Source organism: Ambystoma mexicanum, chromosome 11, assembly GCF_040938575.1.
Source record: "Ambystoma mexicanum isolate Mex_15411 chromosome 11, UKY_AmexF1_1, whole genome shotgun sequence".
NCBI lineage: Eukaryota > Metazoa > Chordata > Amphibia > Caudata > Ambystomatidae > Ambystoma > Ambystoma mexicanum.
This window is the reverse complement of record NC_090934.1, coordinates 717,638,592-717,710,680: the sequence shown is the minus strand read 5'-3', so window position 1 is coordinate 717,710,680 and position 72,089 is coordinate 717,638,592.

The following is a 72,089-nucleotide window of genomic DNA, read 5'->3' as shown; positions in this document are numbered from 1 at the left end:
AAGTGGTGGTCGTGTTGGTGTTCTGAATGTCATGTAATGATGTGATGTGCTTTCTGGTCTGCAATAGTGTTTCTGCACCTCAAAGAAGCTGGGGTGGACAACACTGCTTTCCAACAGCAATGCCCACGCTCTGATGAATGCACAATAAAAAAATAAAACAATTAAAAAAAGATGGAGCATAATATTTGTCTCGATCATCATCATCCCTCTCATCATCATTACTGTTTGAGGCAGTGGATGGGGTTTGCGGAGATAAAGACCTGGGATATTACATCACCGCTTTCTGTTGTTATTTCATGATCTTTGTAAGACATTAACTGCACACCTACCCCTTCAGTCCCTGAGTTGCTTGGAGGAGCTGAAAGTTCACCTTCCTCTGTCAGCCTCAGTTTATTGCATGATCTTGTACTGGTGCATGGCTTGTGATGTGAGAAATGGAAGTGAGTTCCATAATTCCCTTATTTGACAACATGCAGTTCAGTTCTTCTTCAGGAGTGAAAAGGCCACATGCATCATTTCTGCCTCTGCCTCTCACTCGGTTGGGTGCATACATTGTGTTCCAAATGTGCCCAACTGTGTGTCACCTGCTTTCTGATTCACGGGTGCTCCATTGAAGCAAAATCATGTCAGTGTGAATTTGTCAAAATCTGCCCTCAGTGATTCCCTGCTCCCTCTGCTTCTCCCTGGTATTTCAATGTCTTGTGCCTCACCGACAAACTTCAAGAGACGGACACTAATTGGTGTTTCACCCACCTGCAGAAATCTCTGGAGATGTTACCTGTGTTGATCACCCTTTACAAGAGATGCTTTTTCTAAATCAAAGCATCAGACAGTGCTGTGTAAGTCAAAGCAACCCCAAATCTCCCTCTCTGTCAGGTTTCCAGTCACCGTACACCACCCCTACCCTTCTTATGAGAAACTACTCTAACCATCCCGACCCTTCCGTAAATATCCACAGCCTGCTTCCAGCATCGACCTCTGGACTCTCTGAAACAGCCTGAGACTGAATGGAAGCTACTGCTACGTATCCCCCTTTAAAGCATGTTGACAACATTCAGATGAACCTTTCAAAATGTCCGTCCGAGGTTTGTACTGGATGAATCACCCACAATGTGATTGGTTCTGGTTCTTTGTGGGAAAGTTTGTCCAGGGCTACTTAAAACTATGAGGCAAAGGAGGTGTTTCTAGCATGGCACACCTGCCCTTAAAACGCCTTCTGGGATTCATATGTAGTTATGCTAAGGGCAATGCTACCCCTTGGTGTTTTGACTTTCATGGATATTGACTACTTCCCTAACAGCATATCTTTACAACTTCTGGCTGTGAACCCATCCTCCTGTATGCCTCATGCTTGGCAAGATCCTTCATAAGTTGTAGTAGACTTGCTGTGCTTGCTCAAAATCCATTTGGGGACAGATGCATGGATACGCTGTGGCATGATGCCATCAAAGTCGCTGTGGTCTCTGATAGAGAGGATGCTGCAGATTCCAAGGTTATTTGTATTGGTTAGTGCTGGTAAAGAGAACACCATCCACTAGGTTTTGCCTAAATCAATGCTTAACAGAATCAGTCTAACACTAAGAATTCCACGTTTCCTATATCTTTAAAATATTAAAAAAGGGCCTGATTCACAGCACATTTTCCTATGGGATTGTGCCATTATAAAACACTTCTGTGGATCAAGCTCTACATGTTTTTCATCCTTTGATTTGATGTCCCGGGTTTACCTCACTATTGTGAATGTGCCATTGAGTAACGCCATATGCTTTAATAAAGCTTGCAAAGAAAGCGCTCAGATTTTATTTTGCTTATATTTCTTGAGCGTCGTAGAAGACTTTGAACGAAAACAACGACCGTCTAAATTGACATCGCCCTCAGGAACCTGGCACCCTCACTTATATCATGCATGTGTGCCTGTTTACAGATGAATTTACCCAGAAGCCCAATTCCAGATGCTTCTGTCATTCATTCAATTCTGGGGTTCAAGGCTGAAGACTAAGCAATCACAGGCAAACATCACAAATCTAATAAAATGGAACACTAAGCAAATGTGAAAAGGAGGTAAAAACCCAAGAGCAACGCAATTATCAAATTTAACTTGCAAACCCTGCTTTAATGTGTTTACCTGGAGGAAAACATTACACAGATGTGGGACGCGCAAAGGGACGCGCAATGCTGCAGACTGGGGAATGGCTGGATTTAAGTGAAACTAAAGGGAAGCCGGTAATTGGCTGAAGTGACTGATTAAATGTGATGTATCTCTGGCCAGCTAAAAGTGTAGCTGAAATTGCATTGAAGGAAAGCTAAAGACTGATGCAATGTAATCTTTTTCTCATTAAAGAGACAATTAAAATGATGACTTTTGTCACTAAATAAGATAGAGTATGTACTTATGCAGTAGGTATTAGTGTGTGCGGGAGGCAAGGCATTTTAAAGTCCACGTCTTTCTTATCTAGTGCTCACAAATTGTCAACATGGGTCTTGCTATCTGCTGAATCGTACTCCGGCTAATGAGATCTGGCATCCTAGGCATTAAGTCAGCTTTACACAAAAGAATACTTTTCTGATCGGGATGAGACAAAAGCAGAGCAAGAAAATAGTGAAATAAATATTTAGAGATAAACAAAAAACAATTACTAACTGTAGAAAGAATAAAGAACTGGGACTTTTTCAAGCAAACACTATATGGGATGAAGTAGCCCCTATCTTACTCAAGTCACCAATGCGATTTATGACCAAATAGAACTTAGCAAAGGCCCTGAATTCGAGCTCAAGGCTCGATAGTAGAACACAGCTCCAGGTATGGCCTGAGAGTGAGGTCTATAAAGCTATTTTGATACGTTAAAGTTTGAGATTGAAGGAGGTAAAAAAGAGAGTCAATCTGCCTGCAGTGGTTGCTCCGTGCAGCCTGGCAACGTTTGAGCATGCTGGGGGCAAAGCAATATGCCCTCAACCCCATTATGATAAGGAGGAGGTGAGTTGTAGACAGGGGACTTCTGGTGCCTGGGTCTGTCAGGTGAAGCCAGGGCAAGAAGGGGAGTGGTGCCGACAGCCAGGCTGGCAGCAAGGCACTCCCGTAATGACAGGGAGCACTGTGCTGACAGTCAAGTGTGGCCCGTGGAGATGTCAATGTGGTGCGTCACCGATGAGGGGGACCACTGCACTAATAATCAGGTGCGGTCTGCGGGTTGTCTGCGAGGTGCTGCCTTAATGAGAGGGAATGATCCACTGTGAGCCCTGCTGGCGGCGGTGACAAGAGGATTCACGTGGCTCCCCCTCTCATTGGACAATTTCCAGTCGTTCTATTAGATTTACAAGCTATGGCACGGAAATTGGTCAATGGTGGAGTGCCGCATCACTCCCCCAGGTCATAATAACTGATTGCTGAGCTGTTGTGATCTCATTTTATTATTGCCGGTCAGTTGCGATATCACTTCTAGCCTGCAATAAGAAAATTATTTCCAGGGTTTTTGATGGATATTGCATTCTTCCATGCATTTCAACCGTACCCTAAATTTAGACTCAATGTAATTAAATGGCTATGAACGAATGACTGTTAGCTTACCTTCTCGGTATCTTGCACTGTTGCCTCTTCTGCATGTCTCTTATCTTGCCTCCTTCCGTATGCCATTGTAACTATCCTGGCAGCATCTATTTTCCAACTGTTTTGTATATTATATGCTTCTTTCTACACATTCTGTAACTAAGCTTTAGTTGTCTTGACCTCTGCTGCGCCCGGCTACCCAAGGATTTGGCGCGCAATACCAAATAAACAAACAAACAAACAAACACACTGCTTTTAATCCATACTAAGGTCAAGTTCCCTATACTTCCAATAACTTAATAGATGCAATTAAAATAAAAACACAAACTGATAAACTGAGGATTTACACTTAGGGAGAATTCTCAGAAATGTGCTAATTCCCTTCTACTTTAGAGATCCCCAGCCCGTTTGCTGGACTTTAGGACTTGTAATATTTTTCCTGGAGAGAGTGAGACCTTTTTCACAATCCCTCATGCATTTTTCTTTAATTTAAACCCTGTGCTTCTTTTGGTTTTGGAGTCTGACAAACTCCATAGGCATCATCTTTTTACATTGTGACACAGAGCACCTTCAGTGCAGTGGCACAGGGAAGTCTTTCAGATTTCCCAAAGGTTTAAATACCTTCTGTTGATTAAACTACTGTTTCCAAGAGCATTGAAGTGAAATTGACTTTACTTACATTTGTAACTTTCTAGACCCAGCACACACTATCTTACAATAGGGTGCAGGAGGGGTTATTTAGTATCCCCTTTGTCTAGTAGTTCATGTAACATTTGTATGTTACCCTTTCTACATTTAATGGCTGATGGCAGTAGCTTACTTTTTTCTACCATTGTGTGTTTCTACCGTGGGCTGCAATTGCAGCTGCAGTAAAGCACACAAAATGTCCTCAGTCTTCTTTTTTGCCATTTCTTGTTGGAAAGGTCCTTCTTGAGATTTACTCTGCCAGCCAAACCAGGTTTGGTTCCTATGTTCATTTTGTCTTTGGCGGGGTTCACTGCTGAAGGCTGCCTCTGGATCCAGCGTGCCTGGTAGGGCAGGAAATGAGGGAGGTGCCTGAAACTCCCTTTGCTTCATCCCCTTGGTTACTGGAATGCACCCAAAGGTGATTGGCTGGATGGCTGACCTCGGGGGACAGCCACCATGCTGTGTGAGTGACAGGTAGGCTGTGAATGAATGAGAGAAACCTGCATAAAAGGCGAGGTCTTTTGCTTGCATGGCAGAGTCGACCACTGGATGAAGGAATCCGAAGAAGAACATGGAAGAGATGCTTGCTGCAACTCTTGGACCATTGGTTTGCCCGGTGAAGCCCTGCCTCAGTGGCGAAGGTCCGAATTGGCCTCGACTACAGAAGCCCTGCAAAGGACGACTTCATCCCTCGGGTTGGTGGGACCAATCGACCCCAAGACAAAGTCATCTGGAAATCCTCTCAGAGCTGGTTATACTTCCATTGCTGCTGCATGAACCAATTGCCAGGGAGAGGAACACCAGAATCGAGTGTCTTGTCTTTAAGTCGGACCTGAGCTCCAGGAAAATCCACTGGACTCCCATGAAGCAGTACTGACCGAGCCTGAGCCACCTCAACAGAGTGCTGGACCCCAGATGTGAGGAAAACCCATAAGGTATCTAAGAAATGCGGTGGTGCTATTTGTGAGAAGCTGAAATCGCGAAGTGCTGCTGATCTAAATTTTGCCCATTGCTGCCGCCGACATTTGAATCACAGTGCAGGAGTCCCAAGACGTCCTCCCTCTTGTCCCCACAACTGTATCACAGGAACAACATGATATGCCAGCTGGAACCAATTTCTTCAGACCCTAGGTACTGTAAACTAAGGGGTACTTACCTCTTGTTGTGTTGCCTTGCTAGCTCTCAGTTGAGTCTTGCCTCGGTTGCCTGTTGCAGAGTTGTTTGCAGCTTTGCCCTTCACACGCCTCCCAGCTTGTGGCCCAACAGCGATTTCATTTTCTACAACGATTTCTAAAACATTGAGCAAGACCTTTTACTTACCTTCAAGTAGTGTTTCAGCTCTCCTAGAGTTTTGCTCAATTGACATTGGCTGTCCAGGCTCCCTGAAAGACTCTTCTCACCTCTGACTTTGTGCTTTAACTGCCCCTCCAAAAAGTCACACATTGTATAACTTGTGTAGCTGGGAAAGGGTTAATCTACATTGCATTGGGGGGTTCAAAAGTACTTACCTGCTTAAGAATATTCGTTAAGCATTGTTTTATTACCTAAACTGTTCCTTTTGACACCGAACTCAGTATTGCTCTAAATGTGCCAGTGAAATATTAATTTAATATCCACAGTGTCCTAGTTATTTAAGTCACCTCAGGGTGTAGGAAGTGTCTGTGTGCCATCCCAAATGGGTATCTACTGATTTATTGAAACTGAGAGTGTGTATTTATTGAAGTATATTTTTGTGTTACATATTTGCTCCCTTCTAAAGTAGGCATATTCAAACTGACTGTTAAATTAATAAATAATTGTTTAATCAAGAAAGCTCGCATTGACCGCTCTTGAGATGAGCCTGACTGCTCAGTCATTCTGCCACCTTGTGCAGTACATGCTTATATCAACGGTTGGGTTAACTATTGCCAAGGCTGGTGCAGTCTCCCACAGGGTACTGCATACAATCTTGCCTAACATTTGCAAATGTCAGTTGAAGCAATTAAAGAATGGTAGCAAGCAGAATAAAACATTTAGCATGCCACTACAGAAGAGGGGGTAAGGCCACTGACTGTGCTAGTGCTGTGGTAGGCAATCACTGTCATTGCTATTGTGCAATATTGGCCCATGTTGGTGCTAGAGCAGCACATCGGCATGGACCATGCCCCATGTTAATTGTCTTACTCCCAACCAGGAGAAGGTAGTGCAGAACCGGCAAATAAAAAGTCAATAGTCTGTACTTTTTTTGTGAGTGGAAATGTTATTTTGGTGATTGAGGGGTGAGGTAGAGTGAGCAAGTGAGAGCATTGGGAGTGGACAGATGGGTGGGTGGATACAAAGGTTTGTGTATAAATAGATGTGTGGATAGAGGCAAGGATGTGTGGATGCTTACAGAATTACTGGGGCAGGGAGTTAATTGATCGATAAGTCGTTAATGAAAGTGTAAGTGAGCAGACAGATCCAAAAGTGCATTCATACATGTATTAGTGAATAGAAGAGTGTGTCAGTGAGTGGACGGGTCAGTGATTGAGTAAATACATGTGTGGCTGGATGGGAGACTGAAAAGTTGGATACATGTTGAAGTCAATAAATGAGTTGCTGGGAAGAGTGTCAGGTTGATGGATTTAATCGAGTGAGTGAGTTGATGGATGGGTAAGGGAGTGTATTCATTAGAGGTTCTTACAGTGGTCCGGTTAATCATGGGGTGTGTGGAAGATAGCGTGAGAACATACGTTGATGGATGAGCAATTGAATTAATGCATGAATGCAAGAATGACTTGGTACTTGAGTGATATATTGAATGGGTGCATGGGAGTGGGTGCATAGGTGAGAGAGGGGAAGGTGAATTTGTGCAAGGATATTATGTGCGAGTGAGTGCTTGAAGGTATGAGTGAATGAGTAGATGGTTCATGCAGAAGATCGGTGAGTGAGTAGATAGATGGGGAGCGAGTGGCTAAGTAGTTGTGAGAAAGGAGGGAAAAGTAAATGAATGGGTGCGTGAGAGTAAATTAAAGGGGATGTATGTGAGTGGTGGACCGATGCAATGGAGAGAGTGTGTGGTACTTTACGGACATAAATCATCACTCCAACAAATAAAGTGTACAACCCAGGTAGCAGCAGTGCTAGAAATTCAAGAGAAACATTCGACTAATGGAGCATGGCCAAGTCTCAATAAATGCTTATGGACAGTTGACTGTGCACACAATAGTCAAGCTGCACCCACACCATACAATATTACCTGGAACATGTTATTTTATCATTAAAACCCTTCACCAGGCTGGTTTCTGTGAGATTTGACTTTTGTGTCCTCTTTGATAGTTGTCCATCTGAGATGAGGAATATCAGCCCGCAAACAGGGATGCTTCTACTCTTCTCAACATAACAGAGGGTGCACACGTCCTGTGTACAGTAGTGCGCCCTGTTATCCTACTATCTACAATGACTTAATTTTCCGTTTGCCATCATAAATGGCAGACTTTTTTAACTGTATGATACTGAATGATACTTTCCTGAAGTTCTTAGTCCTCCCATCCCCCGCTCTTATCAAATGAAATGCACTATGGGTGTTTGCAGATGGTCAGACCATGGAACATTGCTATGCTCCAGTGAGAAAGCCAAGATTCAAAGGACCAATCAGTGATCAATGTAATGGTGCATGAACCAATTAGAAGCACTTGTTTCTTCAATGTGAATCATAGTGTAAGCGTATATTAATAGATCAGTCTATCAGCAAGCATAAACACTGCAGAGTTTTGGTCCTATATTCGCCAGGTGGGGTTGTGGGCACTTGAGAGTAAATATGGAACTTGTAGTCCACCTACACTGCCAGAGTGGGTACACACCTGCCTACATCCACTTACTCTATCTCTATTTCAAGATGGAGCAACATGCTCATGTTAGTATCAGAGGAATGAACATTCCCTCTGTTATCTTTCTCCACTGACTCCTACAAATCTGGTTGAAAAAAATGGAATGAATGAACAGCAACTTGAGAACTTTCTTTTTTACAGAAAAGGGAATCTGTCCTCATCTTAAAATGGACTCGCCAGAGCAAAAGATAACTTTGGAGTGTAATTTGAGCAAAAGCCTTAAAACAAATGAATATATTATAGGACAGTTATTCCAACTGTGCAAGTCTATTGTGTCTGGGTGGAGTTTAACTTCAGGCAGAGACTTTTTCAAAAATATTTATTTTAACTAAACAGTCAAAGTAAGCCCGAAATTTATCAATTATGGCCAGTGACTAAAAACGCTTTTTTAAAAAAAAAATTATAATGTTTGAGGTACAATTTAATTCTTCTCTTAGCAATGCATAGTCCTCTTTTGATCCATTCTGTAGTATGAAATCTAAAGTGAATTAAACATTCTTGATACTGTGATATATCTCAGAAAACCTAGTCAGAGTGACACAAATTATGTTTTAAATAAAAATCTAATTATGAATGTTGGCAGAGATATTATTAAGAAATTGCATTTTGTAAACTGTCATCCCCAAATCCCTACATCTAACTAACTAGGTCATAACACGTATTTATTGCCCTTAAGATGAGGTGAAAATGTCTAAACTGCATGTATCAGACTCTGTGCATTTCATTATATGCAATGAAGTTGACTGGACTTTGTTATGTGAAAGATATGTTCATTACTTCCATGCACATTCGAGAGCTCATGCGTTTTACTGTCTTGACATACTACTCTTCATTACTCAAAGCAAAAGTTAAACAAATTGGATTTCAGTAGTGAATCAATAAAACTGAACACTTTACCAAACTGATGATGATGGTGAAAATATTCCCGACATCCTTAAAAACTAGCAAGATATGATTCTGTTTCTTTTTTAACCTCACCATATCATTGGTGGTATTTACTAAAGATACCCCTACATTCCAACCACAAAGTTGTCAGACTATACCACCCTCATTTACATGAAAGAAGTTGAGACAGATGTGTGCTTTTATGCATCATTGACATCTGTCTGTCTCGGGTTGCTAAAGTACTTTAGAAAAATATCACTGCCCTATATAACAAAGACAATTCTATGGAACAGAAGATGTGGTTTTAAGCTAATTTGCATAACAATGCATTTCGCAGTGGTTGTAAACTGAAGGTGAACTTTTATGGATGGCTACTGGGTGGTGCTTTGGGGGTTACATAAAACATCTGACATGTTACACTTTGCAATTAATTTTGTTTGGATTGCATTGTCAATTAATGTGTGTGCCTAATGCAAAACCAAGTTCATATTGTATTTTTCATGTATTATTAATTATTCCCTACTTACTAATTTATGGTTTAAGAATCTGTTGGAACATTTTTTTCTTTTTCTTTTGTTTTACATATAATTTCATTTTCGCGTATTACATATTTTGAATTTTTGTATTATAATTGATTACTACTATATCCGATCAAAAGTATTTTTGTCAATTACATTATTAATTAATTACTACATTTTTGTAGTCATCTTAATAATTTTTCTTTCTGATCAGTTGTTTTAAGTCAATAAGGCATCTTTCATGAATTACTACATTTGTTTTATTCATTTTAATTCTTATAATTTCGAATTATTATTAACTTTGTGTCCCTAAGCCATTGTTCATGAATTACTACGTTTCATATTCATCTTGATTATTATTATTGTTGTTATTATTATGTATCATTATACACGTTCATTTGTCTCTGTGGTCTTTTTCATGAATTACTATTTTTTATTCATCATGATGATTATTATTTCGGATCAATTTCAATTGATCTTTTCACTATATTATTGTTCATGAATTACTCCAATTTGATTTTAGTCATCTTGATTATTATTATATCTGATCAATATTTTTTGTCACTATACTTTTTCATATGAGTGCATCAAGCATTTCATACAAATTAAATGATCTTTATGTGGCTATTATTTTTGGGAAATAAATAACACACATTGGACTTAAATCAATATAGATGTTAAAGGTCCCATGACGTTTGACATGCTCTGGTCTCTCAGGTGCAGAGTGCTACAGTAGACTCAAGGAGCGCTATTGGATGATGGTGTAATATTCTTCAACATTATCATGTGAGTCAGCAGTAGTAACAGCACATGTTTCAAGTCTCCCTGATATGTTTGCAAAAATCCTCATCAACTGGGGCAGTGTATGTGCTGGGTAGTAAATCCTGGTTCATTTTAAGCATCATTAGGAAAGATTTCTGAGGTGGTGGCGGATGCAGAGCACAGTAGATTTTTGATTTCCAGCCTGCTTAATGTTGGGCACCGCTCCATTTTACAATGCCAACAAAGATAAGGCTTGCCATGTCCGACTAACAGCTCTTTATCTGTGAGATTATGCTTGATAATTACATCTCATATCCTTTCATGATAGACAATTGGTCTGTTAGGTATGGACTGAACTCTTATTTGGCTATGCATGTCCAAATAGGATTCACTGTGTTGGACTGAACTTGGGAGGCTACTGTCGAAGTAGGAGAGAGACTTCAACTTGTGCTGCTAAATTCATTGTTAAGAGATTACAGAGAATGTGGACAGGTTAGAGATTTCCAGTGTCCTGGAAGTGTGGTGGTCTGGGCAGTGGCGTTGGTGTTACCACAAAGACTCATCTGTTTGCAGAAAATGTCTCCAGTTCCTTTCCTGTGAAGTTGCAAGTGTGACTTATTGCTCTCATGTGCCAACATTCTTGTTTGTAAGCACTAGTGAATGCAATTGGAAAGACCCAGAACTTCAATATACTATTCGTCTGAACATTCCTGACTCATGGTCTTGATATGGCCTTTGAGCAGATGAATGAGAAGGATCACATCACTGATGGTTGTATTATTGTTGCTTACATCATATTTATCATATTGAAAAGGTGTGACAATCTGGATGAGCCATTTCACAACACTCCATTGCATAAGAGTCAAAGGCATGGAGGACCCTTCTTCACCTTTGTGTTGCATTGCATACTTGTTGATAGCTGTGTGCTGTGCAAAATGACATTGGAACATATATAGGGCTGAGCTGCCGTTTGTGGTTTGCAATCATCTCAGCACATGCCAGGCTTTGATGGAAGCGCTGGAATGGCCACACATTAGCAACCACTGTTTCTTTTTCCAAGAAATCCTGTACTTTGAGGTTCTAGCAGTGTGCAAAACCTGAAGAAAAGGTAATAGTTACAACCTGCCATTGAACACACAATATCATTACCTTTGTCATTGACAGCCAAACCAACAGTCAATTATTTTCTTTTGTGCCACTCCAAAGTCTTGGCTTTGTATACTGACATAATGCTAAATGGTTCTTGTGCAAGGCAAACATGGAATAAAATGCTTTTTGGCTAATTTTATGTGATAAGTCGACGGAGGCAGTGGGGATTGATTAGCTGGTTTCTGCTGCGTAAAAGAAGCCTAATGAGCCATAATGAACATTTGGCCTATTGCCTGTGCACTGTCCATATGTTCATTGGCACGTGGATGGTGTACATACAGACTCCACTAGTGCTTTTTAGATTATGGCTAAAAGTGTTTTGTAATGATCAAGCACTACAAATGCAGAAAAACATGTGACACAGGGTGCCTGATATTTTCGACAAATGACTTCAACACATTATCCAAACACATTGGTGTTCCCACCAAAGGATAGGCAGGAAGCCAAGTGCAAAAATGTTGTCCAGCTACTGAAGGGAGACACTAGCCTGGGTGAAGGGCCACTCCACCCATGGACTGAGACCCAACCATTGCAAGCTCAGGAACCTTCAGGATACACCATCAGACTGCATAAACTGCGTCGCACAACTTATCAGAGACCGCCTCTGCACTACGTGACTCTACCTACAGGACTGCAAGTCCCAGAACTGCCGTATTACATATAACGTGCGCTAGGTGCATCAGAAGATAAGCCGGTCTTGTGTGGGTCCTCACCGTCCTAGACGTCTGTAGGCCAGAAACCCCAGTCCTTTGAACCACGAAAACCCTGACTCAACAGAGCTCCTAACATTAAGAGGTAAGAATGGGGTTCAAGTACCTCAGCCTTCTGGGGTCGAACTGATTCTCCAGGCTCATCTAGAAATGGAACGCCAAGTAGTGCACAAGGTCATGGGTAGAGAGAATTCCAAAACAAGTCCGACAGACACCACTAGACTGCCAGCTCACTGTGATCAAGAGGATCGAGCACATAAGGCGAAGGTAGGAAATTACACCAAGCCAATCAAGGTAAAACGTCAAAGCAAGACAAGACAAAATAAAGTTTACCTGCTCAACAGGTGCTCTCTCAACAAGCATGCACAAGATGTACACAATTTATGTACAGAGGAAGATATTGATATAGCCTGTATCACAGAAACATGGTTGCAGGATCCTGTAGGACCAACATGCACCAAAGCGGTTCTGGAGGGCTATGTGATACATCATAAAGAAAGGGAGACTGACATGGCGGGCAGGAGTTGCCATAATCACCAGAGACTTGATTCAAATGTTTCCAGCAACAACTTCAAGTGATGGCTGTGAAATACTCCATCTCAAATACACCCCAACAGAAAACCACTGTTTGAACATCATCCTCTTATATAGACTACCATGCCTGATTTCAGAGTTTAATAAAGATTTAACACAGCAATTAAACTTCTTGAAGGGTCCTAACACCGCAACACTGGTCTCTGGGGACTTTACAGATGTACAGAAATCCCAAGTATAAAGATGCCGTGCACTTAGAGAAAATCTTTAACAACATCGACTTTAGAGTTAGAAACACAGAACCTACCATGTTAAAAGGTAACCAACTCAATTGGCTAATCACCAAAAATGTTGGGGCCGATTAATGGAACAAATATGCGCTGAAAATCGTGGCGCAAGCTGGCGCAAGCGTGAAGAAGCAAGTGCACGCGCACGTGTGCGATTCATGGAAGGCCCTGCGCGTGTTTTCCCCGGGATGTCCGCCAAATACTTGCGTGGCCCACACGGGCGCACACGTCATTGCAACATCCAGAACGCCATGCGCAACACGCACAGCGAAAGCGCACAAAGTCAGCGCACACACCAAAAAGGGGGCGGAACACGGGGCGGAACACGTGGAATGGGGAACAATGCGTGAAAAAGAAGGCATAACTGGGGAAGTACTGCAGGGAAATACACGGAACGCCCACATGCACGCAAACTACACGTATTCATGGAATTGAATAGGGGAAACCCACGCACAGCCAAAGACATGCACAGGCCTAAACACGTCTGCCACACGAAGACAGGTGGTAGCGTCCCTGTGCATTACAAAAGTGCGCGTAAACAACAAACACGTATATACAGCTACGATGAATGTCCCATTCTGTGGCCCCCTAGGAGAAATGACGTGTCACACAATGCTCAGGCATCCCAAAAAAGCAAGAAAAAGAGATACACGAACCCTTTAGCCCACGTGCGTGTAAAAAAACACATGCAGTATGCTGTGGCAGCCAGGAACACAGAAAATTAGGAAGAGATCAACACGCAGGATAGTATGCTAGTATGCCTGAAAAAAGGGGTATGCGGACACCCACAGTAGGTAAAATAGTGTGTGCGACTCACCATCTGCCTTGCGTGTAGAAGAAGAACGCGTAGCCAATACCCATGCCAAAAGAAGAAATACGCATTGTAGCCGCTATGAATTGATCACGTGTGAACCCCAACGTCTGGAAAACACATGCACCGCTTTCCACAAAAAGCATGTAAAGAGCAATGGAAACCCACGTGGGACCTTTAACCCGTGCCAGGGAAACGCACGTGCGCATGTTACGTCACCTACGCGCTTACGCGCCAAGGGCCTTTCCTCGAATTACACACTGACGTGCTGTTATTTCATATGCCAAATCACTCCGTATCAAGCTGGCCACACGACAACACACAGAAGACCACGCTCCTACTCAGAGAGCCAAATTACTGCCCCTCAGTGCCCCGAGCAGCCTCCCATGAGCCATCTGCTGCTGCCTGCCTGCCTGCTGCCACTGTGCCCTGCCATTTGGTGCCTGCATATCTGCCATCAGCATGGGTCCAGTTGCTTTGACCAACCCTGCTGGAACAGAAAACTCCCGACTGGTGTTCCATCACTCCACAGCCCAGCCCCAGGGCCCAGTTGCCCACCCACACCTGCCTTGGGGGTTGCCATGTCCGACACAACATCTTCCAGCACCAGTGGCAACCCCCCAGCAGAGAGGCAGAGGGCTACCAGCTTCAGTGAAAAGGAATTTGGTATCCTGGTGGAGCAAGTTCTGGGGCATTATGATGCCCTCTTCACACCATCGCGCGCCAACAAGAAAGAACGAAAGAGGATCTGGAAGGACATAGTGGGTGCCATCAACATGGAGGGGGTGGCACCCCGCGATATCAAACATGTCCAGAAGCACTTGGAGGACTACAAGTCCAGGACCCTCAATAAGGCCCGGCGCCTCTTGGAGGCAGCGGATGCAATCGGGTAGCGGACCCCGCTTACCACCCAGCAGATGAGGGTCCTGGAGAGCATTTGCCCAGTGCTTCACCACCAGATCCTTAGGATGCAGGCCAGTCTGGAGTCCAGCGGTAAGTGGCCATGCATTCACGTTTAAAACAGTGCATGTTGCAGTGTGCCGGTAGTTAGCTACTTTGGCTGCATGTGTGACATGGGTCATGTTTGAATGTGTGTGTGCAGGGACATGATGGTGCTGCATGTGAGTCCAGTCAGGTGTGACCCACATGGATGGTGTTTGTGCTACAATGCATCATGCAGAACAGCATGCGGAATGCACACATGTATGCATTCCAGTTTCTGTACTTTGACATGTTTGGGGTGTGAGAGATGTGTGCTGCTGTCATGGACATGCATGATGTACATGTCCGTGTGTCTGAGTAGTGTGTGTGCCATGGATGCATGACACATGTCCGTGACAATGTGTTGATTCACTTATACAGCCTACTCATCCTTGTATCCACTGTGTCTCTTGGTATACAGTGCCAGATTCATGACCCTCCGGTGATGCGTGTGCATGTGATCAGCATGTCCAATGATGCATGTGAGTTTCAGCCCACCATTGGATGTATCTACGGTGCGGTGGACATGGATGCAAATGTTTGTTGCATGTGCCATGCCGGTTCCTGCATGTGTGTTGCCTGCACTGACCCATGTGTTGTTGGGAGACATGATGGAAGTGACGTTTGACAGTGCCACTCATGTGCTATTGCTTACTGTCTAGGGGACTATTGTACAGTACCCTGATGCTTGTGTTCAATGCCTCCCTTTATGCAGCGGCGAGTGAAGAAGAGTGCGGAGACAGCGCTGTGGAGGAAAGCGGCAGGGATGCCTCCACCGTCCGGCGACGCAAGGCCAGTCACGCTCCCAGGAAATTCCATCATCCGGGAGCGAGGGGACTGGTGCTGCGTTTGCCACTACGGCTGCAGCGGAAGGAGCGGATGAGACCCCACAGGGGCTTGCAACAGCGGAAGACAGTGCTGAGCCATCCAGGTCCGTGGTGTGTATAGAGGATGAGGAGGCCGCTACAGAACCGCACATGGGGCCTGGTGGGGGTGGTACCACTGGTGCAAGTGGTGCAGTACAGCGGCAGGAGGCAGCACAGGTTTCTGTGGAGGTGCCTGTGCATGTCTCTGTCCCTGACACTGTGACTGCATCACCATGCACCAGCAGGGATGCCCCGTTTCAGGCCCGTCCGCAGTTATGGGGGAGGTCCACATCATCTGGCACTCCTCTACCTGCAGACGAGGGGACCTGTGACCGGATGGAGTCCATCCTGATTGGTGTTGCACTGCGCACACATGACGTTCGTGTTGACGGGCGTGCTTCCTGGGGGGACCACGTATGTCATCACGAAGAGCTGTGTGCCAACGTGGCCCAGTTGGTAGGGTCCATGGTCAGGGGTTTCCTCCATGTGTCGGCAAGTCTTGAGGCCCTCTCCTCCTCTGCGCACACTATACGCCAGTCGTTCTCCATGCCGTCTTCCAGCCCAGATGCCACCACCGGCGCCGGGGTATTCCATCAGCCCAGATGCCGTTGTGGTGGCAGAGGCAGTTGCGTCTGAGGCAGCAGCAGGCTCAGCGTGGGAGGCATCATGTCTCAGGGCCATCAACACCCCGGGGGCAGGCACCGGCCGAGGGGCAGGAGGACCCCGGACTGGTAGTGTCTTCTGTGTGGCAGAGGTTGGGCCGGCAAATAGATGCACAGAAGCGGCGGGCGGGAAGGGCATGGCTCAGAATGGTCAGGGCGGAGAACTCCATGCACCGGGCTTTGAGGCGGGTGGAAGGCCTTGACAAAACTATCCCTGCAAGACCTCAAGGCCAGGGAACATGCCCGCCTCCGGAACATCGATGTGGAGCTCAATGATGCCCTGGGCCGGAACATGAAACAGTGAGCTGTGGGACTAGCCCGCCACCTTTGTAAATAGTTATGTAGTTGTAGGTTTCCTTTATTTACTTTTTTCTTTTGGGGCGCATGGACTATGCCCCGCCTTTTTGTAAATAGTCATTTATTAGGTAGGTTTTTTGTTAGGTTTCCTTTGGATTGTTGGGCACATAGACCCTTGATTTTTACATTGTATATAGTTATGGACCTGATTTTACATATTTATGTTTACCATGGAGGAATGGTTTTGTTTTTATTTTGACTTTGGATTTGGTGTTATGGACGGACACTTTGGAGGCATTTTTCTTTGCATTTTATTGATTTCACCATCAATATTTTTTCCTTCATTTCGGACATCTTTTTATTTATCCTTTTTGTCTTGTATAATTTCGTTTCATTCATTCATTTTTGTATATAATGCATTTTTATTTTTTACTTCATTTTGTGTGGTCTTCTCTCATTGGTTTTGTGCATGTCACAATGGGGTTTTCTCATTCATGGGTCGCCATTGTGTGGGTCTGACGGACTTTTACTCATGCGCTTACTGGTTATTTGAGATCTATCATGACATGGGGATTTCAATGTGGAGTGGATGGAATGCTTGGTTGGCTGTTTGGACTGGGGTGGCGTGGGTGGGATTTGGGTGTTATTTGGCTGGCCATAAGGGCCATGGACCTTGATTGTGATGACGTGTTGGGTGGGGACATAAGTCGGGGCTCCCAAGTGCATGGTGCCAATTGGCCTGCCTGAGGGTCATGTTCAGGGATGATGGGCTACCTGCGGGGCATGGGGAGGGTGGATGGTCTGCCTGCAGGGCATGGGGAGGGGGGGAAGGGCACACCCGGGAGGGACGACACTGCAAAATGGCGTGTGAAACTCCTGTGCACCCCTAGGAATACACGTACCCCGCTCGCGCCAGACCTATCATGTGCAAAACTTCACACGCACCCCTCTGAATACACGTACCCCGCTCGTGCCAGGCCAATCGCGTGTAAAACTCCACGCGCACCCCTAGGAATACACGTACCCCGTTTGCTCCAGGACTATCATGTGTGGAATTGCATGCGTTTTCGTGGTTGGGGGGATGTATGCTGGTCCACTGGCCTTTGCGCCATGTACTGGATTTGTGCAATTTTTTTGGCGCACAGGGCGGGGCTGGGGGCATAACTGGCACTGCTGCAGGGTCACTGCGCCACTCTGCACCGCGGCTCCTTATGGATGTATGAATCCATGAATACGCTGTGACACTAAATGGGTTTTGGCACACGCGGCTGGCGCAGACTGCCGCACGCACACTTTGTGAATTACCCCCGTTGAGTCAAGTGACTTTCAAACCAGACCATGTGTTTGGCCAGACCACTCCACCGTCCTCTTTTCATTGACACTAATTACGCCTATGAAAAAAACAAAATTACAAAAACATTGAGCCAGCACATCTGGAACAATGTATACTCAATACATTAAAAGACTCTAATGATGAGGATTCCTGCGACAAATTGATAGCAAACTTTTCACGTCACACCAACTTAATAGTGGATTAAATAGCCCCTTTAAGAACAAAAACAGTCAGACCAAATAGCAACCACCAGCAATGTTTTAGTAACGGCCTAACTGCCTTAATAAAAGAAAAGAGGAGAAGGGAGAACAGATGGAGGGAAAATCCCTCCCAAGAAAAGAAGGACAGGTGGAAAGAGAGTGAAAAAACATACTAAAAAACCGCATGTGACACCAAAAGAAATGTCTACAATGAGCAAATAAATAAAGCCGGTAATTCCATGAGCAAATTGTTTGAAATACTAAAAACAATAGAAAAACCCAAGGCATTAGCTCCACCCTTTACTCCATCTAAGGTGGACTGTGACAATGTACAATCAGCCTTCACTGCCAAAGTCAACAAGGCCAGAACCCAGCTCCGGGAGGCTCAGAAACAGCCATCAGATCATATAGATCACTCAGTAGAAACATTGATCACATGCCAACAGTAACCTTTCTAATTTAAAAATGTCACCACAGAAGAAATACTGAGAACCCTAACTTCAATGAGACCTACCACACGTGCAGAAATGCCATTCCCCAAAACTTATCTTGGGAAATGCCAACATCTTCACACCACTCCTAAAATGGTGAACGGATCCTTCCGTGATGGACATGTCCCAGAAAACATTAAATCTGTCGCCATCACGCCTTTAGCAAAGAAACCGGACTCAGATCAAAGAGACCCCGGGAATCTGAGACCGATAACAAATTGCAATTTCTTGCTAGAAGTACTTGACAGGATGGCAATTGTCCAACTTCAATCATATGTGGAATCCAATTATGTACTACATGGTCAGCAATCCGGATTTCGCACATCTCATAGTACTGAGACCGCAATGATGGACCTGCAATCACACATTGCTAAGCATTGTGGAAAAGGGGAACACTAGTCTCCTCATGCTGCTACACCTTAGCACGGCCTTCGATCTCTTAGACCATAACCAACTTAAATTGGCTTTAGCGAAGGTTGCTAATTGCTCCCCTGAATCAATGAACTGGCTAACCTCCTGCTTGTCAGACAGAAAATCCAGGGTTCATTGGCGTAACAACTTTTAATTTGTGGAGACAATTAGACGAAATGTGCCCGAAGGAGTCAGCCTGTCTCCTCTACTCTTTGGTCTGTAAATAAGATTCTTATGTCTGGTCCTTGACAAATTGGCTGACTTTTTCACCAACTACGCCGACAACACTCAGGTGGTGGTTGAATTGAGTGGGGACTATGAACAGGAAGGGTGGAAGAAGTGTACAAATCCATTGAGAACTGGATGAATAACAACTGGCTATGTGTAAATGCAAATAAGACAGAGCTAATGGTTTTTGGTCCAAGCCATGCCAGGGCCAAACTTAACAGCTCATCTCAATCCCTCCACAGAAACAACATCCAAATCAAGGTGGTAGACAGAGTAAAAACATTAGGGATGTACATGGATTCGTCCATGAGTGCCGAAGACCATGTTCTCTAATTAAATAAGAACTGTGCATACCACATTCGTCTCCTCAAGTCAATCTGCCCCTAACTGACTGAAGACAATTGTTCAACAATAGCAAAAGCCACCATCCTATCAAGGCTGGATTATGGCAACGCTCTTATGATGGGAGCAAATAAGGGTCATATCGCCAAATGCCAAACTATCCAAAATAATTAGGTAAGGATTATAAAAAGGAAATCCAAAAAGGAACACATATGCGAGGATAGAAGGAATCTACACTGGTTAGCCATTGAGGAAAGAATTGCATTTAAGGCTATGACACTGACACACAGATGCATCCACATGACGGCCCCGTCCTACCTGAAAAGTAAACTGGTCATGAACGTACCAAGATGGGCACTCAGGTCGGACTCAAAAGATCAAATCGAAATTGCCAGATTCAAAAAGGCTAACGGACTCAGAAAAGTCTTCCATATTAAATCAGCCATGATGTGGAACAACCTGCCCATCTCTTTAAGACTAGAACAAAAATACACAAGTTTCCGGAGAAAACTCACAAGCTTCTGGAGAAAACTCAACACACATTTGTTCAAATGATACGCTGGTCCTAGGAAACCGATACCCCTAATGACTTACTGAGTGCCTTGTCCTGTGATTTTATGTGTTTTGTCCTTACGTCTACATGTCAGCTCCCTGATGCTTGCAAGCTGAAGGCGCTATATAACCAAATAAATACATAAATACAAATTGTTAAAAAAAACAGTAAGGAATAGTTTCTGTTACTTTTTTCGCAGGCTTGGTGAATGCTGTCTTGGTGCTGGATTGTTTGAGCATACTAGTCTGTGAAAGTGTGCTGTGAAACTTGCAAGCAGTAATACTTGGTGCATTAATTTATTACCACAAAGGAGTTGGGCAGCCATTGCTGTGCTGTCTGGAGGAGAGTGCAGGGGGCGCGGTGTGCAATGTCCTTCTCATACCTTGAGGTATGATGACAGATCATTCACCATCGTCATCTTCTTCCTCTGTCGTAATCACTCTCAAACAGAAGACTTTCAAGGAAGCTACCCACGTTTGCTCTTTTCCTTATAAGCGTGTAGTTCTATTCAGTGAAAATGTTCAAGTACACCGCTCTCCAGTGCCTTAATGTGTGCCTGACTTCACACAAGGCACATGTATTTTACGTAGTATGCAAATTACAATATGGTAATAGTTAGAAAACATTGAATGGCCTGGTTGTGGGCTTTTACACACTGGTAAATTCAATGACAGAGCATCCTCTTGTTGTGGTGGTGTCGGAATATTCTTCAGTGAACAAAACAGAAGAAACCTTGGCTTCTGCGATGTTATACTGCTCTCTGATGCTGCCACTGGACCTCCAGTTGTACTTTACCTAGTTTTGCTTTTTGGACGTAATTTCTTATTCTTGGTAAAAGAAATGCACTGTTTGGTAACGGATATGTTGGGCCCTTTGGTTGTGCTTAATTTACTTCTCAGTCACATTTGAACAAACATATTTGAGGATACCTGTAGTACCATTATCTTCAACACTAGTCTGGGCCAGAGATTCTTGCATCTTTCTTCTACTAGGGGAATGCAGGAGTCTGGAGTGGGTCATTGACATCATCAACAAAGCAATAGTTGGCTATCATTTGCCCTTTCTTCACGTTCACCACCACTCCCGCCCTAATTTGAAGGGTTTGCCTTGTCTTCATTTACAGTTGGACCTTTTTGTTTTTTTCCAGTGATTACCCGTCTTCCTGCGACTGTACCTCACCCCCACATATTGTTTCAAGCACTATAGTACAAGTCATTTCACTTTCTCCTAAATTCAAATCAGATGATGGCATGGGTCCAGAGTCTGCAGCAGTTCAATACCATTACCAGTGCACCAGATACACAAGATGGTGGCTGTTGCAGTTTTTTTTTTAAAATTGTGATGACTTGATCCCAAACCGAGCCACACATGGTTTTGTTGTAGGTTGACAATTTTTTTCTTGCACCAGTTTGCTTCTTTGAAGGCATTTTGTATATGGTGGTTCCTCTTAGGAAATGGAATATCTTGATTGAGTGATTGGTCAACCAGCATGCAAGAGAAGCAACATATATTGGTCTGCATGCACTTGTTTGTATTGGAAGTATTTAAGGTTTCTTAAGGTTTCTACAAATGTTATGGAACCTATATTAATAGTATCTTAATGAAATCAATTTATAAATGCATCACAAAACATGCCTCTTATTCTGACTGAAATGCTGGACATAGCCGGAGCAATGGTTGTGTGAATGCTGAAAAGGACATACTAAAGATTTCTCCAATTTCTTGTGAATGTGTGTGCACGGTGCACTACATTCAATAGCACATGAAATGGCACAAGTTCAGTATTATGTTCTTCTTTTTCATGTGTGATATAGCAATCATCCCTTACACCTGTGACATGTTGGCCTATTATTTACTACATCCACTCCAGTCGACAAAACAAAATATTATTGATCAGCAATAAGGGTAATCAAGGAGAATAAATACTACATTGACGAGAATAATTTTGATCAGAAATAATAATAACCAGGGTGAAAGTGAAAGAAAATAGTAATTCATATGAAATGACACAATGACAAAAAAATACTCATCAATAGTAATATTAATAATAATTAATATGAATGTATAGGACTTAATGCAAAACTATACAGTGGCACAAACAATTCTACTGGCCAGAGATAATGAAAATTAAGGTAAACAAAAATCATCGTATTCATTCAAGAAAAATACCACAGATGCAAAAAGTAATATTCATACACATATTAGTAATACATGTTAATAAAATGTCATAGAAATTAATCAATAAGGAAACAGTGACAAAAATAATATTGATCAGAAATAATAGTTTCAAGGTGAATACAAATGTACTAATCAACACAAAATAGCACAATGGCCTAAATAAAGATGTTGGTCAGAGAAATAATAATAAACAAGTTTATTGTTATTGTGTTTTAAATTCTGATAATGATGCATAGAAATAATATTCATATGCATGTGCATACAATGAAATCATACTTAGAAAGTACCATTCAGTTCCATAATAGATTATTACATTAAAATGGAATTCATTCTCAGATGTGGACAGAAATATCAAATATAAAATATGCCATTTAATTCCCAATAAGTAATCCAAATAGACAGGAGGGACACTTTGTTTACCTACTGTGAAATACGTGTCCTTATCTGTCTGTCCTAAATTAATACTAGATTTAGAAAGTAGTTCTACTGCTAAGGCAAATGAGAGCCCATGAAAAAGCACTGCCAGAAGGTCCTAGATGAAAAGTAGTCCTCAAAATGAACAAGTCGCCTAAAGCAGCCCTCTATAGCAATGTTTCAAAGATTCCACCTGGCTAGTATTCTGGCAAAATATACAGAATGGTTTACTTCTGAATATTGTTTTTAAAATTTCTCCTGTAGCGAGGTGAAATTTTAAAATGGTGTAACACCAGTGTGCATCTGAAAATATACAAAGATATAATGAATTTTTATTCTCCCCTCACTATTTATGTATATTAGTTGTAACCAAGCATTGTGTTCCATGTCTCAAACCAGCCCAAACGGAACATTTTTCTTTCCATATAAAAGATTAATAATACGTTCTTCTTGGGTCATTATGAGAGTATCTTATATGTGATTGCTCTTCACTTTAAGCTCATTCAGCCAACTAGTGGAACCTAATGTAATATTTCGCTTTAAGTCTTTGAAAAATAACTCTTTGGGGGACTAAGATCTTAAGATACAAAGATAAAAGGCTCCAACTATTGCCTGAAGGGAGGTTGGTCCCCGTTCGTACCGTATTACACTTAGTGGTAGACAGATAGGGAGATCTAAAGCTGAACACCAAGGTAAGCCTTCCAGTCTTTTTAGTCTGTCCAGGAATACTGAGAGCCAGATCTCAAAATGTACAAATCACTTGCCATAATTTTGCTTGTATAATATTTAATAAGAGGTATGGTCAAATAAAGGCCATATCTGGTAGTGGGTTTAATGGGCAGAGAAATGAAATATTCTTGTTTTTAGAATTTTAAATAGGCCTTCGAAGTTGGGTATATTAAATATATGATACCCTAAATAGATCAAATTGTTGACTATGACTATTTCTAGTTTGTTGCTATAAATGAACCATTCATCTGTTTCTGTGACTTAAAAAAATAAACAATTTCCAATGTTGTGGTATTGATTACTAATACATTTCTTCACAGTGTCAGCACACCACAACAGAGTCTTCTGGACTCTGAAGTCAGTCCCTGGCCCCCAAGAACCTCTTGCACTCCTTCATCATTACTGTGAGTTGGCAACTCAACTAACTCGATTTCATTGACTATTCTCCTGTCACCATTTTCGCTTCTGTGCTGCCAGTGTTCCTCTAGTAGAATTCGAATTTAGCATCCCTTACATCTGTTGCCAATTTCGTTCAAGTTAAGGCATCCCTTACATCTGTCACCTTTTCGTTTCTGGGCTCCTAGTGTGCCTCTGCTAGAATTCGAATTTAGGCATCCCTTATATCTGTCGCCATTTTCATTTCTGTGCTCTCAGTGTGCCTCTGTTAGTATTCGAATTTAGGCATCTGTCGCCAATTTCGTTCGAATTTAGGCATCCCTTACATCTGTCACCATTTTCGTTTCTGTGCTACCAGTGTGCCTCTGTTAGTATTCGAATTTAGTCCTCCCTTACATCTGTTGCCTTTTTGTTTCTGTACCACCAGTGTGCTACTGCTAGAATTCGAATTTAGGCATCCCTTACATCTGTCGCCAATTTTGTTTCTGTGCTCCCAGTGTGCCTCTATTAGTATTCGAATTTAGCATCCCTTACATCTGTTGCCAATTTCGTTCAAGTTAAGGCATCCCTTACATCTGTCACCTTTTCGTTTCTGGGCTCCTAGTGTGCCTCTGCTAGAATTCAAATTTAGGCTTCCCTTATATCTGTCGCCATTTTCATTTCTGTGCTCCCAGTGTGCCTCTGTTAGTATTCGAATTTAGGCATCCCTTACATCTGTCGCCAATTTCGTTCGAATTTAGGCATCCTTTACATCTGTCACCTTTTCGTTTCTGGGCTCCTAGTGTGCCTCTGCTAGAATTCAAATTTAGGCTTCCCTTATATCTGTCACCATTTTCGTTTCTGTGCTACCAGTGTGCCTCTGTTAATATTCGAATTTAGTCATCCCTTACATCTGTTGCCTTTTTGTTTCTGTACCACCAGTGTGCTTCTGCTAGAATTCGAATTTAGGCATCCCTTACATCTGTCGCCAATTTTGTTTCTGTGCTCTCAGTGTGCTTCTGCTAGAATTCGAATTTAGGCATCCCTTATATCTGTCGCCTTTTTGTCTCTGTGCCACCAGTGTGCTTCTGCTAGAATTCAAATTTGGGCATCCCTTAAATCTGTCGCCAATTTTGTTTCTGTGCTCTCAGTGTGCTTCTGCTAGAATTCGAATTTAGGCATCCCTTATATCTGTCGCCTTTTTGTCTCTGTGCCACCAGTGTGCTTCTGCTAGAATTCAAATTTGGGCATCCCTTAAATCTGTCGCCAACTTTGTTTCTGTGCTCTCAGTGTGCTCCTGCTAGAATTCTAATTTAGGCATCGCTTGCATCTGTCGCCTTTTCGTTTCTGTGCTCCCAGTGTGCCTTTGCTAGAATTTGAATTCAGATGTACTTTTATATCTGTTGCCATTTTTGTACCCATGCTCACTGTGCTAAAAATCAATTTTAAGTTTCCTTTACATCTGTTGCCACTTTTGTTTGTGCTCCCAATGAGTGTGCCTCTTCCTGTCACCTCTCCCCTCTGCCCCCTCCTCTCCACTAGGGCTCAGGGACTTAACACTATCAGAGCTGCTTTCATGCAGAATGATAGTCTCATTGTTCTGTTTGTCTTACCCTATCCCCCCCTCTCCCTTATTTTATGTAAAGCTCTTGCATTGTTGCAACGGCCGTCAGGCACGTACAATAATTTATGTTCATAAATTGCAATCAGTCTGTATTTTGTTCTAGAGTCCAAGTGATTTGTATGAAAGAACAGCCTTTAAAGTCCAAGGTTTAGTACAAGCAACAGGCTGTTTGCAACATATGAACATAAATTATTGTACATGCCTGACGTCGTTGCAACAATGCAAGAGCTTTACATAAAATCACTTGGACTCCCGATTTTTATTTTGCTATACTTGGTGCAGTGAAACTGGGACTTGTTTGTGTTGCAATTGTACTTACCTCAGTGGAATTATACTGGCAGTATATCCACACTACCCAGATACCTGCCGCCTCGACCCTCTTTGTCTAATTGCTAGCATTTTTTTTTGCACACTAGCCTACTATGTTTCTCCTTACGCCACCGACTGCATCTCAGCCAACACAAGCACCAGCAGCACCCTGCATTTTGCATTGACGCTAGAATTATGTTGCTTAATTGCTACCAATGTTAATGATATTTTAAACAGCGAGGTTCCTCAGTGTTGTTAGAACACTGCATGAAGTCAGTGAACTTGTCCTTTTTGCATTATCACTCACACTTACCTGACTGCTAGACAGCGCACTGAGAAAGCGATCCATATATTGTTTTGAACCTTTAACGTGCCAACTCGCTTTATTGTCGTTGCATTGCTGCCCCTGAGTCAGAGTTATATTTGCAGAGTAAAAGAAGTCTTATCCTAGCTACTGCAATTGTCCCCGCCACCTGGCTAAATGTCAAAATTTGTCGCGCACAACCGATTCTGTAAACATTTGTATGGCTTGTGAAACATGATCATACTCTTTAGAAAGAAATACTGAACACTAATATCATGATTAGCCTCCAGTACCCTATACCAAGCCGCACCACAGCACAAATACCCCCAGGGACAGCAAACTGTGTAATAGTGCAAATTAAAACAATTATACCTATAATTGCACTAATATGCGCCATGCTGACACCCACACTCTCACTAAGCGCACATAACTTGCAGCATCTTTGAAAGCTTTCAAGTGTCTGTCATAGGAATCCAGAATTAATATGAACATCTGACATACTATGCATAGAGCTTATTAGCGCAAGCAGGCTTGTATACTGCCAGATGTAAACTCAATCCTACATGTCTTTCAGACAACCAAGGTCATCTAATTCCAATCTGATCCACGAACATGCCTATAAAGATCTTAAACAGGGAGGCAGATCACTAGGCGATATATGTTCTCGAATCTAGAATGCTCTTAGGCCACACCTCATAAAATAACGTGAGAAGAGCAGCTGATAGAGGAAAGGGTAAAAAGAAAGGATAGACAGAGACAGGAACAACTGTACCAAGGTGAGCAACAGTGACAAAGGCAAGAAGTGTAAGAGCAGAGGAAACATGATACCAGACAGAGGGCAATAAAGGAATGAGAAAAGATAGAAAAAGAGAAGAACAAGAGGAACAAAAATTAAGAGAGAAACGGAAACAAAGGCGAAGAGATGAGCGGATACGAAGGGTGAATGAGAGAATAGACTGAAAAGAAAAGAGGAGGCAAAAGCAAGAGAGGAAGCAAGAAAGTGTAGAGAAATCGATGATGACATAGAACGAAAGAGAAGGCAGTGAGCACGCAACATGGATCTCCTAGAATAGGAAGTAATGGATCCTGATCCAGTTGTATCATGGGAAGATTTACTAGACTTCTACCCCACACAAGAGCCACTACCAGGTCCATCTGGAGTAAATCTGGAAGACGAGTTTGACTCGAGGAGTCTTGGGGATGCAATGGATAAAGTCAAACATGAGATGAGGGCGAAGAAGGATTTAAAAGGGAAGGGCAAGAACGACCGACTTGAGAGTACGCAGCTGTACAATAAAGAGGGAGGCTCATGTAGTTTTGCGCCTAAAGAGCTGTGTTTAGACAGACTGACTCTGGATAGAGATGAAGAGGAAACATGTTATACGAGTTGGGGACAGAAGATGTCAGATGAAGATGCAGAAGTCATCCGTGGGGGAAAGGAAGGTAATGCAGGTAGGTCTGAAGGATTTTTTTATGGATAAGGAAGTTAGATGGTCGGATACAGGCCTCCCTATCTCTTGGGCGTTAATGTCCTTGATGCAGCTGGGTCGACCTAGAGGGCGTTCCCATGGCGAGAGGGGGGATTCACCACCATATGTGAGCAGATTACGATCGTTGCCAGGAAGAAGCAAATGCAGAACCACTGTCCCTGGTTTGGAAAGATTAACCGAAGGGGACAAAGGCGAGTTTGGGATTTCTCAGTTCCCTTTACTAGAAAAGGGTGGGGCCAGATCACAGTATATACCATGTCCACAAATGGACACAGATAATTTGAGGTGCAAACTCCCGAGTTTCAATTCTGGTGCTGGGACGTGGATATATGAGTTAGAGAAAATGACTGGAAGAAAACACATTAGCTATAGGGGACATTAGTGGTCTTCTTGGAGAAAGAGCTGATGATGTTTGGATAAGAGCAGGGTATTCTGGTATTACTACAGTTAACACTGCTCATGATGGAGCACTGTTCAATAACTGTAGGGCGGCAGTCTGGAAAGCACTTAGAGTATTATATACAGACGCGTCCAATATGGGAGCGATAATGACAAAAAAGATGCAGGAAGGTGACGATCCTCTTGTTTACATTCAGAATTTCCAAGAGGCATGGGCTTTGGAGACACGAGACGCTTGGAAGAAATCTATCCCTGTGTTTTATCATATACTGTCTAAAGGGCTGCTAGAAGCAGTACGGAAGCAGCTGAAGATGTTAGTGGGAATAGAAGCAAAACCATGGTTGGAAATACAGCTGACCATTGCACATTATTGTAGGGTTTTACAAGAGAAAAACTGAAAAAAGGACAATGCTAGAACGAGTGAAGAAGCAAAATTAGTCCAGAAAAAGTTATCTAAGTATGCCATTGAAGGGGCAATGTTGACTAGTGGGGACGAACCAAAGTTCACAACAAGTGGTTAATATGCTGCAAATGAATAACCAAAGTCAGTTCGACCAAGGAAATAATGGATTTATTCCAATAGCAAGGGGAGGCTTTTGAGCCAGAGGCTTCCTTAATAATCAAGGTGGGTTTAAAAATGTGCATAATAATGATCAAAACATGCAGGAGGGGCAAGTTAGAAGACTTCCTTCTATATGTTTGACGTGTGGTATGTCAGGGCACCTTGCTTGCATGTGTAGAAGTCAGGGATAAAAGAAAAATGGAGAATTCTCAAGAGGGGGGACTTCAAACCCGCCTGCATATTTGCAGCAGAATGTAGATGGGTTTGTTCAGGATCAGACAGCGCAGCAACTACAAGCACTGAGAGTGCAACAAGGCTTTCAAACACAGCAAACAACAGTAAATCCGCTACAAGGGCAGTAGCAGCAGTCACACATGCAGATACAGCACAGCACATATACAGGACAGTTAATGACTCCTAGGATAGGGGGTGTCACTGTCAATGAAGGGAACCCCTTCATAGGTACAGGGATGAGACTGTATCCACAATAGGACAGTTCACTGGGAGCCTTGATGTGTTCAGTACTATCATTCATGCCTAATCCTCAAGAGGAAGCCAGGGTTGATCTCAATATAGAGGGCAAATCTTTTTCATTTTTAGTAGACACAGGGGCAACACGCTCGCTTAGACGAGAGGGGACATTTTCTATGTATGGAAATGCCATGAATACTCAAGAATTTCACAGGAGCTACACGTAGAGCTCTGTTTACTGAAAACTTGCCGATCTCTATAGGAGAGTGTGACATGTCTGCACAGTTATTATATTCAAAGCAGACACCTGTCAATTTTCTAAGTAGAGATTTAATGACTAACTTGAGTATTACAATTTTGTTTACCGATGAGGGCATAGTGTGTTCGACACCAGGAATGCATTATTTAAACGTATGTGAAATTATCAAGGCATTTACAGGACGAATGGCCATGCAAGCCATACCCCTAGAACGAGAAGTGTTTCTCTATGGAGTATTCATTTTGTTAACTTGGTTGCTAGGATTAGTGGGGAGAACTGTGAAGATTCCTGATAAAAGTTTATTCAGGCCATTTATACCTATGGATGAAGAGGAAGGACACGTCTTTTCTTTAGATATTGAAGCAGCTATAGCACGGGGAGAACTAGCTATGCTTGATGGAGTTGAGTATGACGGCAGATGATGGCGCGCAGTAATTGCCATAGGAGAAAGTAACAGATTAACTGATGTCACTGATGAGGATATATTTGGTGATCAACCGGCCAACAACGAAGTAATATTTGAGCTAGAACTGGATATTACTTATTGGGCAAAAACCATCAGACGAGAGGTCCCTCAGAAAATGATGATAGTACGGAAACGTCCCGAGTATTTTGATGAAGACGTGGCCCGTATGACGTGAGCCTATTGAAGGGGGTTGGAGAAGTAAAAGTTAAATTGAAACCAGGAGCAATTTTACCTCAAACAAGACAGTATCCTAGGTCTCGAGAGGCGGACAAAGGTATTTTTAAGACAATATCTGACATGATGGAACCAGGTATCTTAGTAACGTCAGGGTCGCCATGTAATACTGCAGTTTATTCGATTAATAAATCAAAAGGAGGGTTGTGGCATCTAATTCAAGATTTAAGACTGATTAACCAGATTGTAGATGCTGAGTTCCCTCTAGATCCTAATCCTGCCCTGATCCTACATAATATCCCTGTTGAGGCACAGTATTTCACTCTTATTAACTTGAAAAATGCATTTTTCTTAATCCCACTGCATATAGATTCACAGGATTTCACGTAATTTACATTTAGACAGACTAAACTGAAAAGCACTTGCTTGCCTCAGGGGTATTGTGAGTCTCCATCGTTTTTCTATAGATTCATGCAGATGGACTTGAGCAATATTGACTTAGAAAGTGTTGTATTACAGTACGTAGATTACATATTGGTCTGCAGCCCCACAGAGGAAGGGTGCAGACATGATTCAATTAAACTAATGATTATCCTTGCAGAAACATTATATAAAGTAAATAAGGAGAAATTACAGTTATGTCAGGAGGAATTGCTGTATATAGGGCAGTTAATCTCACATGATGGAAAGAAGATTACTCCAGAAAGGGCTGAGGCTATTTAAAAAAAAAAGCAAAGCCACACACAATAAAGTACATGCATAAGTTTTTGGGATTGTGTAATTATGTCAGAGCTTGGGTCTTTGATTACAGTACATAGATAAGCTTTGAAGAAAGCACAAGTGAATGGGGACAGAAATATCTGGACCGAGGAAATGGATGAAGGGTTTGATGAGTTGAAAAAGGCAATCTGCACAGCCCCAGTTTTAGGGATCCCCAACTATGCAGAGGATTTATTTTTTATTCTTGCATATGAATGGTACAGTGATTACAGCTGTGCTTAAGCAGAGGACCATGTTGGGGTTCAAGCCCCTGGTTTTTACAGTGGAATCTTAGACTCAGTAATGAGGGGTCATTTTCCTTGTGAACAATCTTTTGCAGCCACCGCTTTCACCATTGAGAAGGCTGCCAGCATGGTAATGGGATGTTCTATGACATTATTTGTTGAGCATGCATTGTTTGCTATTTTGGAAAAACCTAAAGGTACTTTGACATCTCAAAGGGCTCCAGCCTACGAGGTGGTCATATCAAATCCAGCAATTGAAGTAGTTAGATGTAAGATTGTGAATCCTGCCATGTTTGTAGCAGAACCACTACCAGAAGGTAAACAGGCACATGGTTGCTCAAATTATGAAGAATTCTATGATGAGCTTCCGAGGATAAAAGAGAATGCATTGGCTACTGGGGAGATTCTCTTTATTGACGGTTCTTCACGAATCGACCAGAATGATGGGCAAAGATATACAGGTGCCTCTCTGGTAAGGCACACGGCCAATGGAGAATTTGAAGTATTGGTAAGTGTATGACTACCGTCTCACTTTTCGGCACAGGCTGCAGAATTAGTGGTGCTGATTGTCACGCTGTGAACATGCCGGCCAAGAAGTAACAGTGTACAGTGTGATGTCGACTGTACACGCAGGGTTAGCACATTGGAAAAGGAGGGTCTACCTCTGAGCAGATGGCACTCAAGTGCAACACGCAGCCTTATTGGATAGACTCATTAAAGCATTGTAACTCCCAGTGGCTATCGCAGTGGTTAAATGTGCCGCACACAATAAGGAGCAGATTTTATTTCACGTGGAAAGGCAGATGAGGAAGCTAAATGTATTGTATGGAAAGATGATGTAATGACTTTTTAAACACCTGATGTGAATGAAAAAATTGTGGTAATGAGGAGTGTGTCTGAGTGTTATAGTAAATTGTCTAAAACTCAGCTCATGGAGGTCCAAGTGGAAGCGCCTGTGGATGAGAAAGACCTGAGGACGCGGAGGGGTATTCCTCATACCCTTCTGAAGCACTATGGTGACAGAACAGCATGGGTAAACCGGTGATGCCTGTAGCCTTACTAAGGGTAGCGTTGGAACAGCTGCACTACCCTGCGCACTTCACTAGAGAGAGCCTCACCGCAACTATTGCGGAGGAATGGTTTGTTCCAAATTTGGTAGAACACTCTGCATTTTATATAGTAAACTGCATCATATGTGCACAGTTAGAGGAGTTATGGCCCCTTTCAGCATTTACATATCGACTATGTCAACATTCTGCAAGTCTTTAATGGATTTAGATACATGAATGTAGTAGTTTGTCCCTTTTCAAGGTGGGTCGAAGCTGGACTGTGTACTCACCTGTCATGACCCTTGCCACTGGCCCTCACTGGCAAGTCAGCCTTCCAGTTAGTGCCAGGTCAAAGGCCTTAAAACCTCATCCAAGACTCTCTTGGAGTCAGTCCTAGCGCCTTTGGCACCAGGCTCATAACCATCATGACCAACATTAGAATGGGACTATTTACTTGGGACTATTTAACTTGGGAGGGTTCAGTCAACATGGAGGCACATACATAGCTCAGTTACAAGGAACTGAGCTTTGCTGTCTAGTCTTTTGGGTGTGGCAGGCCTGGGACTACTTTACCTGGACTACTTTGGGTGTGGCAGGCCTGGGACGATTTTACCTGGACTACTTTATCTGAGACTATTTAAACTGCACCGAAACAGCAGAAAATGCTTTGCATTATTCTTCTGCAGGCAACGTAACGCACACCGTTTCCAGTTCTGTGATGCCAGCTTTCATGAAACCAAGGACCTGCTGAGAGAGAAAGAACACTACAAAACTTACTTGGGACAGTATCCGGTCTTCAATCCATCGCTGACTTCAGTTCCATCCACCTGAAGGTACGAACTCCATCATCCGGCACTGCATGCATCCTGGAATACCATAACCTGGAAAGAGGAGAAAGAAAGACAGCATAAGTAAGCGTTTACTCATGTTCCTCCCGAATGAAGAAAGCCACACAATTCTTACCTGGGTAGTGATCTCCTGGTCAGTATCATTGCTGGAACATTACGGCGCTCGGCGAGGAACATCTCATCCTGCAAGAAGAGAAAAGACACAGGTTAGCAATATAAAAGGCGAAACAGTGCCACGCATCGCGCATTACTCACCGGACAGCATTGCGCGCACTGCGCTTTCACCTACCGGCCCATGCTCATCTTCAAACTGCATGACAACACCAAAATACCTTTCCATAACTAAAAGGAAAGAAGCAAGACATTATTATTCAAACTAAATGGAACATAAGAACTGCATATAAAGACTGTAAAGCAGCAAACCTACGGAGTCGCAGCAGGCCTGGATTCCCACAGGGGGGCTTGCACCAGTGAAGTAACTTGGTTGCTGCTCGCCCCCACATCTACGTGCCACTGCCACAAGGAGCCGGACGGAGAATCCACCTTTTACAATATTATGGTGAGGAGAAGGCCCAAGGGGGAGAAGGAGTTGAGGCCAAGGGAGGTGGGAAAATATAAAGACAATCTGGTATTGAATCCAACTCTCCTATATTGCAGACCCATCTTTAACCAGAGGCATTACCAAGGGACCGGGAGAGGGTTAGAGAGTGCAAATCATCAAACCAGGGCTGGGTGGCGTCCCCGTGTATACCAGGTGAGCGAAACATCCCCAGATGCCACCTGTGCTCCTACATTTTTAGTAAAAATAGTGTTTCCTAGATGGGAAATATGTGAAGTATCAAGATAAGATAATGGCCCTCATTTTGCTAATAAAGTTTTTGAGCAGATAAGCTTGTTAATTAGCATAAAGCATAAATTCTCGTCTGCTTACCATCCGCAAGCAAATGGAATCTGTGAGAAAATCAATGGCTTGCTTAAGGAAAGAATAGCCAAATTGAAGCTCACGCTGAAGAAAGGATAGTTGCATTGCCTACCACTGGCATTTTATGTGTTGGGAAATCAACCAGGGTCAGACCACCATCTTACACCCCATGAGATATTGACAGGGAGGCGAATGAGGACACCCCTCCATCTAGAACTAGAAGTGATGCCCAGTCAACCGCAGAATTGTTAGGAAAGGAGCTACGTGATTATCTTACATGTATGACTGCAAGTATCTCTGTCATTTCAGATCAGCTCAAGCGACAGGGGTGTAGGGCAACGCAGAAAACAGAAGAAGATGATCCGACGGCCGGAGTTAAAGGACTGTGTCTTCCAAAACTCTCCCCACAAGATGAAATTGTAATTCGCAACTTTACGAGGAAGTGGCATGAACCGTGCTTCAACAGGCCTTTCATTGTGGAAGACGTCACACCATCTTCAGTCAAGGTACAAGGCAGACGTGCTTGGATGTTCCTTGGCGACACAAAGATCTACACCGGAGAACCCCCATTACCTGCACCCCCACCGAAATTAAACATCGGGGAAGAAGCTCAGCATGTTCATAATAGGTCAATGACGAGGAAGAAGGATGCAGAAGCAGCTAAATAAATAGAATGAGTACAGTGGACTATGGCTTGTTGAAGGACTCTCTTTTAAAGCTACAGAAGAAGAGAGTTAAGGAAGATTATTTGTTCTTGAGCCATAAGAGCATGCTGATAATGGACTAAGACATGTTTACGTCTTGATCAAGAAGGAGAGGTTGCCAAATTTGAAGAACTCCCCTTTTCGATGACTGGGATAGGGTACAGTACCCTGATTCCTTTTTCAATTAAACTCTCTTTGGAGGTGCCCATGATGGTACCCAATGACAATGCACACCAGATGGTTCTTGCTATATTTGTCTACATGTTGTGCTCTTATCCATCACTCGTGGGGAGAACTTTTGACTTAAGAGACTTTTTGCAAGATTCTAAAAATGCCCCAATTGTGAGGAGACTGCTCACAGCTATTATAGAGCAAGTGCTCCAGCTTCCTGATTATTATTTGAAACACAGTACAGATCCACCTATCTGAAGACAATGCGCAGAGACTGGTTGGTATGGTCTTCTATTATCTCATAGAGGAACGCCCATTTCTTGTTGGACGATCGACTGATGTCCGGACCTTTCTGAGAGACCCAAACAATAATGCATCTCTGAATCAATTGCTAAGAGACATTGTTGTGCAGGTGAATCGTTATTCTGAATGGACACCGAGACCCGAACAAAGCTTCTGATGGTGGACACAGAGAACATACTTTCTTTTGTCTTCTACTACCTGCTCAAGAAATATCCACATTACATTTGGAGAAAAGATGATGCTTTTGTGTATATCAGAAATCCAGTGAATCGTCCAGTAATTAGCCAGCTGATCGAGGAGCTTGTACAGAAGATTGAAGAGCTTCCACAGTACTGTATGATGTTGCCCTAACAAATGTCATTTTTACTCCCATGAAAAAAGGCAGCAGTAGTACCAACGTAATGACTGACATCGAGAGATGACCACAATGGACAAGAGGCCATTGCTGTAAGAAGTGGACCTACTTGATGTATTCATGCATTTTGTTTGTAGTGGTGCTTCCGTTGCTTACAGTATGCACTGCATATTATTTTGATCTCAATAAAGCAAAAGGTTCTGTTCATCTTGTGCCCATGGAAGGTACAAGTGTGGAAACTACTAGACAACCGAAACCTTATGTGATTATCCGTACTGTAAAGGCACATGTGCAGGTAGTTAAGCCTGAGATTAGAAATCCAGGGCTTCCTTTAAAGGAAAGGTTGCGTAAAGAGGTTTTAGTAGAATCTCTATGGCCATCATTTGCTGCTGCCAGGAAATGGCATCAAAGTAGACAAAGGCTTCTAGAGCTCTTTCCTACACAGATAGCACCTAGCGTACTGACAAATAATACCAGAATTGGTCCATTAAGAAGAACATACACTGAGATCCTCCATGATTTGATCACCGAGGCTCATGAGAGAACAATGATACCTAAAAGAACTATTAGGGGGATGATCACAAGTTAAATAATTACCTGGACAGTACAGCACATTTGGGGAAGGAATAACATATGGTATCAGCGTATGAAAGAAGTGGAAAGGAGTGCCGTGAAGGAGGAATGCTTTGTATGTGCACTCCGGCCTTATAGTATGGGAAAGTCTAAAATCTTTATAGCCATAGAGGTAGACAGTCCAACTGCACATTGTCCAGTACACCTTGTGTTCAGTCGTACAAGAGGCCAGTACATGGGTCGAGATGCCTATCTCAAATGGCAACTGAAAAGACAGATCCAGATGAAGATGATTATGTCCAGGATATGAAGACAAGAAATAGGGCACATACCAATAATCATGTGATCAGATATGAAGAGCCTGGAGTGAAAAGAGCGGGGATCAGATGGGAGGTAAACCGAAGAATTGAGAGTCCAGGAAAGACTGCTGAAGACATTTGGATATGGAAAAACAGAGGCCAAATGCAGGTCTGGGGGTAAGTGTTATCACTGGATGGATGGGAAGAAGGAGTAGTTATCTGCAGAGCCTGGATGATAACTAATCACCCTGAATCGGCTGTTTGGAATGCACAAGTGGCATGCAAGTCACTGTGGCTGAAACTTGCTAAACTATTGACCTGGGTCGAAGACATGGGATTACCTTTGCAAATAGTGCCTTTGAAGAGTACAAAGCTGTGCTTCAGTAATAATGGCACCAGAAAAATTGGAGAGAATCAGAAATGCGGACGAATATTTGAAGCAACAGGTATGAACATTGGGACAGCAGTTACCATGGATCACTATTGGGTATGCAGAGCCAAGGCTTACATGAAGCTACCCAAAAACTGGGGAGGAGTATGCACCTTGGTGAATGTTCATGTTCCTGCATTAGTGATTCCGAAAAGTGATCTGAACATTTACAGTTTTCCAAAAGCAGATGCTCACCTGGGGAAGAAGAGATCTGTGGAGCTGAAAAATTGAATGAAGAGAGAGAACTATTTCTCAGCCAAGTCAATAGTTGTTACTATTGAGCACAGACTGTTCAACCAGACTTCATCAATATTTACGATGATCTTTATGGTGAGAATCCAGGTTGGAGCAAAAACCTAATGGCTGCAGATTACCAGATGGGAATTGCTGCAGACGATCAACACGGCCATAAAGGGATTCAATGGTATCAAGGAAGAATTGAGAGCTGTAAGACTGATGACTCTTCAGAACAGATACGCCATGGATATGATTTTGGCTATGGATGGGGTGTTTCTGCAAAAATTGGAGAATCATGGTGCACATTCATACCTTCTCATGATGACGAGAATTGCATATTGACAGAGGCCATAGAAATGCTGACAGAAATGCAAGGCCAGAAGATAGAAGTAGAAGACATTGCTGATGACAGTTGGTTTGTATCGGTCTTCTCTTTGATTCCACAATGGATGGCATCTATGTTTAAATTCCTTGGAGCACTGATCTTGTTGGTGTTGCTAGGATTCTGTGTGATCAAGTTAATAATCCCTCAATGCATGAAGACAGCAAAGAAAGCCATAGGGATGAAGATCATGATCAAAGTTGAATCAAGATGGACATTCAAGGACTTGACAGATGAAGAAATCAGAGACTTTGTAAAGGCTAGTATCTATGCACCTGAGGGAACGAAATTCCTGTATCCAAAGGACCATAGGAAGTATGTGGGAAGATGGATCTAATGCAGTTCAAATGGACAGTGCATGCATATGACCTGGAATAAGGATGAGCATGTGAAGACAGCTGGATGCCTGAGGAGAGTCATAAACATATGGGTCCCTAAAAAGCATTTCTTCAAGCAAGGCTGTCTGGATATGAAGGAGAAACGAAGAGTGGTCGATGAATCAGCCAGAAGGGGGAGGGTAGAGAAGGAGCTAGGTATCCTCACCTTAACCATCTCACCCATTTTGCCGATATGGTGGGTACCATAGTGTGAAACTCGAGCAATGCCAGGGGAAGTGTCCATACCCAAGAGAATCCAGGAGGCAAGGTTCCCGTTGAGAAAACCATACCTGCATTCAAGGCGGAATGATGGCTATTTGAACGAAAACCCAGAAGGAAAATGATAAATGCATGCGAGAGCAGATTGGTGACTACATGTAAGAGTTTAGCTGACGTACATAGAAGAGATGCAGAGACAAGAGAATGCAGATGTTCTATAAGGCATCAAGAAAGTATCAAAGATAAGCAACATCTTGGGCTCAAGACGAAGAGGCTTACGCTGAAGAAACAATGAAATTATTAAAGTCAATTTACAAGTATGCAGATGCAAAGTAACGCAAGCAGACAGAGTTTTCATGAGGCTAGCTTTATACATGTATATATATATATATGTAGATGTATGAAGTATAAGTAAGGAATGGAGTCTTCCACCACTCATTATAGCAGATCCGGACCAAAAGAAGGAAAAACGTTCTTTTCCAAATGTGTCACAGTTATCAAACAAATGAATTATAGGCACATTTCAGAAAGGTGAGGTTGAATGAGCCAAGAAGCCAAGACCGTTTCGGCTGTAAGGAACAGGAATTAGTTGCAATCTGTGATGGAATGAACCACCTGTTCTGAATGCGTGAATAAGAACAAAGGAGACATCAGAGGCTCATTGGAAAATAGTCTTTTTAATATGCCCTAGCTTGATATTGTGGTCTTCAGTCACGTGGAATGAGGATGTTGGATGAGCATGATGGTCACACCTACACACGAGAAATTAGTTTATCTCTACTACCCTGGATTCTGCAAAAACAGAGAACATTTTCAAGGACAAGTTCAAAAGGCCTAATTGACAGCAGACCACTGAGGTGATGATGGACCTCAGTCTCGGGAGGATAGCTTAGCGGCAATGTACTCACCTTCGAAGCAAGACGACACAGAGCAACACAGGTTCGATCCCCGGGTCCGCACTTAGAAACCTCTGGGTATTAAGCGCTTTATAAATGACCTATAATATAATATCATATCATGGATGATGTTCTAATTGGTGAGAAGCTATGGTCATGACCAGCTGGCCAAGCACCTGCCATTCTGGCCTGCATGCTGTTAATGTGGGTGGAGGAGGACTGACGGAGGTTAAAAATCAGTCAATGATAGAAGGCTGCATGATTAGGAGCCCTGCAATTAAGTAACCAATGGCACATCATGTATTTAGTGACATTTGTAGTGACCTGTTTTGAGGGAAGGGTTTAACAGCCCCACCTGATGTTAAGAAACCTATGACCTCTTACACGCACATTAGACTAGTTTGGAACATATACAAAGATATTCCCTTAAACTCAATCACAGTTATTAGTAGTTTTTGTAGTTTGCCACGTAGTATGACGTTAGTAATACGCAGGTTGTACGCCACCTATGATGAGATTTTAGTATGAAAGGGTGCTTTTTTGTGAAGTTCATTTATATCTTGCTGTGATATGTCTGATTATGTTCGTTGTTCTCCCTGTTTTAGATAATTGACATTTAAACAGTTATCTTTTTCGGAGTCGTTTTGATTATGGATGTTTTGAGTAATCTCTGCATCCCCATTCATCTCAGATTATTGCTGCCTAGTCTTAAAGGACTGGAAGTTCTCTCTCTCTCTCTCTCTCTCTCTCTCTCTCTCTCTCTCTCTCTCTCTCTCTCTCTCTCTCTCTCTTTCTCTCTCTCTCCTTCCCTCTGGCCTGATTTACTCTGCAGGGCACACTCTTCATGTTCTGATCTCCTCACACATCCTCCTCTCTATCTCTTTCACCACTCCCCTGGAGTGAACACTTTCTCCTTTCCTCTCATCTCTCTCTCTCTCTAACCCTGAGTCCAAGCCTATCCCCTCACTGCCATCCACCTTCTCAGTCATCCGACCCATGAAGCGTGTATCAGTGGAGGCTTCTGCCACCTCTTTCTCTCACCCAACTGGCCTTCTGGCTGAATCCCACCCTGACATAGCCCTTTCCATGCTCCATGCTGCTATCTCTGACACTCTTGATGTACTTACCCATGTCACGAGGTTCTTCATGAAGCCTAAAATCAAGTGCAACTCCTGGTATGACTCTGTAACGCTCACATGGTTTCCGTGGGGGCATTGGGGCACGGTTGGAGCCCTCCCTAGATCTGGTTCCTCATAATCACCTTCCCCTTCTGAGAGTGTTTGGGCCTGCGGCTCAGGAGATGGATGTTGCCCCTGTGTGAAGAGGAGAGGCAATGAGAACGGAGTGGGGACCCCAAGACTTCCCCCAGCCCTTTTGTGCCAGAATATGGTGGGCAAGCAATTTCCCATAGACGCTCACCTGTATTATAGTTCAGTTGGAAGGACTGTATTCCGTCTAGTAGTAATTCTTGCAATGTCTCATGTATATATGCTGCCGTGTGAGTGCATATAAGTTCTAACCTGTTTGTTCTATTCCCTCGTAGGTGCAGGCCGACGATGAAGAATGGTGTCCGGGCCTTCGATGAAGATTTGTGGTTGCAGGAGGGCGTCTCTGGCTCCGACTGTGGCGGAATGTAGGCTCAGAAGAAGACTCGGCTCAGGCTGTAATGGAATGGAGGTAAGAAGAAGAGTCTGGCACAGGCCACAACGAGTTGCAGGTAAGAGGTAAGATGCGTGCTGAGCGATGTAGCATCTGGCGACAGGTAAGAGGCGCGCTCAGCGATGTGGAGGCTGGTAGCAGGTAAGATGCACGCTCAGCGATGTAGTGGCTTGCGACAGGTAAGAGGCGCACTCATCGATGTGGAGGCTGGTAGCAGGTAAGATGCGTGCTCAACGATGTAGAGGCTGGTAACAAATGGAGCGACTGGCAGCAGGTAAGACGCGTCCGCAGCGACGGAGTAGCTGGAGAGAAGACGCTTGTGGAGTTGAGGCGGAAGACTGCTGGTAAGAAGCGTTCCCAGGAAATTTCGAAAATGAGGCTGTAATCCAGCAAGGCACAGGTAGGTACAGCGGACAGAGTTACGCTACTTGGAAGCAGAACAATGCGAAGCGAGGGCACGTGGATGGACTGGCCTTATATAGGCTAGTTCAGGCCCCTCCCATAGCTCCGCCTACAAACTCCACCTTGTCCTTCGATGGGCCTGTAGCACTTGCCTTCCAGTTCTGTTTGTTGGGCCAGGCACGGCCCAGTTGCACACGCCCTAGGCCTAGCGTGTGCAGAGCACACTTTAACATAAGCCTGGTGCCAGAGGCGGCAGGACTGGGTCCACTGCGACCCTGGAGATGAGGAAGGACTGGCCCCATTACCAGTGGCCATGACAGACTCAGACCTCGTCACCCTTGAGTGCCAGATGTTGAGTGGCTAAGAGGAACTGGTTGGCATCATGTACATCCTCTGACAAACTGGCCTGCCGCCTGCTCCAAAGGCAATATCGACTCCCTGTACTCACTAAGAAGATAGCTCACATCCAAACCTGTGTTTCTGCGGCATCTAGCAACTCGGCTGAACTATTTGAAATGTGCAAGGAGCTAGCTAATCCTGCCACAGTCTCTTCCTCTCCTGTCCCTTCCCCGGCCCTCTGTATGGCCCTTGCCTCTCACTTCATCTTTAAAACCCAGGGCATCCTGTCCTCCCTCTCGGCTTCTCCTTCCTCTCCCTCCGACCCCTGTTTGGCCACCCCCCCTTCTCTGCCTTTCCTTTCTTCTCTCCTGACAAGGTTTGAAGACAAGTCCGATCTATGAAAACTTCTTCTAAATAGGTTCTTCCCTGTTTGTCCAAAACCTGTAAGGACCACATTGACACCCTCACCGCAGCCATGGCTGACTTCTGTAACCACTCTTTCACCTCTGTGACCTTCCGCTCCCCCCTGAAGCACTCTCTTGTGCATCCCCTCCTTAAGAAACCCTCAGCCGTCCCCTCCCTCCCGGCTAACTATCACCCGATCTATCACTCCTTTCCTGGGCAAACGCCTGGAAAAGCTGGCCATCTCCCAGTTATATCTTCACACTTAATCTGTTGGTTGTCTCCATGACCATCAGTCTTGCTTTAGAGCAGCCAGAAGCATGGAAACTGCTATCCTGAACAGCCGTGATGACCTCCTCTCTAACCTTGATTCTAATCTCCCTCCTGCCCTCATTTTGGTTGATCTCCTTTCTGACTTTGACGCGGTCAACCATGCGATCCTGCTCAACCGGCTCCATGATAACCTGGGTATCACAGATCAGGTACTGGCCTGGCTGGCTTCTTTCCTCTCTGATGGACCCTCCCAGGTCCAACTTGGGTCCTTCATCTCCTCTATCTCTATCTCCACCTGCACTGTTCCCCAGGGGTCTAACCTTTCTCCCTGGTTGTTCAACCAATACCTGTCACCTCTCGCCCACTGCATTGCCGCTCCTTGCTCCAATTTCCAGTGCTATGCGGATGACACTCAGCTCGCCATCAGGTACACGGCTGCCACCTCTTCTCCCTCTCACATCCCGAATTGTCTGATTGCAATCCAGGAGTGGTGTGCCGCCAATGATCTCTGCCTGACTGCAAGCAAGAACGAGATCCTCCTCATCGGCTCACCTGCACCCCTTTTTCCCGCCACTCTCTAGCCGGCCTCCCTTGGCCCTCCTCCTGCTCCCACCTCCGAGGCTAAAAACCTTGGGTTTATCTTTGACTCCTCTCTCTACTTCTCTCCTCATAGCTCTGTCATCTTTAAGAAGTTGAACGGCCAACTGCACCTCCTCATAGGTATTCTTCCTTTCCTCTCCTTCTCCCAGAAGCTCACTATATCTAGAGCTCTGGTTCTCTCTAGGCTTGACTACTGTAACAGCCTCCTTTTAAATCTGCCTGCCTGTACTCTCGCTCTTCTACAACTCATCCAGAACAGAACTGCTAGACTTGGCCTTGACCTCAAGCCAAGGGATCGTGTCTCTCCAGCACTGAAATCTATCCATTGGCTCCCAGTGTCTGCAAGGATCAAATTCAAGACCCTTTGCATTGTCCACAAGGCCTACTGTGGCATGGGGCCACAATATCTCTACCTTTCTATTCTCAAGTTTCTTCCTACTCAAGCACTTCCCTCCACCACCTCCACCTCCTTGAGGGTCAGTTGCTTTTCCAAGGAATGAGTTGGGGGAAGATCGCTCTCTTCGGCTGGAGCCACCATCTGGAACGGCCTCTTTGCCTCTCGGAAACTTGAGCAGAACCATCTCCGGTTCCGGAAGCAGCTCAAGACTTTCCTCTTTGCTTATGCCTTCTCTCTTCCACTACCTTGCTGATCTCCTGCTGATATTGCACTGTCTGGCTACCCTCTGAACCATGGGCCCAGTTTCCGGCCTTCCAGTTGCACACCTGCACTGCTCTCCTGGCAACCCTGCACTTGGGGCTGTATCTGCATCACTACAATCCACATACTTGCACTTATCTATCACCTGTTTTCATCGACTTAACCCTTACACTGCCATCTGCTGGCCGCACTTCTTGTTTTCAATGTTTATCCTATGTCTTGCATTTGCTGCTCCCCCCGCCCATGGCACTTCTCCCCTTCCCTCTCCCCTGCACTTGCGTAATCTCAATGTCACTGGGCCTAGTAAGATCGTTGTCTTGTTCCCGCTTGTTCCCCACCCATGCCGCGCTGAGCATTGAAACATTTGTGTAGGCGCAATATAAATAAAATATATCATATCATTTGACAATATACTACAGGTCCCAACATGCATCATTTTTTCTCCATTTCAATGATTCTGTGACGGGGCCTGGGCGTTGACAATGCAGAAATGTTTTTAAGTCTCCCTCCAAGGGACAATGTCTACAGATAATAATAATAATAATAATAATAATAATAATAATAATAATAATAATAATAATAATAACAATCATCATAATAATGATGATAATAATAATGATGATAATACTATTGATAATAATAATAAGTTGTGCTTTATATAGTGCCACATACTGGGAATTCTAGTTTCAGGGGGAGCTTGGTAAGCAGTGATTCTCAATTTATGGCCTCAAAAGGATAAAGACATGAGCCGGCTAAGATGATTATGCAACCTTTGTTTGATGAACACACGCATGGTGGGCATAAGTGTATCTTCTCGCCCAGGTACAAACATGTATCAATCTTTCTCATGCTGGCCACAGACCACTTTAACCAATGAAACTAAACATGAGATAAACAGATGAATGTCGAAACATGAAGTTCACTATAAAGTGCAACATTGTCTAAAAGTCATTGAAAGTGTTCAACACATATTCTACAGAGTGTTTGGAAGTTGAAATCTGATACTCATTGAAATATGTCACCATAATGTCTAGAATGTGCACAATAGTCTAAGTTGAAGGGTCAATAAAGGCATTTAAAGTGAAGCCTGTGAATTATACTGATAAGTCCATGATTTGCTGAAAGTGTTTAACTGAAAGTCTGTGATCTATGCATATGTTCAAGAGAGAATGAAAGTATCCAACAGATTTAAGATTAGGTGAACAGTACTATAGGTATCAGAGTAATACACAGCTTTGAAAGTAAGGCCAATAGATTGCACAGTTGTGAAGTCCAAGAATCATTGGAAATGTTCAACATAAAGCCTTTGAACTGCACAATTGACTAAAACACAAGACACTATCACCATAAAAATGATAATATCAAAACCCCTATTAGTAACCCGGCGAGAGACAATCAAATCCCCTCCCTCCTCCCTCCCCCCTCCCCCCACTTACCTTCTTGTTCCTGCGTCCCCGGCAGGGGACGAGGAAAGCCTACAGCCGTGTGGAGACTCGGAGCAGGGACATCCCCGCTCCACGCCTCCACACGGCTGGAGGCTTCCCTCATCCCCCGCCGGGGACGCAGGTACAGATTTTTTTTTTCTCCCCCCTCCCAACCCCACTTACCTTATTTTTGATCCTTTTTCGGGAGCGGATGCGCTGGGAACACGGACTCCGTTTTCCCTTTCATGGCGGGGGCCATTTTCTTGGTCGTTCTTTTTTCTCCTGAAACGCTGCAGCGTCGAAACGCCGCTGCGTTTCAGGACAAAAAAAAAGCTTTTAGTGCCCCGGTCACGCAATTTTTGCAGGCTGGGGTACTAATAGCAATAGAACCCGAGCGCCGGGGGCATTACCGTCTCAGGTAATGCCACGGGGCCTTCGGTAAGGCCCTCGCTTCGCTTCTATTGCTTAAATAATATCCCAACAGGACATCTGTAGAAATAAAGACATTGTTATACTAGCTATGGCAAAAAAAGCACAGATGAAACGTTACAACAGTAGGAAGGAGAAGCTCAATGAAAAAAAATACCTGTGCCCGTAGAGCTTTGCAGTCCCTCTTTATTTTGACGCTAGAGCTCATAATATTGGTACTAAAACCGAGCCTTCAGCATAGTTACTTTGTAGAATTGAAGCCCTCCAAAGGAATCTTTCAATCATAAAGAGTCAGTTCTGGGTATATGGTGCTTGGTGCCGTTAACAGGGACTTCTTGACATGTCTTACACTGGTTTCTTAAGGTAGTGGCTTATTCCAACTTGACAAATATGCCACCTCGTTCGTGGCTCAAAATACCAAAAGGCTCAAGTAATTCTGAGGCTAGTGACTAGATCGTTTCCCAACAAATATCCAGAGAAGAAGACTGCTCACTCTAATTGTACAACATAAGGCGCTCATCTTGGTCAACTCATTAAATCCAGGTATTGTTTGGAAGATGGAATAAAATGTCTTTAAATAAAATGAAGCCTGGAGCCTATAGTTTATTCAAGCCTTTTCCGAAATCTCACTTTCTAAATATTCCCATTAGTGGTGCTTCAGCTTCTTAGTACTTCGCTTTGGAGAGAATTAAGTTCTTCCAATTCTGACTAAATCTGAAGCTTCTCATTCCAAAGTATAATATAGAATGTAATGTAAGGTAAATAGTATTTATAAAGCGACACATTATGGTCAAAAGGCATCTTGGCACTGAGAAAACAGCCCAGGGAGAGAACCAGATTAGGACTCTGCAAAGAATAGCAAGGGATTAGAAAAGATGAGTTTTAAGAGTCTTCCGAAATGTCAGATGCTCGTGAATGCTCTGTAAATAAAGAGGAAGGGTGTTTCTGCAGACCAGGTACAAGAGTGGAGAAAGCCCAACCACCAAACCAGGCTTTTTTTAAACACGGGACTAACAAAAGTTTATGGGACTCCAAACGAAGCTGTCTTGAGGGAATATACAGATATCAGTTTCGCCTGTAGAGGCGGGGTGGGTAATGCAAAGAGTCTTAAACTCAATACGTCTGCACACAGGAAGCCAATGCAATTGATGAAACAGACCTTTGGAGTGGAACATTCGACCGACTCCAAGAGCAAGCCGAGCTGCAGCATGCTAAAGGAGCTGCAGTCTCAGTATCAGAAAAGTTGACTGGCCAAGATAGATAGCATTACACTAGTCAATAGAGCCAAGAATAGAAGCTGCAACAACCTTTGCTCAAGACTCAACGAGTAAAAAAAGGCAGCGTCTTCCTCCAAATACAAAGCTTTATAAACTAAGAAATGCATACTGATGCAATCTGTAGCTCCCTGGAGCCAGTGGATTGGACTTTAACATCCACACCTTTGACAGAGTTGACAGTAGCAGGGCCCAAATGACTCTGGTCAGAAGTCAGCGGTCTTTGCACTGTTTAACTTCAGCCAGTTCTTGGCCATCCATTCCCCCACTGCAATGAGACAGTTCCTTAGTCCGGACGGGGGGTCACTTTCCACAGAATCCAGCTGGAAAAGTAGCTGTGTATAGTCAGCATTGGGATAAAACCTTACCTCATGATCCATTATTAAATCTGCCAGGGGCAAAGATACAATTTAAATAGCAGGGGGGACAGAGAAGATCCCTGTGTGACCCCCACACGCCACAGGCCTTGGGGCTGATTGAAAAGGAAATAATGACACAGTTTTCATATGCTTCAACAGAAAGGATGCAAACCAAGCAAGTGGTGCCCCAGAATTTCCTGATTTCTCCAAACCCTTCAGAAGTATGCTGTGAGAAGAACCAAATAACATCCATGTCCCCCTTCTCCAAATGTATTTTATGCACTGTGGTGTGGCCCAAATTCTAAACAAGAGCACCATGGGCCTTGAATATACAAGTGGAGTAAAGGTTTTCTTTGGTGGTCAGGAGAGTCTTTTCACTGTCTGCTGTGTTGAAGGAGGAGTTGGCAGAGTCACACAGCCTTTGAAACTAGGTATTCCCCCCAGCAGCGCGGAAAGCAAGTGAAGTACAAGTGGTCTTTGGTGGTTTGTGGGGGTCCGAGCGGGAACAAGGACACTGCCCACAATCTTTTGCAAGCACTGTGTGCACCTATCAACACTCTGCGGTAAGCCATTTGTTGTGAATGCTGTGATTGGACTTGAATTTGGACTTCTACTGTCAAAAGTGAAAGCGAAAAGCCGCTATGATACTCTGTTACTGAAGCTAATCAGCTGGCGGACATTCGTCAATGTCAATGACTGGTTAAACTGTTGCTACATTGAACTTTCTGACAAGGTCTGGCGTGGAGAAGAGCGAGGCACTAAGCCGAGCCCTGAACACACAACTTCAGAGAGTGGTGCAAAAGCTTTGGGTCAGGAGTATGTGGCAGGAAAGGAAGGATACAAGGTGTTTAGGGATGGTTCAAAGGATCCTGTGTCTGGGAGAGTGGGAATGGCGTATTATCTAGAAAGCATTGGGGAGTATAAAATAGGACGACTGACGAATGATGTGTCTATTTGTACGGCTGAGTTGGTGGCGATTGCATTGGTGATTGATAGGGTGTGTGAGTTGGGGTATGAGAAAGTGGTAGTGTTCTCAGATTCATTGAGTGGGTTACAGGCGATTGTGGCAGGGGATGGTGATAGGAAGGATGTGATTTTGGACATTAGGATGAAGATTGATCGGTGTGTGCGCGGGGGTATGGATTTGGAGTTGGCGTGGGTTCCCAGTCACAGTGGCATTTTGGAAAATGAGTTGGTGGATCTGGCGGCGGGTGAGGGTATGAGGAGGGGAGCGATTGATGTGAGGTTGCCTTTGAGTGTGGATGAGGTGAAGGCTGTGATGGTGAGACGGGTCCTGGATGAGTGGCAGGAGAGGTGGGTGAGTGGGGTGAAGGGCAGGTGGATGTTCGGTGTTCGTGGGAAAGTGTCGGTGAAGGTGGATGCAGGGAGTTCAGAATGGAGGAGGGGGGGGGAGGTGATGCTGAATCGGTTGAGGATCGGTCATGTGGAGCTGAATGACTGTCTATTTCGAATAGGGAAGCGTGAATCAAGGGACTGTGCGGTGTGTGGGGTGCCTGAAACGGTGGGACATTTTTTGATTAGGTGTGAGAGACATGTTGCAGAGAGAGAATTGATGAGGGTTCGGTTGACTGCGTTGGGTGTGGCTGAGCTGAGTGGGAGGACTTTACTGGGAGGTGATGGGGAGAGGGGCAGGAGGAGGAGTAGTGTGATGTTGGATTTTGTGAGGCAGACGGGGAGGTGGGAGGAGTTGTGAGCTTAAATGGAGTCAAATAATAATTAGTGGGTACGGTGCACATCATCCTATAGGATGGGGAAGCGCCTGCGTGGGCCCGCCCACGCCTCCGATAATTAAGAAGAAGAAGAAGGACGAAGGCTGTGTGGCTTGTGCTTTGTCAGTAAAACACATCAGCAGCACAGGCCACTGTGAAACAAGCTCTTTAAGAAACATCCAGTTACAGTTTTCATCCCACATCAAAAATGCTTGGGCAAGTGGAGTCTGGAGTCTGGTGTCTGGAGTGCCAAATCTGTAGCAGGCCATGGCAAGGAGTGCGACCGCCAATTGATGATTGCTTTCTCTGTACTATCAGCGTGCATTAGCATATTATCACGAACGGAATACTGGAATACCGGAATCTGACTGTTTAGTTTTAATGTTCACGTCAATTTCCAGCAAAATATTTTCTCAAAGTGCTAGCTTCATTATTATATACTGCTTGCATGTCTTCCTACTGTCATTGATGGTTTATGATCTAAGGAACAGAAAGGTATTGATATAAATATGCCATCTACCCAAAGAGGATTGGAGAATGTTTCATTGTTCTCATTGAGCTACAGGAAGAAATGGCGAGCAGTAATGCAGCTTAATGTTTCCCAAAAACCAGGGGGCATTAACTGAATGAAAGGGGTTGAACTGGTTTGCATGGAAAGGGCTGGAAGAGTCTTGAAGACTTTGCCACATGTTGAAGTTAGGTTTGAAGCATGAAAGGGGCTTGTGATTACAGGAGTGGTGACTGATGACATCAGTAAATAAGAGGGAAAAGATATTCAAAATCCATATGTGATATACCAGAAAGGGCAGGATTGTGGAGAAGGAATTTAAGTGGCTGTGAGAGGCAAGGGGCCTCATTACACGGACGGCGGTAAGGGTTAACGGTCACCGTTAATGGCAACGGTGACCGTTAACCCTTACCGCCGTACTACGAGGTCCCTTTGCGGGTTGGGGGATTTAACGCCTGCTTTTTGCAGGCGTTAAAAACCAACCCGCTAAGGGACCTCGGAGCTAATTACGGCACTGCAAAATTGCGGTGCCGTAATTAGCGCCTTCCCCATTCCCATAGAGCCCTATGGGGAAGAAATGGGAATGGGGAAGGGCAATGGCGGAAGGGGGATTTACCGCCCCACCGACCTTGGAATGGGGCGGTAAATCCCCTTACCGCCAAGGCGGTGCCGGTAATTTACCGGCATGGTCCAGGGTGCTAATAGCACCCTGGATCACCGCCTTCCGTGTAATGAGGCCCATGGACTTTTTTTGAGGCCGTTTATTTGACAGGGTTTGTGGCTCACTGAATCTTTAAAATTGGCCTGGGCGGGGCGTGGCTTGAGGCGCCGACGATGCGGTCACCTCACTGATTGCTCTGTGGGACGCCTGGGACTCTATGCCACTAAACACTGTCAAAACTGTAAATTCCGGCATGAAAATACCTTGATCTGCGGCGGAATTCTCAGGGAGCCAGCAGCCGGACCAAGGGGCGAAACCGGAGTGCGGAAGCCTCAGTTCGTTGCCTGAGAGGCTCCCCCGAGACGGGCCTGCCTTCCAAAATGGCAGCCCCCATGGACCCATGCTGAGGCTGCAGCCCGGCCGACCAACCGACCAGCCTGACACATCATCCCGGGCTCGAGGACTCCCGGCTACCAGCAGGCGGGCACCGAGGAGCCACGGCGCCTTCCCCGATCTTGCACTCCGGACCCGGCAGTAAGGAGGGGACCGGAGCTTGGCGCGGCGGAGAGTTGGCAGGGTGCCGGCCCCCTGGGGAATCGGCCTTTCTCCTCTCCGGCGGGCTGTGGACCACGGGGCGCTGCGGGGACCCCCCGGGCCCACCAGCCTCAACTGCTGCCCGACCTTGCCCGATCCCACCCTCCCCTGCTAGCATCCACTGTTTTGGAATCAGATCACACCCGGCGCTGCCTCCCCTGTGGCCTCGCGGATCTGGAATCTGGAGGCGGCGGGGGGCTGTGGAGGGCCCCATGACTACCTGAGACAGGGCCAACAGCACCTGCACCGGTCTTGGAGCCAACTCTGCCACAACACCAACACCCGCATGGCCCACCCCCTCCGGCCTCGGGGCCCTGGGAACAACACAGCCCCAGCAGTGACCTGAGCCGGCCAACTGATGGACAGGAACAGCGCCGCACCACCTTCTCTGCTGCCGAACCAGCGATCCCCGCCAACAACTCAAGAGGGCTCCTGCTGGGCCCCCTCCTGCCCAACGGAGCAGCCCTCTGGGGCCCCCTCACCTTGGACAGCCTGAGGGGCTCCTCCACCATCTTTGCTCATCACCGGGCGGCAGAGACACAGCTACAGCTCACCGGCACCGCACCACCTAGCCTGCTGCCGACCAACGTTCCCCCCAACAGCCTGAGGGGCTTTAGCGACCGCCCCCTCCTGCTAGGCACCAGCCTGCCCAACACAGCGGCCCCCTGGGGTCCCTTCACCTTGATCTGCCTGTGGGGCCCCTCTCCCACCTCTGCTCAGCACTGGGGTAGCAGAGACATAGCTGCAGCTCACCCTCTATGCACGCGGCCACCAGGCTGGGAAGCCCCATCTACACACCTGATACGGGTGTCCCAGCACTGATGCAGACTACACCCAGAGCCCGGTCTGGACTCCAAAATCAGTGCAACAACGAGATTATCAGGCACCCAACAACCAAACACAACGTACAAAGCAGCTGGTCCCTCTAGGCACTGCAACAAGTTACGACCTGCAGGATCCTCACCCCCGTTACCGTCACAGGGAGTCCTCCACTTCCCTGGCCCCTGAGGGGTGGAGGAGGACCGCACCCCAGTGCACACCTTACGGCCTGAAGGAGGGCACTCCGGCATAGACTACAGTCAGCTCCGGAAGCCCCTGGAGCCCGCCAACAGTGTCCCATCAGCCGAGGCGCTCGGGGTGAGTCTGCCCCTGGACCCCCCCCCAATCGGAGACACAAGCGCCCAGCGGAGCCAGTGAGGGGACCACACTCGGAAATGCCCTCCCCCTCATGCCAGCCTTCGGATAACACGCACCTCAGTAACTGGTGCTCCAGATACCAAGATAACTAAGCAGAAGGGTCCCAAATCAGCGGACATAGCTAACTTGCTCCATCTGAAGGAGGATCCGCCCCTGGCCCAGCCTGCCTCGCCCGCAAGTTCCCAAGGTCAGTGGGCCGCAAAAGACGATATACAAGGCCTCCTAGCTGACATCGAAACGGAATTCCGTAATTGCATGGCTGAGGTCACAGCCAGGATAGATAGCTTGGACAACCGCGTGGAGGAGGTGGAGCATAGGGTCGGGGACACGGAAGACCAGGTCCTGGAGCACTCAGCACAGATTGCAGAGCTGTGACAGAAAATCCAGTCCCTAGAGGAGAGCGCTGAATCTGTGCAATGCAAATAAGAGGACCTGGGAAACAGGAGCCGCAGAAATAACATTCGAATTCAAGGGGTTCCCGCTTCGATCCCGGACCATGCCCTCCCGGACTACATCAGAGTCCTCTTCCAGACCCTTCTCCCGGACTGCGAAAAGTCGCTGCTCTTACTTGATCGCACCCATAGACTGCGAGGCCGCAGGAACACCCCATCGACGACCAGCCCGGAAGTAATCACCAGAGTGCATTTTTTCTTGACAAAACATCAGATCATCGCAGCAAGCCGATCGCAAGGCGTCTTGACATACCAGGGAACCCCAATACAGCTGTTTTAGGACCTGGCCGCTCCTACAGTCCAACGGCGGAGAGCTCTTTGCCCCCTAACAACCTTCCTGCAGGAGCGGGGAATCAAATACCGCTGGCTGTACCCGGCCTCGCTTCAGTTTACGCTTGAGGGCCAAACGAGGATAATCCACGCCCTTGAGGAGGCAAGCAGCATCATGGGGTGCGAGCCCTTTACACCTGAGGAGGACTCATCTACCTCCCCGACAGAAAAACCACGCAGCTCAACGCCGAAACCCCAGCATAGCTGCTGGAGGAGGGTTCCAAAAGGAGGGAGAACCTCTGCCGCACACGATAAGTAATTAACCTTCAGCACTCCATGCCGGAACCTGCACTCTTGGCACCCGGGCGTCCCACGCAATGCCCCAGCCGAGTGGATGGACAGTCACTCCGGCCCGAGACCCGTTGGGGTCAGTTTGGATGAATTTTATGCTTTTGGTTTCTTTAGTTGGGCAGGGCCTCTCCCCAGCCCCCATGGTTTCCTGGACCCGGTTGGCCCCGAGTTAGACACAGTTATAATTCAGTTGCAGCGGAACTGTACAGACACCGGTCCCTCCTGGGACCCACCAGGGCACAGGACTATCCACCACCGATTTGGACCATAGCGGTGGCCCACTGACCTCCCCCCCGGAGCACTCCAAACTCTGCTACATCTCACTAAACATCGGAGGCCTGAATTCTCCTACAAAACGCAAGTCCATCCTCCGACGTTTACGGGACCTCCAGGACACAGTCGGGTTTCTTCAGGAGACCTGTCTCCTAGCAGAAGACTTCACCAGGCTGCGCTCCTGTGCATACCCAACACAATGTCTGGCCTCTGGCCCCAACAAGAAAGGAGGTACAGCAATTCTGTTAGCAAAAGGCACCCCGTTTAAGGAGAAGGAGACCCTACGCAGCCTTGATGGCAGATTTGTAGCGGTCAAAGGGGAACTATATGGACAGCTGCACACACTGATTGCGGTCTATGCGCCAAACGAGGGCCAGGCGACCTTCTACGCTACCCTGGAATCCTCTGTCCTCCCCTTCCTCGAGGACCAGGTGGTCATGGGCGGCGATTTCAATGGGGTACCCAACCCCTCACTGGACAGGTCAGACCCCCCGTCCGCTAAGGACTTTAAGCTAGCCTTGGGCCTCTGCCGCCTGTTCAGGTCATTGGACGTGGTGGACACCTGGAGGGTCCTGCACCCGGACACTGTGGACTATTACTTCTTCTCACATGTCCACCATTCCTCATCCAGAATTGACCTCATTTTGGCCAGCCCGCAGCTCCTGCAGTATACGGACGATGTGGAGGTCGGCGCAAGGATGCTGTCAGACCATGCTCCAATTCTCCTCACCACAAGGGTCTTCGACCCGGATCCCCCGGAGCGGCATAGATGGTCCCTATATGAGCCTAAGCTACATGATTTGACGGTACGTGACTCCATAGCTAAGGCGATTAGCAACTACTTCAGGGAGAACCCCCACGATCTTCCCTCCACAGCGACAAGATGGGAAGCCATGAAGGCCGTAATCACAGGGGAACTGATAGCTCAAGCGGCCGCATATACTAGGAGGCGCACCATGAATAGAAGTCAACTGGAGGAGGACATGAGGGAGGCTGATACGGCCCTGAAGCGTAAATGGTCACCCAAAGCGGCTAAAATGGTCAGACTAGCACGCACAAAGCTGGAAGGGCACTACGCAGAGGACACAGCCCAGACCCTGCTTCGGACCAAGCAGAGCAACTACGCGCACGGCAACAAAGCCAATAAATATCTGGTGGCAAACTAGCCAAAACCCACCACCGGAACCACATTATCGCACTGAGGGACCCGACAGGCAGAACCCTGTACGGAGAAGGAGCGAAATTGTGGGTGGCGACAGCCCATCTCACCGACACCCTAACCTCAGCCCCACACCCACAGACGCTCCAGGAACAATATATAGCTAACGCCCGGCTCCCACACATCTCAGAGGCGAATAGAGTTGCCTTGGAAGCTCTGATCGCACCCGAAAAGGTAAAGGAAGTGCTCAAAAACCTGAAGCCCAGGGCCCCTGGCCATGACGGCTTCCAGCCAAGATTTTACAAACTCTTCCGCCCCATGCTGCTACAGCCAATGACAGACCTATTTAACTCCTTTCGGGACTCGGGCACTATTACGCCATCTATGCAAGAATCTACCACGATCCTCTTGTTGAAACCCGGCAAAGACCCAAAGGAGTGTTCGTCGTACAGACCGATATCGCTGCTTAATGTGGACGCTAATGCATACTCTAAGGTACTGGCGAACAGGCTGGCACAAATCCTCCCAACTATCATAGACCAGGACCAAGCAGGCTTCATCAGGGGGAGAAGCACCATGGACAATATCCGTTGAGCGCTCAACCTCATTGAGGTCGTGACCCAGGAGCAACGGGGGCTGGCGGTCCTGACTCTGGATGCCACCAAAGCATTTGACAGGGTGGACTGGAACTTCATGCGCCTTACCATGGAGGCATTCCGGTTTGGCCCGATATTCCAGAAAATGGTGCTAGAAAACTACAAGGCCCCGAGAACTTTACTCCGCCTGAACCAGAAGACCTCAACCCCGATCCGGCTCCCTTGTGGGACGAGACAGGGCTGCCCGCTCTCTCCGCTGATCTTTGCTTTGGTTATGGAACCATTCGCCCAAAGGATACGTGCCAACGAGAGCATCACTGGGCTAGAAATAAACGGTGAACAATTCAAAATCTCCCTCTACGCCGACGATGTGATGTTCTCCCTCACCAACTGCCAGTCCGCTCTGCCCGCTACCTTGGAGGAGCTGAATGCCTTTGGGGGAGTAGCCGGATTCCAAGTGAACTACTCCAAATCAGAGGCCCTGGGCGTCAATCTGTGTGCTCCCCTCGTGGCCAGCCTCCAAACGCTCTGTCCACTTGCATGGAGCTCCTCCTCAACCACCTACCTGGGTATTCACCTCACAGCCGATCCGAAACAACTATACGCTGCTAACTTCCCCCCGCTTTTCATGGAACTGGAGGTGGACCTCCAACGTTGGAACAGCCAAGAGATCTCTCTATTGGGTCGGATCACAGCGTGCAAAATGAATCTCCTCCCTAGGCTGTTGTACCTGTGCTCCGCTCTCCCAATCCCCCCCCCCCAAAACAGGCCTTGGAATGCCTACAGAAGAAACTAGGGAAATTCGTATGGAGGGGACGCAGAGCCAGGATACCCATGAGGGTCATGACCAGAGCCGCCAAATGGGGTGGCTTTGGGCTCCCCACCCTGATTAACTATTTCCTGGTGGCCCAACTGGCAAGCGCTGGGGCCTGGGCGAATCCAGAGGCCTCCCCGAAATGGTCCTGCATTGAACAAGCCAGATGCCAGCCACAGTTACACTCTCTGCTGCATATCCCCGGGTCCCCCCAGAGCCGAGAACCCCGGATGCTATCGTCAACCAAGGCGACCCTGGAAACATGGGCATGGGCCCGACGGAGGAGGAAGGTCCCCAGGGGCTTGAGCCCTCTATCACCGGTCATATGGAATCCCGACTTCAGACCGGGAATGGAGGCAGCCCGCTTCAACCGTTGGAATAAAGGAGGCCTCCGAACCCTCTCCCAACTCTACGCGGCTAACATCCCACTCAGCTTTGAGGAATGAAAAGCTCGCTTTCAGCTGACAGAAGGAGAGCGGTTTACATACATCCAACTCCGCCACTGGATATCACAGCCAGCGGTTCGCCTCCACCCCCTTGAACAGGTGTCAGTGGAAAACACAGGTCGAGGCCAGATCACCAAACTGTACCGCCTCCTCCAGCAGGACATGCTGCAGACCAGACCACCGTACACGTCCAGATGGGAAGCGGACTTGGGGCATCCCGTGGAAGACCAAACATGGTTGGAGATATAGTCCAGGATCAACTTGACATCCAGATGCATCACAAACAAGGGGTGCGCCTTGAAGCTCCTCCACCGCTGGTATTACTCCCCGGTCCACCTGCACCACTGCAATGCTGATGTCGACCCAGGTTGCTGGAGACGCTGCGGCGAGCAGGGATCCTTCTTCCACATGTGGTCGGGATGCCTGACAGTTCAAGCCTTCTGGAAGGAGGTCCTGCAGATAGCGGAATACATCACTCAGCGTAAACTGCCGATGGACCCGGAGGTGGTCCTCCTTGGGGTGGCGAGCCCGGCCTGCTATCCGAAAACAGGCCGATCCGCCAAACTCTTGACACATCTACTGCTGGCGGCAAAGATTACAGTGGCACGGAAGTGGAAGACACAGGAGGGCCCGCTGCTAGCCCTCTGGTGGATAAAGGTCTGGGAGATGCTGGTGGCAGAGAAGGTCACAGCGGCAAAGGAGGGGGCACTCCACCGTTTCACTGACTGCTGGGCCCCAGTACTGGACTACCACTCCAAATTCCCGGCGCTAACATTCCAACCCCGCCTGGTGGCGCACTATCTGGGTCCCCTAAGCCCTGATGGGTCGCCAACCCACCAGAGAGCCACAGACTAAAAGGATCGGGGAGGAGGGATTGCGGGAGGTGGTGGAGAATTTGCGGCAGACATACTAATGGTAAAGGGACTCACAATAACCTTGTAATGCATAAATAACGCTGTAACCGTGAAAAATAAAGTTGTTAAAAAAAAAAACTGGCCTGGGCGTTAAAAGACTCTGGGCCTCATTACACAATAGGCGGTAAGGGTTTATCGGTACTGGTATTTTACCGGTACCGGTAAACCCTTATCGGCTTACTACGAGGTCCCTTTGCGGGTTGGAGTATTTAACGCCTGCTTTTTGCAGGCATTAAAAACCAACCCGCAAAGGGACCAGGGAGCTAATTACGGTACCGCAATTTGCGGTGCGTAATTAGCACCTTTGCCATTCCCATTATGCCCTATGGGGAAAACATTGGAATGGGGAAGGGCAATGGGGGAAGGGAGAATTACCGCCCCACCAACCTTGGAATAGGGCGGTAATTCCCCTTTCCACCAAGGCGGTGCCGGTATTTTACTGGCATGGACCAAGGTGCTAATAGCACCTTGGTCCACCGCCATCCGTGTAATGAGGCCCTCTGACTTCTAGCAAGGCCTGAGTTTTCTGTTATCAGAATTTTGAAAGAGATCTGGGGCTTACCATAAAAAGAGGTCTGAGGGCTTTGGAGAAGGTGAGCGTGAGCTTTTGCCAACTATGTTTGCATTGAGTGAGAAGAGCACAATCGACAGACGGAGGCCTTGAAAGCTGCTGAGGACTGATGATATTGCTGGGTAACTGGCAGCATGACAGAGTTCCGAGTAGTGCAGTGTCTTGGGATCCTGTCACCTGGAAGGATGGGCTGCTGCTGAATGGAGCACAGGTTGCAGGCAGCTCAGACGGGCTGGGATCACCAGAGTCACAAATAAAGTAGAGTGAATATCAGTAAGGACAACATTAGCTGGGATTCTCTTGCTCGGTAATCTGGAAAGGTGTCAAACCGGCCCAAAAGACATAACTCCCTTTATTTATAAGGTACCCAAGGATAAAGGTAGCTGCCTGAATCTGAACTGGCAATGGGGGTTGTTCTGCTATGCAGGAGAGTCCATAATATCTAATCCCATACTAACCCAATATTAGACAAGGGTGGGGACATATCACCAAGGAGCTGGGTTCAGTTTAGTTTACACTCATTATAATGAATGTTCCAGAACCAAAGGAAAATGGTAGTGTGAAATTGTATGTTTTGTTCGTCCTTTTGTCCAACACCATGCACTGCTAAAAATTATGTTTTTTTCTGTTCTTACACATCAACAATGTGGAAATCTGAAATGTGTGTCTTTTCTTGCTATGAAGTTTAAACCTTTTCATATAAACAGCAAAACGGTGAGCATGTGTTGTGGTTTTATTGTCCCTAGAGTCTGATCAATGTATGATACACAGTGTTATGAGTGTCTAGAACAGTACAAAGTCTGTAGGTGTCTAGCCAAACCTGTGGTAGAAATTGTGTAAAAAAGGAAAGTGGCAGGAAATATCCAACACACCCCTGCTTGAGATGAAAGGCTCTTACCCACAGTATTCTGGTGATTTGAATGATGCAAATATACCTACCTTTTTGCTCCCTTCATGCACACGTTATTAGGTGGTGTTGCCTGGTCCAAAATGAGTCCCTCACACATTGCAACACATACATATTTGCCCTCTGTACAACATAAGGAGATGCATGATGTTGTCATGTTCTCTCTTTTTGATGACATTTCCTCCCTGAATTCTCTATGGACATTTCCTTGATCTGCTCTGTCGTGCAAACCTTTCAGCCGGTGTGACACGTCGCTTGGGTTCAACCTGTCTCCAACACAATGTATGTACTCTGGAGACTCGTAACCTCAACCATTACCCATCTCCTGTTAATGAAAATGACCCATGCCATCACAATTTCCCCATCACCATAATTGTCTCCAGCCTCAAAAGTTGTGTTATTTAAATATGTGGGTCCCTGGCTAACGTGACTATTGAGGGGGTTCTGCAATGTTGGCACAGCCACAATGCCCCATATCTGTGACCTGTACCTAAGGTGACTATCCTGGACTACAACAGAATTCTTCACTGGCCTGTGATGATCCCTTCCTAACGCTAAAAGCAGGCCAGGTACCCTTGCCAACTAGCACATGGTATCCTGAATGCATGTTACCAATGCTCAAGTATGATTTTCAGAGTTTTCCTTTAGAGGCAATCATTTCTCTTTGCCTGCCATGGCCCTAGGGACAAGAGGGCACTAACCTTTGGTACAAATTAGGTGTGGTCAAGAGAGAAGGGAAGAGTAACAAAAACCTTGCATAAAGGGTAGAATATTTCAATTTCAATACTTCTCACAAACAGGCCTCATCAGCTACACACAATTAAATGCATAAGTCTCATGGCATATGCCCTCCCTGCAATATGTAGACCTGAAGCTCAGCCCTGACATAGCCTGCAGTACTGCTGATCAGAGCATACTGCACAATGGCATATGAGGGTACAGATGATCAAACATGGGTTTGGTCCAGCAATACATAAAGCACATGACAAACTGTGCATCTGAATACACTCACCTTCATCCATTTCCTCTACACTCATAACACCCCAATGTTTGTTTTGTTTGGTTTGCCACCCCATTTAAAAGATATACAGTGTCTGCATGGGCCACTCCAATTTCTTCCCATCCAGTGTATTTGCTCAACTTCTGTGCTTTAATATATACGCTCTGATACTCACAATCAGATGCTTGCAGGTAGGTGCATATGGCAATACTTGAGATTAAGTATTCTGAGATAAGTTCGGCTGTCCTCCGAACTTGATGAAACAAGAAGCTGCCGATGTGAAATTGGCTGCCCATGAGGTGGAATCAACTCTGGCTTTGACTTTGCCTGCTCCCTCACCCCAGGTGGTGCATGCAAGTCATGAGGTGGAAACAACAGAGATGACATCTGTGAATGAAAATCCCCAAGGCCTTCAGTCCTTGTCTGAGACCCCAAAGGACATGAAACAGATTCTTGGATGGATCAGCAATCCAGAGATTAATGGGCTAGCCAGGATCAACAGGTCATTTCTAATGAACACCTTTTTCCAGATTCCCTCTTTAAGAAATCTGGCACCCAAGGACCTGGATTGGGTCAAGTTAGCTCCACATAACAACTATAGAGCGTTATGTAGAGTCCAATCTCAAATTATCACCAAACTGATTTTGGACTTTTCGGATGACTTTGAATTATTGGGGGTCTCTCCCTGTCTGTTTCTAGACATGGAGAGTGCTTGGTCTTTTCTTGACTTTACTCCTACGACTCCCAACGAGCTGGCTAAAACTTCCCCAGTGGCTGGATACGAGCTGGAGGCTAATGAACTGACTCAAAGATTGGCCTCATTAACGCAGGTGTCAAGTGGCCTATCATGGCTGGAGCCACGGATTAAAGTGGCAGCTGCTATGAAACCCGATCCCACTAATCTATAATTGCCAGGTATTGTTGTCGCATCTTGGAATTGTTGCGGCATGAGAAATCTAATCGCTTGGCACAGACTTGTGGCGGTCCATTTTAGACCTGACGTCATATTGTTGCAGGAAACGATGGCAATGTATGACATCGTAATGGATGGTTACAGTGCTTTTAATGTACATGCGCAACGCCATTCGTTGGGGCGTCCATGTGGTGGAGCTGCTATTCTTATTAAAAATAGCTTGAAGGTGTCTTCTAAACTAGTGGATAAATTAGATACAATCATACTGGTGGAACTGCAGTTCAGCGGGTGCAAGCCCTAGGCCTTAATCCTGCTGTCCATTTATTGGAACCCCAGTGCAGTACCCATGGACTCAGCCATATTGGAATTAACTCAAATGCTGGAGAGGATTTCAATTTACTTCCCTAAGCATGAAATTTTAATTGGTGGAGACATGAATTCCTGTTTGGAGATAGAGGGATCCAATCCCCGGATATACCAGTCACATCTTTACTCCCAACAGGCCTTTAGTAGAGGCAAAATATGGGTTGGGTTTTTGAATCATGGGGAATTTACCCTATTCCATTAGCTCCCCATAGTATTAAAGCTTCTTGGCAGTGGGGACAATTTTCTTCCCTAATAGACTACATGCTTGCATCTGGGGCATGCGCTGGATTGCTTGACCCCATTGTGATTTTGGATGTGGGATTGAGTGATCATCGGATGCTCCTCTCGAATCTCCACGTTGGGGTCGAACCTTATGAAGTTATGGTGGCAATGACACTGATTGAAAGTGATAGGCATATGTTGTCTGTGAGGTGGTATCCAAGTATCTGTCGCAAAATGGTGTTCCTAATAAACAGAGACTTGTTGGTGGATAACGAGAACTGTCCACCTAGGGCTAATGAGGAGTCAATCAATGTATTGAACACGATGATGATCCATAAGCACCTGGAGTGTTTATCTAGGGCTTGTATTGGAGTAAAAGTACCAAAAGCTGCACATAAATATATGGCGGAGGTTGCGATCTTGAAAGCTGGTAAAAATCGTGAGCTGCGGTTGGCAAGACTTGGTTTTATAAATATCTTAGCATATAAATCAAAAAAAAAATTCTATTGTAGCACACTTCAAGTCTAAAATGAAATTGATGTGCCATGCAGCTCACACTCTTGAAAACCAACAGATGTTGGAACAACTTTGCAAGAGAAACACCAGAGAAGTGTGGGTTGCATTAAGAAATCCTCTAGGAAAGGTAGACCAGCGCATGACTGCGATTAAATCTGGACCAGTATGGCAACAATTTTTCACAGAAAAATATGCAATGCCAGTTGCACATAGAAGGTTGGAGTTGGTGAATCTACATCTGAAGATTCCGACTGAATGTCCTTGGATACTTAGTGACATTATCTGGGCAATTACACAATTAAAGTACTCTAAAGCGGCTGGGCCAGATGGACTGCCTCCCTGTGTTTACAAAGATGATCCACACTTTTGGGCCAGATATTTATTGCCTTGTTACCAGCGAATATATCTTTCGAGTAATATACCATCCTCGTGGCTCATGGCAATTGTGATCCCTATTCACAAAAAGGGAGCTCTGAATGACCCGGCCAACTTCAGGCCAATTGCCCTTATAGATACGGCGGCTAAAATATTTGCTCACCTAGTATTGTGGGAATTGGAGAAGTATGTCATTTCAGCAGGAATCCTTTACAAAGCACAGGTTGGCTTTCGGAAAGCTATGGGCACACAGCTCAATGCATCAATTCTTGGACATTTGCTTTCAGCATCCCGTACCAAGGATAATGGACCAATTTATACGGCATCTCTAGATTTATCAGCGGCTTTTGACAGTGTCTTGCGCACCCGCCTTTGGAAGAAGATGCTGTCCTATGGGATTCCATCGAAGTTAGTTGCAATTATTGCAGCCTTACACCGAAATACATCATACAGGGTCCGCATCAATCCGGAGGGGCTATTATCTGACAGTATCCCGACAGAAATCGGTGTGAAACAGGGCTGCAACTTGGCTGCAGTACTTTTCAATCTTTATTTGGCGGACATTGAAAAGATTTGGGAGGGAGCAAATGTATTCCCGGTTAATCTCGGCAAATTACGCTTGAATTGGTTGGCCCTTGCTGATGATATCATATTGTTTGGGCTACAGAATAAACTAAATATTTTACATGAATACTGTATGCTCAATAATTTGACCATCAATTCGGCTAAATCCCATATTATAGGTTTTACAGAAGAATCCGATAAGGTTCAAGTACGTAATAAATCTCAAACCTATAGTCATTATGGACGAGATCACGTATTTGGGTTACCATATCTTAAACAATATGTCTCTCGCAAAATGGCGTGGTATTTTGACCGCTAAACTGAATACTTTGGCTGTTCAAATGAGAATCATCTTCTCCAAGTATTGTAGGTACTCCCTTATGCCTTTGATATATTTTTATACTATGAAAGTAGAGCCTGCCATACTGTATAGTTTAGATGTCTGTCTGTTGAATATGGGTCCCATTTTTAACTCTCTGCAGGGAAGTGTTTGGGAAAAAGTTCTGGGCCTTCCAAGATACCTGCCGAATGCAATCTTGTTACATGAACTGGGTCTATACTCTTTTGGCGGATAAATACGAATGGCGCATTGTTAATACATACTGTAAAATGCTTTCGCCGCCGCCAAATTCGCTCTATGAGGATTTCAGGGGAATGCTACACACACAGTAGCCTGAAACCATTGGGAATGGCAATGCTGATTGCCAAAAGCAACCGAGAACTGTGGGGAATTCATCTTCTTAATGTCAAAAATATATGCAATACTGGTGCTCACCACTATCAGAAAGCCGGCGTTTTAAAACCACCAGACTTTTGTGTAGAACTGAACAAATGAACCCAAACCAGGCCAAGGAAAGACTTGCTAAGAAGTGGATACAATGTAAAACTATATTCTGAAATGACTTGAAGGAAGTAATTATTTAATGTATATATAAAAAATTGCTGGGGATGTCAGCAGCTTAAGGGAAATTGGATTTAAAACCACTAAAATCGAAATGTTTAAATTAAATGAGTGACCTACTTTTGAGTGTAACATAGTTTGCAACTGTTGAAATGTCATAGTTTTGAACTTAGAATCAGCGTTCTAGCTGCATGTGTAAAAATTGTCAGTGTGATTTGAATGTAGAAAACTGGGAACTAAAGTGACATTTAGCTGAAGCCTGGCTTGAAAAGAGATTGAATTCTGCCTGACAACTACCCCCGAAAGGAGTTGAACTGGCTCAACAACTCTTCCCAGGCCTGGCTGCATCCTGCTGCCCCTGCCAAAAGGAGATGACACCTCTCTGATTGAATTAGGGGAGTGGCACCTGGGGACTACAGGAAACTAAACAAAGCACTGTCCCTGGCTCAGGCAAATGTTATATTGGTGGGGTCGTAAAATGGCTTCCTCTTGGGAGAAACTGGGAGGGGCAATGCCTGTGAGAGCAAGCTGAGCTTGGGGGAAGTGGATAAACCAGAAATTCCACCATGTGCTTTGGAAAACCACACCCCTTTGGGGCCAGAGCATGATTTTAAAAAGATGGATAATTCATAGTGTGGACTTGTCAAAATTATATAAATAACATCATCATTCTTGTGATTTTTCTGTGCACCTTTTAAGAGGTGTTATGACCCTGTGGTATGTTCTTGGGGATAGTAGCGGAAAAAAAGGTTGTTACTCCAAATGTATGCATGTTAAAAATCTGACACTTTATCACCTGAAACCCATATCCCTGGTGCACATTTGTGTAAAATCTGGAAAGGTTTAGAGGTCGTTATCTGGATGAAAAGGGGAAGAATTCTGTCATAAGTGGACACGACATTGTACAAAGACAGGGATCGGATGGTTTGGTGCTACAGAAAATATGTTAACTGGACCTATAATATTAGAAAAATGGTACATAGATAAATATGTATTTGGGTCAAAAATAGATTTGTGTGCAATTTGACAAGGGGAGGTTCCTCTGACCATAAAACCTACAGCATCACTCTGACACTCCATTTCTTTCCCCCAATCAAGGGAGAGAGGAAAGCTTGCCCAATGATAAGTGAGAGGGGCAGGCTTAGCTAGGCCCAGGCACACACCCATTTTCAAAACACATAAAAAGAGCCACTGGAACCCAGGTAGGGACATTCACTTTCCACTTTCTTGCGGGAAGCTTTACCGGGAGACTCTAGACTTCAAACCCATCAATCTCCAGAGACCAGAGATCCAGAGAGACCAGAGATCCAGAGAGACCAGAACTGTGCAGTGCCGGGAGCAGAACCAGAGACCAGACCGCTGTGAAGAACCGCCAGGAGTCCAGTCCAACCGGTTGACCCGATCCGTGACAAAGTTGCATTCCTGTACAAAATCTAGTGTGAGTACCCAGCTAGCACTGTGCCAAAACCAATCTCTTAGTTTAAAATAATCTAATCCAAACTATTTTAGCTTATTAGAACTGCCTCCTAGAATTGTGTCATTCTGTCATTTTTAAAACTGAAAACTGTCATCTGTCATTCTGAGCTTTAAAATTTAAAATCCGAAAAACTACCTTTACTAAATCGGCCGTATCTCCGGAACCGTTTGTGCCAGGAGCAAGTGTTAACTGTCATCTTAAAGCTAAGATTCTAAGCTTTCCGACGAGCCTAGAACCAACTTCCTACTCCTTATAGTGCCTCTGTAATTGCGCTTGACGCACGCATCTAAATATGCCGCGATTTGACATTTTGCTTAAGTTCAGCCACGTGTAAAAATATTTGTCCTTGCTTTCCTTTCTGAAATTCGTGTGCAACCTGACAATCATTCATAGAGCATTGCTAAAGTGATCCTGAACTGATTTAAAGTATCTCTCACTCACCCTGAACCTCCTATAGGGAATTAAAAGCCTTTTTAGCATTTTCACTTAATTGCAACCACATCAAAGTATCTTGCCTGTGTTTAAAACTCCTACCTGTTTTCCTCTAAGCTTGCTGGGGGGGAACAGAATTATATTTGATTGCATTCCTGAGAACTGTGTGCTTTCCTCCCATCTCTTTACCTTGCATAGAGGGGGGGGGTGAATTGTCAAAGAAAAGTGATTACATTGTCTTTTGTTGAAGTCACATCAAGTTTATTTTCTGTACTGCATTTTCATTCATCATTGCATTGTCCTTGAAGCCATAAAAGCATTCTCAGCTACTTTATCCTCTCTATATCACTTCTAAGCCATCAAAAAGAGTGTACCACTGTAACATTATCCATTGTTGATCACTATCATCGTCACAAGGGTGCTATCAAACATTAATTTATTATAAAAGTGTGATATATATATATATATTGTTTTATTTTCAAATAAACCTTGTAATTTGCAAAACAAACCTACTTCTTGGCTCAGTGGGGTCAGAGGGATTCTAAGAGAGGGGTGTTATATAAGGGTTGTCATCCAGAGTAAACGAACTGGACATAAAAATATATCAATAAGGGTTTCCATCTGCATCCCAGACTAGGCATTGACTTAGCTGTAGTGTTGAATTGAATCCGCTTACAGTTCTGCTTGTTTTTAACATGGCACTAATCGGAAACTAAGTGGAAAATGATGAGTGAATACATAAGAGAAATGGTGTTGCATTCTGCAATTGACTGCACCCACCACAAAGACATGTAGACTGCATCATTGTAATGCTAAAGGTGCTAAAGGAACATGTCATGTTAAATTAAAATACATTTCTATCCACCATTTGGGAGCACGAGAACTATCTCTGTTGATATAGAACATGGTCACATCCAAAAGTGTTAAGGCCAAAGTATTTGGAATATCATTACCATCAACATAGTTCACTTAAGGCCCCAGCACATTTATTTTGAAACTCTGAAACATAAATAAACAAATCCAGGATTTCACCATCATGTCATATTTTTTATGTTCTGTACAGAGAAAATACATGTGTGAATTCTAAAATAATATATTATTTGCTTTCATATGAAACAGAACTAAACTGATAAGTGAATTGGATGCTGCAATACACTTCATTTAGCTAAGGTGAAATAATGTTAAAAGAACAATCACAGCCATTAGTTCTATTAATTTGGAAAACCAACAATTCTGTTTAGATTGAAAGTGTTTTGAATATATCTGAATTTGGATTGAAATTAGAGCAGTTTTTTCCCACTCGAGAGGAATTCTCAAAGTCATGGGTGTGTGTCATAATACTCCAGATCATGAGAAGGTAAGAATCACATGCCAGGGATTGTTCAAACCAGCTGCTATGGCTAATGCAAGTACTAAGACTCCAAATCAAAAGTTGTTTTAATCAATGAATCAAATGGGGGAGCCTGTATTGATCAATATCATGGAAAGGAGCTTGTTTTATAATGTAACCATAAGGGCAGCTTGTGGCCGGAAATGGTATTCTTTTTAGATGCAGCCAAGTTAACAAGAGCAAAACATTATGTTTGCCATTTAACCTAAATGTATAATAGATAAAAAATCCATAACGTTTAAAGTCAAAAAATGTAAGATCCAGAAACCAATAGTGATTTATAGGTACAAAGATGTTTGTTCTGTAAATTTAAAAAGTGTGTGGTTTACAATTATACAAACTATGAAGAATGGGAGAAAATCAATAACTCCCAAAAACAATATGTCACAGAGTCATGCCAAATGTTTCTGTATGTAGTGCAACACATAGTGTCAAATATTTTTTGTTTGATTAAATTATCACATTCACATGAAAGGTTATTGGCAGAAAATCAAACTGCTGCATACAACACTAGGAGAGGATAGTCCCCACCTCTCAGGTCACAAGACTCGGAGTAGATGGACCCCAACTCTTAAACTCTTAGATCAAACGATTAAGGGAAAAACCAGAGAAGGGGTTTTCATCATAAAATGGACTACACACAGATCTAATTGTATTATTAATATTAACCAAATGAGATGGGTAGCTGGAGGGGGGATTCTTAAAATGGCCAATCCAAAAGGCTTCATGCTGCTGCACTGATGATGAGGGAAATAATTCATGGGAGGATCACTATACTTAAAGTGGGTGATGAAGAGGTCACCCAGAAGTACCGCTTGCCACCCCCATATCATAGTGTAGATGGTGGGACACTGAGAGGGACACTTACACTACCCATGGGAGCCCATACCATACCATACCACCACTAGTCCTTGCACTGTAAATCCTGTATTTCTTTTCAAAAGGCTCCTCCCAGATCACCAGTCGTGTAATGGTAGTGATATCACAATCCTCACAGTCTCTTACGTTTATCTGCCTTTGTATATGTAGTTATGCCTCATTATACATGAACCAGTGCAGGATTTGTGAGGGCATTTTACAACATAACTGGATACTGTGCTTTTTTGTTGCCATTGATTGAAACCAGGGGACGCTCATGCCCCTGCAGCCACGGAACACTTGTGCATATGTAAGAGGAGATTAGGAAGTAGACCACTTTCCATGTGGTTCTAGCACTCACACTGCTAGTTTTTACACAGCTATATGAATGTAATCCATAATCCTACACTACATCAACACAATCATATACACTGTTCTATAACATTCCTGAATAACTTGGCAAAACGAACACCAAGACATTTAAATGGTATACACTTACTTCTATGTGAAGTGATACACTTTACAAAATAAACTGACGACAAAGGTGACGTTAAAACATTTGTATTGTTTTATTGTTAGACTTATTGTGCACATAAGACAAAAATGAGAGTGAACATTAAACAGATTACCCGAAATACTTTGCTTGTGTTTTTGAAAGCAGATGCACTTTTTTTTTAGCATCTGATGGCATGCGCATGTGTTCACACAAAATGAGGCTCATGTCAGGATTTGCACAAAAGTGGGAACTGACAGATGCAACAGAAACGTGGTCATCTCATCCGATGCTACATGAAATATCCACTCATGTGCATCTCTTTTAAGCCACGCATTTGCACACCTTTGCACACGGGGATTGTTTTGGTGCTTTCTTGGTGACTTTCTAATCTCCAATGAGATGACCACGTTTGTGAGAATATGACCATAAATCCTCGTTGCCCTAGATCAGCAGACCATTAGTGTCTGTACTGGGTTTGCATAGTCATTGTGCACTGATGAAGTTAGTACTGTGATTGTTATGTTTCCTTTCAGCACGCCTGAGGGGACATTATTTAGAGAGGTTTGGAATAAGGCATGATGCTCATGGAGGTCTCATGTTTATTGGATTTGTTTTCACAGAGGCTAAGATGCTTCTTCTTAGGGTTGAGATTATGTTTTATTTTCATTTTATTTAGTGTGTCATAGTTATATAACATTCCACACAATGATCAACAATACAATCATGCATTCAAATTGAAATATCATTATATACAATTCCATTGTAAAATAAATAAAATCAAAACATTTGCCGGTAGAAGATACATGCAACAACAACACAAAAACATTTACCATTACAGTAGCTATCACGACTAAACAATCCATTCAATATGAAATTAAACCACATGCTGTATATTATCCAACCACAGTTTTAATCCCCTTTTTGGACAATATAAAAGCTGCAGCTTTCTGAACAATTTCTACGGTCATAGTAGGACAATAACTCGAGAAACATCTTAACCAAAAGGTCTCACTTCTTATTTCCTGCATTTGGTCCACGTTTACTAAGGTACATTATGTAAATCCTATACATAGCTGGACAAGATGTTACAAAATGTCTAATAGATTCAACTTGATTCAGATCAAGACATAGCCTGCATGTTTGGGTACACATTGGTATACCCAGCGACGCTCCCCTAATGGCCAGTGCCTCCAATGTATTGAATCTGAGCAACATAAACAGTCTTTTCATCACAGGAGAAATGGTTTGACATATATACCTCTGAGGTTTCTTAAATGGAAAAAAAACATTTGTGCAAATGTATTTGTCCAGTCCCATTTTTCTGCACATTTACTAAAGGATCTCAACACTATTCCAATGCAATGCTCGCACACTGGCTTCCATCCAATAAGATGCAAGAAGGTCTCATTTATCCTTTTATAAGCATGAAACACAGATATCTTATGGTTCAAAAGGGCTGATGTAATTATCCCCAAAAAGTTATCTTCTTCTGAACACGTGATTTTAATGTAAACATTACCAAAGTCAACTCTTATAAGGGATATTAAGCCTAAATCCAGTCTTATAGCCTTGACAGGAGTGGAGACCCAGAACTTTTCTCCATACTAATCCCACGATTTATTTGCCTATAGCGTCAGATTTTTGTAGAAGGTTTCCAGGGAATAAAAAATAGTGGAAACTATCTTCTGCCTATAGATGCGTATTATGCCAATAAGGTTATATCGAGCGATGCACCTCACAAATTGCTTTATCACAAGCATAATAGACAGAGCCTTAGAGACGTTTTTTGCAGAAGTTCATCCCCACTTCTGTACTTGATCTCGTACCCGAGGTAGCAATAGTTCTCAACTCTCTCAATGCCACTGTTGTTACATTCTATGTGTAGTTGACTCACACTTGCCCTACCAAAGGCCATGAACTGTGTTTACTCATACTCCCATTGCGTTCTGCATAATCCAGGATGGCCTAGGCACTTCGTCTATTACCCATAAAGGTACTATCAAAAATAACAAAATCATCGGCATACCCAAGCCATCCTATTTTTGTATGACCAAGACTGGGAGGAGCGTTATTCATCTCTTCCAATGCAAAACCCAAATTGCCCACAAATAAATTAAACAGGAGGGGGGCTAGAACCATCTAGACCAATCAATTTCATTCAGACTGCGTTATCATGTTATAGCAGTTGGCAAGCATAAAGCACATTTTTGGGCATCCCTACATTTTCTAGTTTTTTCCACAATTTATATCTGTCAATTGCATCAAAATCTGCAGTAAACATACAATGGGTTGTCCTCCTTTAATTTGGCTTGCTCAATGTTAACTACAAGTATAATCATAACTGTAGAAAGACCTTTCCCAAAGCCAGTTTACAAACTATTTATAACAGACCTACTTTGTACCCAATTGTTAATCTCTCTGAATGACCAAGTCTATAAAAATGTACTGCCACCATCGGTCAAGGCTAATAGCTGGTAAATTCCCAGGGTCTTCTCTCTTCCTCTTTAAGAAATGGTGATTAAGTGAGACATTTTCCATGAGTCCGGAACCTATCCACGCAACAACATTTTTCAAAAAAAATACCCAGAATCTCTGACCACAGAATGGCATTGGCCTTCATAACCATTTTACAGACCCCATCGGGCCCTGATGCCAGCGACCGTTTAAGACCCTTTATAAAATCAAATCAGGGCACTATCAGTTTTCACTAGTACAGGTTGCTCAATTGCATCAAATTGTCCTGTTAGAAATCTTCCCCATGTTTCATCATCAATACAACAGGATTCCTGGGTAGTCCTATTAAATGTCGACCATAGCCTTTTGTTATCACCTGAATTTAAAATGCCATACCTAGTTTGCTAACTGAATTACATGATAGAGCCTTATAATGCTTGACCCAGTTTCTATACCTATTTTTCAGGAATCTGGATCTTTGCTTTTTTCCACCCTCGTTCATACTGGAGTTCCTAGTACCTCTCAGTTCATGCCTCAGAATATTTTGCTTATAGTTCATATTTTAGTCATAAATGTGCCACTTTGGGTCCACATTTTTAAAAAATGCACAACTTCCATGGGTAAAAATGTGTATGTGATCGAGATTATCCAGTTTACAATATCAGTTGGAGATGTAAACTGCCTATATTCATCCTGTATGGTAAACATACATTATTAATCGACTGCAGGTTCCTGTCAGACCAGCCTAATCTATTTCTTCCTGCATTAAGAACTACAGTTCTTGCTTTATCATATTCCTTTCTTAGAGAAGTATCCACCTCCACTCTTATAGAGAGAATGGAATGATCACTAAACTCAGTAAAGTTGACTTTGATGTCAACTACCCTCACCTGTAACTTTTCACAACCATAAAAATTATCTATGGTGGAAGTTTTTACACTACTCTTCCAGGTACTGTCTGCGGAAATATCACCCATTGTCATGACCCTTGCCCCTGGCCCTCACTGGCAAGTCAGCCTTCTAGTTAGGGCCAGGTCAAAGGCCTTAAAACCTCATCCAAGACTCTCTTGGAGACAGTCCTGGCGCCTTTGGCACCAGGCTCATAACCATCATGAAGACCAACATTAGAATGGGACTATTTACTTGGGACAATTTAACTTGGAGGGGTTCAGCCAACATGGAGGGACACACATAGCTCAGTTACAAGGAACTGAGCTATGAGGTCTAGTCTTTTGGGTGTGACAGGCCTGGGACTACTTTACCTGGACTACTTTGAGTGTGGCAGGCCTGGGACTATTTTACCTGGACTACTTTACCTGAGACTATTTAAACCACACCCAAACAGCAGAACATGCTTTGCGTTATTCTGCTGTGGGCAGCGTAACGCTCACTGTGTCCAGTTCTTTAATGCCAGTTTACCTGAAACCGAGGACCTGCAGAGAGGGAAAGAACACTACGAAAATTACCTGGAACAGTATCCTGTCTTCAATCCGTCGCCGACTTCAGTTCCACTCACCTGAACGTACGAACTCCATCATCCGGCACCACATGCATCCTGGAATACCATAACCTGGAAAGAGGAAAAAGAAAGACAGCATTAGTAAGCGTTTCCTCCCGTTTCCTCCCAAATGAAGAAAGCCACACAATTCTTACCTCGGTAGTCATCTCCTGGTCAGTATCATTGCTGGAACATTACGGCACTCGGCGAGGAACATCGCAACCTGCAAGGAGAGAAAAGACACAGGTTAGCAATATAAAAGGCGAAACAGCGCAGCGCATTGCGCATTACTCATCGGACAGCATCACGCACACCGCGTTTTCGCCTACCGTCCCATGCTCGTCTTCAAACTGCATGACAACACCAAAATACCTTTCGATACCTAAAAGGAAAGAAGCAAGACATTATTATTCGAACTAAGAGGAACATAAGAACTGGATATAAAGACTGTAAAGCAGCAAACGTACGGAGTCACAGCAGGCCTGGATTCCCACATGGGGACTTGCACCAGTGAAGTAACTTGGTCGCTGCTCGCCCCCCACATCTACGCGCCCCTGCCACGAGGAGCAGGACGGAAAATCCACCTTTTACAATATCAAGGTGAGGAGAAGGCCCAAGAGGGAGGGAGGAGTTGATGCCAAGGGAGGTGGGAAAACATAAAGACAATCTGGTATTGAATCCAGCTCTCGTATATTGCAGACCCATCTTTAACCAGAGGCCTTACCAAGGGACCGGGAGAGGGT